The sequence below is a fragment of the Crotalus tigris genome, unplaced genomic scaffold, assembly GCF_016545835.1.
Source record: "Crotalus tigris isolate CLP2741 ecotype Arizona unplaced genomic scaffold, ASM1654583v1 scf7180000018127.1262416, whole genome shotgun sequence".
Taxonomy (NCBI): Eukaryota; Metazoa; Chordata; class Lepidosauria; order Squamata; family Viperidae; genus Crotalus; species Crotalus tigris.
In genome coordinates this window covers 421,426-493,514 of record NW_024096838.1, presented here as the reverse complement: position 1 = coordinate 493,514, position 72,089 = coordinate 421,426, and the positions used below count along the sequence as shown (strand labels likewise).

Below are 72,089 nucleotides of genomic sequence, written 5' to 3'. Positions count from 1 at the left end.
CCGGTGATGTATAAGTGGTTGGGGATCACCACAACATGGGGAACTGTATTATGGGGTCGCGGCATTAGAAAGGTTGAGAACCACTGGCCTAGTCAATCTCTCTCAGCCCAATTCACTCTCAGGGTTGTTTTTGTGAGAAAAATAGGAGAAGGAAGGTGTGTTGCATATATTTGCCACCTTGAGTTATTTGTAAAAGTATTAAAGGTGGGTTACCAACAAACAAACAAACAAATATTTCTGATGTACTTTCTAAACTCTTCTTTTCCTTTTCTTTCCAGCTTCACCCTTTCCTTCAGAGCCCTCAGTTTCACAATAATTCCATAGATGGGGTATATTTGGATGAGAAAGGAGATTTGACGGCTGACTTGAACATTGTGAACTGGGTTGTTTTCCCAAACAAATCTGTCAAGAGAACAAAAACTGGAAGTCTAGAAAAACAGACAACTCAGGATTTTAAAGTTACCATTGACCAGAGGAGTATTGGACAGGTACAAATGCTGACAATCTGCAATTAATGTTTATTTTATTCTACTAAATGTGGCAAAAACAGGACTACAGTTTTGGGGTTCTGTTATTGCTTTTGAGTATTCATGTCAGCTGATCAAGTTCTGAACAGTGCAAATATCATCTTTATTCAGTTGGTCACAAAAAAATAAGATCTTCGATTTTCATGAAATAGCTATAAATGTAGATGTAGATGTAGATGCAGATGCAGATACAGATACAAATACATTGATGATCTGGGTGTACTTCCTTTCATTCTTCAGAGCCTACCAACTTCCAGGTGTGTGGAAAGCTGTCATCCTGGATTCATGAAGGTGGTTTTGGAAGGGAAACCCATCTGTTGCTACAATTGTGTTCCTTGTCCAGAAGGAACCATCTCCACCATGGAAGGTTAGTGATACCAGAGAAAAAAGGAACATTTTGGGGAAGACCATGGCCTATGACTTCTTCATGAAAGCATGTTTTGACAGGCATTTTTAAACTTGACTTTAAAAAATAACTTCTTTTAATATGTATAATTTATAGGGAGTTACAAGAAATAGTCTGGTGGTTTAAATATAGAGCAGGCTATTTAAAACAGGAGATTAATCAAGAATTGGGATTAGAAGAGAAATGGCATTTCTTTTTCTTCATCTTATTTATTGGTGAACCTCTGGTATTTTTTCTTGGTGTCTCTGCAGAAATGGAGAACCTCTGATGTTCTCCTCTCCTCTCTCCTTGTCCTCTCCTCTCCTCTCCTCTTCCTTCCCTTCTCTCCTCTCCTACTTTCCTTGATCAACTAATGCATGAGTAGAATCCTGGATTTCTTTTATTAACAGGTCCAGCCACAATTCCAATAATTCCAGCAATGATTTATTCCTTCCCTCCTTCCTTCCTCACTTGCTCCCAACCCTCCCTTCCCCTCCTTTCTTTCCTTCCTTCCTTCCTTCCTGTTCTTTGATGAAAAATGGTAGACATTCTTTGATATTCCAGATAAATAAACCCAACCAAGCAAAACACTAGAGACATGATAAACTCCAATATTCACTTTATTAGGCAAAAACCTGGCAGGTTTTGAAGGAAAGCTAACTCTAAAGCAATGGCAGGAAACAGATAGTTAAAAGAGTAAAATTTTCCCTCCCCTCTCTGATATTTGGGAAATATTAAAAAGGCAGAATACTCAGCAGAGGCCAACTTTTGGAAATCCAAATTCAATAATCCTTTCAGAAGACCAAGAGCTGAATTTATTGTGAAATACCTTTCCTCTTAAAATATTCCCTTATTCCTTCCTGTGCTTAAACTAGTCTGTTACAGGAATTCCCAACAAGTATCTGTCCATGGGTCATTGGTGGCAGGACAATTGTGGCAATTGTCCTTTGCATTATACTATTTAAACTTGCTAAGCATTTCTGCAAACTTCTTTCTTCTTATGATAGATATTAATCTTGCTCTTTTTCAGATGCTGAACGATGCACAAAATGTCCAGCAGATCAGCATCCAAGTCTCAGCCAAGATGACTGTATACCTAAGATGGAAACTTTCCTATCCTACCAAGAAATGTTGGGGATCATGCTAGCTTCCCTTGCCTTGTTCTTGTCTTTGGCAACCATTTTTCTCTTTGGAATATTCATTAAATTTCGAGAAACTCCCTTGGTCAAAGCCAGCAATCGTGATCTCTCCTACATCCTCCTCATCTCCCTTCTGTTTTCATTCTTGACCTCATTCTTATTCATTGGTCAACCAAAAGTAACCACTTGCCTTGTCCAACAAACAGCATTCAGCAACATTTTTACAGTTGCCATTTCTACTGTCTTGGCCAAAACTGTCATGGTGGTATTAGCCTTCTTGGCCACAAAACCAGGGAATAATGTACAGAGATGGTTAGGGAAGAGCATGGCCAATTATATCATCCTTTCTTGCTCTGGAGTCCAAGTTGTCCTTTGCAGCATCTGGTTGGGCACCTCTCCCCCATTCCCTGAGTCGGACATGTATTCAGAATCTGCTGAGGTCATCCTTCAATGTAATGAAGGCTCTGTTGCCATGTTCTATCTTGCCCTCGGCTATATGAGCTTCCTGGCTATCATCTGCTTCACAATGGCCTTCCTAGCCAGGAATCTACCTGGGGCCTTCAACGAAGCCAAGTTGATCACCTTCAGCATGATGGTCTTCTGTAGCGTCTGGATATCCTTTGTACCCACCTACCTGAGCACCAAGGGGAAGTATATGGTAGCCGTGCAGGTCTTCTCCATGTTGGCTTCCAGCGCTAGCCTGTTGCTATTAATTTTTCTCCCCAAATGTTACATTATTTTCCTAAGACCAGATCTGAATACAAAAGAACATATGATGTCAAAATAAAATAGTAACTTAAATTTGGGTTATGTGGTAAATGGTTTTTGATATTTTAATGGTTTTTGATACTTTAATGTTTTTTAAATAAAATAATAAACACACCAATGAGTCATTTCTTTAAGTGGTAGAAATGGACTCCCAGTTACAATAAATGTGTTTTCTCCTTTCTTTTTGATGTTTTTTATTTTTTATAATACATTTTATTAGTTTATCAAAATATAAAATACAAAGAGAAATTTTTAAAAGTAATAGAAAACTGGAGAGGAGGGGGAAAAGAGAAAATATCTTATATAGAGGGAAAAGGAAAGAAAAAGACATCGACTTCCAACTCTCTTTAGCACAATAGAAAATAATATTACCTCAACTTTTTACTTTTACACAACAGTATATGCTAGCCATTTCTATAGCAACAAACAGCAAAAACAAAATGAAAGTTTCATTTTTTTTCATTGCAAGCATAAAATCCGAAAGCAATTTCCAAATAGAGCCCTTCCTTTTTGATGTTCAGTGTATGGGAAAGCGTGTGGGTGTGCATGGATGCTGGGGTTGAGTATGTGAGGATTTCCTAAAGGTACATTTGAATCAGACTGGGACACCTTTCTGTTGAAGCACATTTTTTCTTATTGTTCTGCAGGACAAAAGGATTGACCTAAAGAAGGGAAGATTCCCTCCTTTTGATTTTATGTAAATAGATGCAAACAAGGCTTTTTATGTACTAGAAGACCTACAAGGTCACTTCCAACTCTATTATTCTATTCTGCTCTGTTCTGTTCTGGTTCTAGTCTAGTCTAGTCTAGTCTAGCCAGGGATTGGGAACAGAAGCAAGTTAAATGTTTGAGTCTAGGCAATAACAAGTGTATGATTGGGTAAAGGGCATCAAGATCTAGTACAGTCAGTGAGGCAATTAGTTCATAAATACAATAATGACCCCCACACACACCCAAAATCTTAATCTATCAATTTAGTGAGGGGGGCATGTTTCTGGGGGAGGAGAGATGTGAGGGAGAAAAAGAGAAATAGAGAGAGGGGGGGGAGAGAGAGAGAGAGAGAGAGAGAAAATTTCTCATTAGAATTGCCCAAGATAAGAAGATCTGCCCAACTGCCCAGCTATCCAAAATATTATGGGCAACAGGAACATAGGAAGATGATCGAAGTGGAAGATCCTTTTAGTGCCAACGGCCAAGGCATGATTTCATATGTGCAGGAGAAGACAGTGGTCATTCATTAAGACTTCAGTGAAGGGAAGTGTTAAATTACTCCCATATTTTAATATGAAAATCACATGGTGAGAAAATATGAAATAAAACCTGGTTGAGGGAGATCTTCCCAAAGGAAACCTGGTTTTATGTTGGCTAAAAAGTCCACACTGACTTGATAGCAAATAGCAAATAATCTCTTATCAATGAGATAATTGAGGCAAAATGAATGGGGTGCTTAAGAATATGGGGACAGTATTTCATGAATGTTACCTTCTCCAATATTTGGGATACTTCTCCTCAGGAAAGTGAAATTTGTAACAGGGGAGTTCTCTAATAATTTAACACCATATAACTCCACTAAAACTTTGTTTTCCCTACAAAGAAGTTCACTGACAAGCTGCTCTTCCTTCTTATATGCTCTTCCTATTATTTAGCCAGAATCTGTTTTAATAATAATTATTATCATATATTATATGATAATGTTTTCATTCCTATACACATTTTTAATAAATCTTTATTAAGATATTTTTGTACAGGAAAAGATAAATCCAAAGAAAAAACAAAAGAAAAAGAAAAACTGCAAGAAATAAAAGTAAGAATAAACAGAAGTGAAGAAATGAATGACTTCCAATCTTCCTGTCAGCAAGTATTTACAAGCTTGTTACCCCTCATCTTTCTTAGATGTCATATTTCAGAATCACAATCACAATCAGAATTGAGCTGGAATGGGCCTTGGAGATCTTCTAGTCCAGGCCCCTGCTCAAGCAGGAGATCCATTTCCTGTAGATTCTGGGTTTAGAAAAAGCTGTGAGGGGAACCCTCGGGTGGAATCTGCTACGTTTGCGGGTGAAACATGGATTAAGTGTTATTGGTTTCAGACAAACCCAGTTCCAAGACAGAGGGCTTAAGGGTTGTGTAGCTTTTTAATTTTAAAACAAGTTTATAATCTCCTCATGATCTTTGTTAATTAAAAAGAAACAACTGAACAAAAATGTTTATATTATCAAGGCAAAGTTGAATGTATATAACACAATTTCTTTGCAATTCATTATCTTGTCAGTAACTTAACTCTATCAATTAAACACATATATGTTGAAGGCAGCATATGCACTTGTATTAATTATTTTCCACTGATAGTCCTTCCAAAATAAACTCAATATATGTCAGACTATATATGCAAAAGTTGTCTCCTCCTCTATTAAAGTACAACACATCATTTTCCAATTAGACAAAAAATAATAATACCCACCTGCAGTATATAAACAATTTTTCACCCCTATGGCAGCCTGCCTATTTAACTTATATGCAGAGCACATCATGAGAAAGGCAGGGCTAGATGAATCAAAAGTTGGAATTAAGATTGCGGGGAGAAATATCAACAACCTAAGATATGCAGATGATACCACTCTAATGGCAGAAAGTGAAGAGGAACTAAAGAGCCTCTTGATGCGGGTGAAGAAGGAGAGTGCAAAAGTTGGCTTGAAACTCAACATTAAGAAAACCAAAATCATGGCATCCGGCCCTCTCAATTCCTGGCAAATAGAGGGGGAAGAAATGGAGGTCGTGACAGATTTTATTTTTCTGGGCTCCAAGATCACCTCAGATGGGGACTGCAGCCAAGAAATTAAAAGACGCTTGCTCCTGGGGAGGAAAGCTATGGCAAATCTAGACAGCATTCTAAAAAGCAGAGACATCACCTGCCAACAAAAGTGCGTATAGTCCAGGCCATGGTTTTCCCAGTTGCAATGTATGGCGGTGAAAGTTGGACCATAAGAAAGGCTGAGCGCCAAAGAATTGAGGCCTTTGAACTATGGTGCTGGAGAAGACTCCTGCGAGTCCCTTGGACTGCAAGGCGTTCAAACCGGTCAGTCCTAGAAGAGATCAACCCCGACTGCTCTTTAGAAGGCCAGATCCTGAAGTTGAAACTCAAATACTGTGGCCACCTAATGAGAAGGAAGGACTCACTGGAGAAGGGCCTAATGCTGGGAAAGATGGAGGGCAATAGAAGGAGGGGACGACAGAGAATGAGATGGCTGGATGGAGTCACTGAAGCAGTAGGTGTGAATTTAAATGGACTCCAGAAGATGGTAGAGGACAGGAAGACCTGGAGGAACATTGTCCATGGGGTCGCGATGGGTCGGACACGACTTCGCAACTAACAACAACAATGGCAGCCTACTATGCTGTCTTCATGGTTAATTTGATAAAATAGACCTTAGTGTTCTAAACATAGGTGGCACCTTGCTCAATAGTAGTAACTGTGAGAGGGACCTTGGAGTCCTAGTAGACAATCACCGAAATATGAGCCAGCAGTGTGCTGCAGCTGCCAAAAAGGCCAACACAGTGCTAGGCTGCATTAACAGAGGGATAGAATCAAGATCACGTGAAGTATTAATACCACTCTTCAATGTCTTGGTAAGGCCACACTCAGAGTTGTGGTCCCAAACCTGGAAAAGGGGCCAGTGAAGGAAACTGGAGAATTTTGCCCCAAATTTTTATATGTATATGTATGTTTTATATACACATACATATCTATTCAGATTTCTTTTTGCTGACAAATCACTTTTGCCTTGCAGCCCCTCAACTAGGGGCGTTAACCAGGCTCAAGTCGCTACTGTGATACATTACAAATTTCTGGTTTTAGTGAAGTGTTAAAAAGTTCAACCACTTTACTGGCCTATAAATCACATGATTCCTTTAAAGTAGTCATTTTTTTTGTTTTAGTAATCAACTTACAAGGTTTCATTGATTAGCAAACAAGACAGATTTTTTTTCTCTACACAAGAGATTCTTTGTAATTAACTTCATAGTCTTTAAATCAGTTTCACAAAGTTGCAACAGTTGCAACAGTCCCGGGCAGTTGCAAGCTGCCCGGGACCAGACTGGCTGGTGCCAGCACTCACGCGCATGCGTGAAGTGCAAAGCCCACCAAATGTTGCCGTTTGGCCCGGGGATTGTCTTTGAGAGGGGGAGAGAGGCTTGTGGTGCAGCAGTTAGAGTGCAGTACTGCAGGCCACTTTAGCTGACTGTGTTCAGCAGGTCAGCGGTTCAAATCTCACCGGCTCAAGGTTGACTCAGCCTTCCATCCTTCCGAGGTAGGTAAAATGAGGACCCAGATTGTTGGGGGCAATGTATAATATATATATATATATATATATATATATATATATATATATATACACATTGCTTACTGGTGTACACCGCTTAGAGAGTGCTTGCACTTAAAGCGGTATATAAGTCTCATAAATAAATAAATAAATAAATTGTGTGCCTCGGTGTTGTAACAGAGCTGCTAGTCACCAATAAAGAGGCTCCTGAGAACTACCAAATGACTGCTGAAGTTATTGCCTTTCGCGAAGGACTCAACACAAAGCATTTATAAAGTTTTCCAAAAACAACTCTAAAATCACCTCTTTGCTGTATATTACAAAAGATTACAAAAAATAAAGATTTTACAAAGTTGGAAAGATGTGACATTATTGTTATTATGTGATGTCTCCTATTGACATCACCAATCAAGGAGGTGCCCAAAGGGAGAACTCAAAGTTGTGGTCCCAAACCTGGAAAAGGGGCCAGTGAAGGAAACTGGAGAATTTTGTCCCAAATTTTTATATGTATATGTATGATATATATACATACATATCTATATGCATATCTATATATACATATACATATGTGTTTTCTGAGGTTTTCGCGGGTGTTTGTATGTAGGTCTTTGGTTATTCGGGTTTTCTCCCACATAAAATTGGAAGTGTCTTGCCCCACTACATTAGGGTGTGTATGGTGGGCGTGACGCGGTGTAACATTTAACGCGCGGGGACGGAGCCTTCCCAGGGCAAACTTTGTTTTCCTACAACGCGCAATAAACCTTGTTGGATCCTGGAGCGTTCCTGGTGTGCTGTGTTGCTGATCTACCTAGGACGTTCCTTACAGTCTAGTCTAGTCTAGCCAGGGATTGGGAAAAGAAGCAAGTTAAATGTTTGAGTCTAGGCAATAACAAGTGTATGATTGGGTAAAGGGCATCAAGATCTAGTACAGTCAGTGAGGCAATTAGTTCATAAATACAATAATGACCCCCACACACACCCAAAATCTTAATCTATCAATTTAGTGAGGGGGGCGCATGTTTCTTGGGGGGGAGAGATGTGAGGGAGAAAAAGAGAAATAGAGAGAGGGGGAGAGAGAGAGAGAGAGAGAGAGAGAGAGAGAGAGAGAGAGAGAGAGAGAGAGAGAGAGAGAGAGAGAGAAAGAGAGAGAGAGAGAGAGACTCATTAGAATTGCCCAAGATGAGAAGATCTGCCCAACTGCCCAGCTATCCAAAATATTATGGGCAACAGGAACATAGGAAGATGATCGAAGTGGAAGATCCTTTTAGTGCCAACGGCCAAGGCATGATTTCATATGTGCAGGAGAAGACAGTGGTCATTCATTAAGACTTCAGTGAAGGGAAGTGTTAAATTACTCCCATATTTTAACATGAAAATCACATGGTGAGAAAATATGAAATAAAACCTGGTTGAGGGAGATCTTCCCAAAGGAAACCTGGTTTTATGTTGGCTAAAAAGTCCACACTGACTTGATAGCAAATAGCAAATAATCTCTTATCAATGAGATAATTGAGGCAAAATGAATGGGGTGCTTAAGAATATGGGGACAGTATTTCATGAATGTTACCTTCTCCAATATTTGGGATACTTCTCCTCAGGAAAGTGAAATTTGTAACAGGGGAGTTCTCTAATAATTTAACACCATATAACTCCACTAAAACTTTGTTTTCCCTACAAAGAAGTTCACTGACAAGCTGCTCTTCCTTCTTATATGCTCTTCCTATTATTTAGCCAGAATCTGTTTTAATAATAATTATTATCATATATTATATGATAATGTTTTCATTCCTATACACATTTTTAATAAATCTTTATTAAGATATTTTTGTACAGGAAAAGATAAATCCAAAGAAAAAACAAAAGAAAAAGAAAAACTGCAAGAAATAAAAGTAAGAATAAACAGAAGTGAAGAAATGAATGACTTCCAATCTTCCTGTCAGCAAGTATTTACAAGCTTGTTACCCCTCATCTTTCTTAGATGTCATATTTCAGAATCACAATCACAATCAGAATTGAGCTGGAATGGGCCTTGGAGATCTTCTAGTCCAGCCTCCTGCTCAAGCAGGAGATCCATTTCCTGTAGATTCTGCGTTTAGAAAAAGCTGTGAGGGGAACCCTCGGGTGGAATCTGCTACGTTTGCGGGTGAAACATGGATTAAGTGTTATTGGTTTCAGACAAACCCAGTTCCAAGACAGAGGGCTTAAGGGTTGTGTAGCTTTTTAATTTTAAAACAAGTTTATAATCTCCTCATGATCTTTGTTAATTAAAAAGAAACAACTGAACAAAAATGTTTATATTATCAAGGCAAAGTTGAATGTATATAACACAATTTCTTTGCAATTCATTATCTTGTCAGTAACATAACTCTATCAATTAAACACATATATGTTGAAGGCAGCATATGCACTTATATTAATTATTTTCCACTGATAGTCCTTCCAAAACGAACTCAATATATGTCAGACTATATATGCAAAAGTTGTCTCCTCCTCTATTAAAGTACAACACATCATTTTCCAATTAGACAAAAAATAATAATACCCACCTGCAGTATATAAACAATTTTTCACCCCTATGGCAGCCTACTATGCTGTCTTCATGGTTAATTTGATAAAATAGACCTTAGTGTTCTAAACATAGGTGGCACCTTGCTCAATAGTAGTAACTGTGAGAGGGACCTTGGAGTCCTAGTAGACAATCACCTAAATATGAGCCAGCAGTGTGCTGCAGCTGCCAAAAAGGCCAACACAGTGCTAGGCTGCATTAACAGAGGGATAGAATCAAGATCACGTGAAGTATTAATACCACTCTTCAATGCCTTGGTAAGGCCACACTTGGAATACTGCATCCAGTTTTGGTCACCACGATGTAAAAAAGATGTTGAGACTCTAGAAAGAGTACAGAGAAGAGCAACAAAGATGATTAGGGGACTGGAGGCTAAAACATATAAGGAACGGTTGCGAGAATTGGGTATGTCTAGTTTAACGAAGAGAAGGACAAGGGGGGACATGATAGCAGTATTCCAATATCTCAGGGGCTGCCATAAAGAAGAGGGAATTAAGCTATTTTCCAAAGCACCTGAAGGCAGGACAAGAAGCAACGGGTGGAAACTAATCAAGGAGAGAAGCAACCTAGAACTAAGGAGAAACTTCCTGACAATGAGAACAATTAATCAGTGGAACAGCCTGCCTCCAGACGCAGTAAATGCTCCAACACTGGAAGTTTTTAAGAAGAGACTGGACAGCCATTTGTCCGAAATGGTGTAGGGTTTCCTGCCTGAGCAGGGGGTTGGACTAGATAACCTCCAAGATCCCTTCCAACTTTACTACTATTACTATTACCTACATTGTTGTATTGTTTAACAGTTGCTGTTACTGAAAGCCAGACTGGCTGTCTCCAAGTTGATAATGAGTTTTGGGGCGGGAAACTGTAACTTTAAACCTATTGGTTGCCACCTAGAGGCTCACTGTATAAATAGCTGTGCAGCAGCCTTTAGGGCTGCTTCTGTTCTGAGTTAATAAACTTATTGCTATTTCAACACTCTGTCTCATTCAATGCCTAAAGAACTGAAGATATAACGTGGGCCAATGCTTTTCCTTGAAGACCAACTGGTAGATAGTTTCTCCAATCCTTGTCCAGTAGAATGACAAGATAGCAGTTGAGCTCTTTTGAACAGTCAAGGTATCCTATTTGTCCTGTGCTCTTAGCCTATGTGAGTCCTGAAAATCCACAGCCAGGTATTTGAAACATGAGACTTCGGCAATGGGAATCTTACTGATATGCCAGAAATAATTGGGGGAAGAGGGTTCTATAAAAATGCTTTTATTTTACTTTTATCATAGTTTACCTGCATTTGGGATTCTTTGCAGTATTGGGACTCAAGAACTTAGCATCATCAGCCTAAGGAGACATCTCCCACCAAATTAGGTGAGGATAATCTGGAATATCTAACTGGTCAACTAAATTACTAAAATAAGTTAAAGAAGAGAGGAACGCAGTTGATCCCAAGCCTGGAAAAATGGGGAGGGTTATGGAAGGCAGTGGTGAACTATCCTGTAAAAATTTCACTGAAACACTTTATGGCAATAACTCAATATGACTCAGATATGGATACCAACAGTGGACCCTCCAGCTTGGATGGTAGCCTGCAAGCTACTGGAGAAGAGCAAGAACTAGCTTTGAGTAGCCAGGGTTTTTATAACATTGTTGGAGGAAAGCCTTCAGGAAGCCCAACAATTGATGGTGCCCATGATGAAAGAGGTCACCTATGGTGTACAAAGTTATATACATATATGTACAAATACATACACAAATATACATGTACATGCATATATATACATACATACATATATGTGTGTGTGTGCCTATATCTGTGTCTGTATATATGTATGTATGTATACATACATATGCATATGTAGGTCTTTGGTTATTCGGGTTTTCTCCCGCGTAAAATTGGAAGTTTCTTGGCGACGTTTCAACAAAGTCCCATTCGTCATCTTCAGGCTGGTGTTTTCGGCTTCGTGCTTCTAGGAGCAATGTGTGATCGTAGCTGTTTCTTCCTTTTAACTGCCAATGGGAGTATGATCTGATTGGGTGGAGCTTGGCTGTATTCTGATTGGGTGAAGGTGTGTTCTAATTGGTTAGGGGCTTGGCTGTGTTCTGATTGGATGGGGGGTTGGCTGTGGTCTGATTGGAGGGGGAGTGTTCTGTTTGGGTGGGGGCTTTGTTGTGCTTGGGTTAGTCTGAGTTGCAGGGGAATTTGAGATGGTGAGCTGCATTGCTGTTGTTTGGCTTCACGTTCGTGGTCATGCCTCATCTTCATGGTGGGTGTCAGTTTGCTTCAGGTATGGATTGGAGGGGTTTAAAGTGGGTAATGATGCAGCTGTGGTCTGGCTTCTGGTTTGTGGTCATGCCTCATCATCAGTGTGGGTTTGGGTTTGCTTTTTGCATAGATGTGTGGTGGTGACATCCTGTGTGGTTTTCGTGAGTGTGGGTCTGGTGTCATTCTTTGTGTTAGGGACTCGTTTGTCAATAAGGGCGGGTTTCCAAATGGCTGGTAGGCCGGAGGTATCATCTCGTTTATTCATGCTGTGTGGCGTTTTTCTATCTCAATGGCTTCTCTGATTATTCTGTTATTAAAGTGTTCAGTTTTGGCAATAGTTCTGGTCTTTTTAAAGTCAATTTCATGTCCTGTGGCTTTAAGTGTTGGATCAGGGAAGAAATTGGTTCCTCTTTTTTGACTGAGTTCTTGTATTCTTCAATGCGTGCACTTATTCTTCTGTTGGTTTGTCCGATGTATGTGGTGGGGCAAGACACTTCCAATTTTATGTGGGAGAAAACCCGAATAACCAAAGACCTACATACAAACACCCGCGAAAACCTCAGAAAACACATATGTATATGTATATATAGATATGCATATAGATATGTATGTATATATATCATACATATACATATAAAAATTTGGGACAAAATTCTCCAGTTTCCTTCACTGGCCCCTTTTCCAGGTTTGGGACCACAACTTTGAGTTCTCCCTTTGGGCACCTCCTATTGACTCATTCAGTGTTCAGATAGTTCTCTTTTTTGCAATTATCCAAATTATAGTAATTTTTGTTGTCTAGATTAGGACCCTAGAGATGTTTCTGCAAACTTTCAGAAAATTTTACACAAACAAGTCAGAAATTGGTTTGATATCTATATAAGACTCACATGAAAAGTTGAGAGGAGTCTGTATCAGAAATACTAGATGCATAAATGACTCTGGAGACAGAAAAGGAATCGGGGGCTGATTTCAGGACAAGCAAATACTGTGTTTATGTCTCTTGGCTGGGCTCTGACAGCATTTGAAGCCACTTTCCTGGAAGTGTTCTGTTTTCCTCATCTCATATTTTGTTTTAAAAAAAACAGGTGGCACAGAGAAGGCTCAAATCATGTTGCTACTGCTTCAGCTTATTCTGCTTCTGTGGCCGAGGGGAGCCTCTGAGATACACAAAGCCAAATGTCTCCTGACTCTGGAGCAGGGTGAAGTGGACCCAGACAATCACTACAAATCAGGAGATTATTTCATTAGCGGCATAATCTCTGCAAGGGACACTAGGTTTGAATCATTAAGCTTTGACAGAAGTCCTTCAATAATGTTCCTTAAGTAAGTCCTGCATTGTATTGGAGCCACTCCATTTTCATTGAATGTCTACAGTTCTAGTTCTCTGAAAACACAAGATTCTCTCTCCTTGATGTAGCTCCTTTTGCTAAACTACTTTCTGATTCTGCCTTCTGTGGCACACTGCAGGTGACAAAGCTCATTGTGAGTGGTAAAGTCGAAGAATCCAATCACGATGTTTGCCCCCATTCCATTTCCTTTCTGTCCTCTGAGCAGAGCTAGAGTGTAAACACAGAGGTCCTTTCTCTTCTAGCTGAATTCTAAGCTGAGCTGGACTCCAAGGGATATCTGGTCTAACCACAGAGGGATGCTGTATTTTCTCTTTGCCTCAGATATGAGATAAATCCACTCTAGTTTATCCACATCAAAATTTACTGCTGGTTTCAAAGCATCCCAGTTAGGACTATAACCATTCAGAGAGTTTGCAGATATCTCTGATTCTCATTCAACAGTTCATGCCAGGGATTTAACAATGAAAATTTTTAAACAAATGAAAATGTTATCTCTATTATATTGGTTGGAATTTATACACCCGTGTGACTCTGGAGAGTGCACAATTAAAAGAAATAGAAATAAAAAACAAGAAAGGAAAAAAAATACAGCCCCAGAAACAACAAAAAGAATTCTCAATAAGTTTGGTCCAACTACACAAGAATTTATCATATGAAGAATGTGCAAGGGCTAATAATAAATAGTGTTTTTAGCCATTCAATATCCTAACTTTAAAATTATTTGATAGGATCGTAGAGCTGTACCAAAACATGGAAGTTATCTGTGTATATCACCCACCCTCACTCAGACAGAAGAAATAATTTATCAAATATAAAATGCTTGAAGATCAATATAGGAAAGTAAAGTGATGCTAGTGTAACCAAATAGAATTGTTCCTAAAACTAGCATGGGATCCAAAATTTTCTATTGTTTTTATTCCCCCCCCCCCGGTAATAGTTTGGTTGTTTGCAAATCGTTTGGAAGAATAATTGTGATGGGTGAATGAAAAGAACAGTTTTATCATGGAACAAAGTTGTATGTTATTTTCATCTCTCTTTTTCTGTACCTGCAGACCATCATCCAATCATTATTGGAAATTTCTGCCCTTCCTTTTTGCCACTGAGGAGATTGACAAGAATGGCCATCTCTTGCCTAACATCACTCTGGGTTACAATGTTTATCAAATTTTCTTCAAGGTAGAAATGACTTCAGATCCATTGCTGGACCTGCTTTCAGATGGGGAGGCCAATGTTCCCAACTACAGGTGTGGACGGCAGAGAAACTCAGTGGCTGTTCTGGAAGGGGCTGAAACTGGCATCTCCATCCAGATTTCAACCATGCTCGGCACCTACAAAATCCCTCAGGTATGTCTTACTTGAATCAAACATCCTCTGCTTTAATTGACAAGCAGAGTTTTATTAAGGAAATTGGAGGAATTACGTTTTGCTTGTTACGTTTAAAAGAATATCATCTTCAATTCAATCTTTAATCAAGGAGAGAATCAACCTAGGACTAAGGAGAAATTTCCCGATAGTTAGAACAATTAATCAGTGAAACGACTTGCCTCCAGAAGTTGTGGGATACTGGAAGTTTTTATGAAGAGATTGGACAACCATTTTTCTGAAATAATATAGAGTTTCCTGCCTGAGCAGGAGGTTAGACTACAAGATCTCCAATGTCCCTTCCGACTCTGGTTTCTGTTAATTCTTTTCAGATCAGTTACAGTTTGGCTTCCCAGATTTTGAGGGATAAAACTCAATTTCCTTTCTTCTACCCGATGCTCCCTGCTGAGGGAGTCCAGTACCCAGGGATGGTCAAGCTGCTCCTCTATTTCAAGTGGACCATGGTTGGTCTTGTTGCTCCAGAAACTGACCAGGGAGAAAGGTTCATGAGGACGTTGTCTTCTTTGATGTTAAGGAATGGCATTTGTGCAGTTATCTATCAAACCTTTCCACTAAATCTGTATCAGCTAGTTTTAACCCTTAACAAATATTATAAGTGGAGAGAAGTCAATGTCGCTGTTTATGGTTCAGAGATAATTTCCTTCCAGGTAGGAATGTTGATTCTACAATCAATACTTCAACATTTTCAGGGACCTATTGTAGAGAAAGTCTGGATTGCCACAGCACACTGGGATCTCAGTCTTGAGCTGATGTTTACCAGCGCTTCCTTTAAATACATTGGTGGCATTTTTTCCTTCCTGATACAGAAAAGGAAATGGGCAAACTACGATGCTTTTAGTCTCTTCGTTGACTCAGTATTTAACTTTGCAAAGAAAACCTTTATGTGTTCCTCCACTAAGGATGCCTTTTCGGTGAAAGTCTGGAGACGGTGCAGACAGAGAGAAGAACTGGTGGCTGTGAGGGAAGAGGAGATTGATCGGATCCTGGCTATGGACAGTTACTTGACTTACAGCACCATCTGGGCTGTGGGAAGGGCCTTACATTCAGCTCATATCTCCACATTCAAGAGATCAGTGAGGAACAGAGGCATGAAGCTAGAAGCCCCAAGGCTGACGGCTTGGCAGGTATGTCTTTCCCGTCAGGCATGTACAGTACCTTCTGCAAATCGGAATCAGTTTTCTAAGTGGATGCCTTGGTTACATAGTCTGAAAAATTAAATTATCCTGAAACTCAGATCCAACTTAATTGCAATCTATCTTTCCCACCTATTTATTTTCCGTTTCCCTTGATCCTTGTTTTTGCAATAATTTTGTCACCTTCCAGCTCATGTGTCCAAATAAAAATCGTATGTTTATTGATACACTCCTAACCAAGTTTGGAACTGAAAATAGAATCTGGTTTTTCTGAAAGAGAGAGAGAAATGTTCTGATCTCTCCCAATATGGACCAAGTTTAGCTATGAAAGTCGGCTTGGTGATCTTGGCCTAGTCCAGTGGTTCTCAACCTGTGGGTCGGGACCCCATTTGGGGTCGAACGACCATTTCACGGGGGTCGCCAAGCAAGGCTGTCTGCCATTTTTTCCCCCTTTTCTTTGGCCACGCCCCTGGCACCCGGTGATGTATAAGTGGTTGGGGATCACCACAACATGGGGAACTGTATTATGGGGTCGCGACATTAGAAAGGTTGAGAACCACTGGCCTAGTCAATCTCTCTCAGCCCAATTCACTCTCAGGGTTGTTTTTGTGAGAAAAATAGGAGAAGGAAGGTGTGTTGCATATATTTGCCACCTTGAGTTATTTGTAAAAGTATTAAAGGTGGGTTACCAACAAACAAACAAACAAATATTTCTGATGTACTTTCTAAACTCTTCTTTTCCTTTTCTTTCCAGCTTCACCCTTTCCTTCAGAGCCCTCAGTTTCACAATAATTCCATAGATGGGGTATATTTGGATGAGAAAGGAGATTTGACGGCTGACTTGAACATTGTGAACTGGGTTGTTTTCCCAAACAAATCTGTCAAGAGAACAAAAACTGGAAGTCTAGAAAAACAGACAACTCAGGATTTTAAAGTTACTATTGACCAGAGGAGTATTGGACAGGTACAAATGCTGACAATCTGCAATTAATGTTTATTTTATTCTACTAAATGTGGCAAAAACAGGACTACAGTTTTGGGCTTCTGTTATTGCTTTTGAGTATTCATGTCAGCTGATCAAGTTCTGAACAGTGCAAATATCATCTTTATTCAGTTGGTCACAAAAAATAAGATCTTCGATTTTCATGAAATAGCTATAAATGTAGATGTAGATGCAGATGCAGATGCAGATACAGATACAAATACATTGATGATCTGGGTGTACTTCCTTTCATTCTTCAGAGCCTACCAACTTCCAGGTGTGTGGAAAGCTGTCATCCTGGATTCATGAAGGTGGTTTTGGAAGGGAAACCCATCTGTTGCTACAATTGTGTTCCTTGTCCAGAAGGAACCATCTCCACCATGGAAGGTTAGTGATACCAGAGAAAAAAGGAACATTTTGGGGAAGAACATGGCCTATGACTTCTTCATGAAAGCAAGTTTTGACAGGCATTTTTAAACTTGACTTTAAAAAATAATTTCTTTTAATATGTATAATTTATAGGGAGTTACAAGAAATAGTCTCGTGATTTAAATATAGAGCAGGCTATTTAAAACAGGAGATTAATCAAGAATTGGGATTAGAAGAGAAATGGCATTTCTTTTTCTTCATCTTATTTATTGGTGAACCTCTGGTATTTTTTCTTGGTGTCTCTACAGAAATGGAGAATTTCTGATGTTCTCCTCTCTTCTCTCCTTTTCCTCTCCTCTCCTCTCCTCTTCCTTCCCTTCTCTCCTCTTTTCTCCTCTCCTACTTTCCTTGATCAACTAATGCATGAGTAGAATCCCGGATTTCTTTTATTAACAGGTCCAGCCACAATTCCAACAATGATTTATTCCTTCCCTCCTTCCTTCCTCACTCGCTCCCAACCCTCCCTTCCCCTCCTTTTTTTCCTTCCTTCCTTCCTTCCTTCCTTCCTTCCCTTCCTTCCTTCCTTCCTGTTCTTTGATGAAAAATGGTAGACATTCTCTGTCATATTCCGGCTGAATAAGCCCAACCAAGCAAAACACTAGAGACATGATAAACTCCAATATTCACTTTATTAGGCAAAAACTGGCAAGTTTTGAAGGAAAGCTAACTCTAAAGCAATGGCAGGAAACAGATAGTTAAAAGAGTAAAACTTTCCCTCCCCTCTCTGACAGTTCAGGTCACATTGTCCTGTGGGAAGAATCCAGAGAAAGAAACATTTTGGGAAATATTAAAAAGGCAGAATACTCAGCAGAGGCCAACTTTTGGAAATCCAAATTCAATAATCCTTTCAGAAGACCAAGAGCTGAATTTATTGTGAAATACCTTTCTTCTTAAAATATTCCCTTATTCCTTCCTGTGCTTGAACTAGTCTGTTACAGGAATTCCCAACAAGTATCTGTCCATGGGTCATTGGTGGCAGGACAATTGTGGCAATTGTCCTTTGCATTATACTATTTAAATTTGCTAAGCATTTCTGCAAACTTCCTTTCTCCCCACATATTCATCCATATCATCACTAGTTTCATTCCAGCTATGCATCTGATGAAAGCATCTGCTTTATGATAGATATTAATCTTGCTCTTTTTCAGATGCTGAACGATGCACAAAATGTCCAGCAGATCAGCATCCAAGTCTCAGCCAAGATGACTGTATACCTAAGATGGAAACTTTCCTATCCTACCAAGAAATGTTGGGGATCATGCTAGCTTCCCTTGCCTTGTTCTTGTCTTTGGCAACCATTTTTCTCTTTGGAATATTCATTAAATTTCGAGAAACTCCCTTGGTCAAAGCCAGCAATCGTGATCTCTCCTACATCCTCCTCATCTCCCTCCTGTTTTCATTCTTGACCTCATTCTTATTCATTGGTCAACCAAAAGTAACCACTTGCCTTGTCCAACAAACAGCATTCAGCAACATTTTTACAGTTGCCATTTCTACTGTCTTGGCCAAAACTGTCATGGTGGTATTAGCCTTCTTGGCCACAAAACCAGGGAATAATGTACAGAGATGGTTAGGGAAGAGCATGGCCAATTCTATCATCCTTTCTTGCTCTGGAGTCCAAGTTGTCCTTTGCAGCATCTGGTTGGGTACCTCTCCCCCATTCCCTGAGTCGGACATGTATTCAGAATCTGCTGAGGTCATCCTTCAATGTAATGAAGGCTCTCGTGCCATGTTCTATCTTGCCCTTGGCTATATGAGCTTCCTGGCTATCATCTGCTTCACAATGGCCTTCCTAGCCAGGAATCTACCTGGGGCCTTCAACGAAGCCAAGTTGATCACCTTCAGCATGATGGTCTTCTGTAGCGTCTGGATATCCTTTGTACCCACCTACCTGAGCACCAAGGGGAAATATATGGTAGCTGTGCAGGTCTTCTCCATGTTGGCTTCCAGCGCTAGCCTGTTGCTATTAATTTTTCTCCCCAAATGTTACATTATTTTCCTAAGACCAGATCTGAATACAAAAGAACATATGATGTCAAAATAAAATAGTAACTTAAATTTCGGTTATGTGGCAAATGGTTTTTGATACTTTAATGGTTTTTGATACTTTAATGTTTTTTAAATAAAATAATAAACACACCCATAAGTCATTTCTTTAAGTAGTAGAAATGGATTCCCAGTTATAATAAATGTGTTTTCCCCTTTCTTTTTGATGTTTTTTATTTTTTATAATACATTTTATTATAAAATGTATTATAAAAAATATAAAATACAAAGAGAAATTTTAAAAAGTAATAGAAAACTGGAGAGGAGGGGGAAAAGAGAAAATATCTTGTATAGAAGGAAAAGGAAAGAAAAAGACATCGACTTCCAACTCTCTTTAGCACAGTAGAAAATAACATAACCTCAATTTTTTATTTTTACACAACAGTATATGCTAGCCAGTTCTATAGCAAGAAACAGAGAAAACAAAATCAAAGTTTCATTTTCTTTTTTCATTGCAAGCACAAAATCCAGAAGCAATTTCCAAATAGAGTGCTTTCTTTTTGATGTTGAGTGCATGGGAAAGTGTGTGGGTGTACACGGATGCTGGGGTTAAGCGTGGGAGGATTTCCTTAAGATACATTTGAACCAGACAGGGACACCTTTCTGTTGAAGCACATTTTTTCTTATTGTTCTGCCGGGCAAAAGGATTGACCTGAAGAAGGGAAGATTCCCTCCTTTTGATTTTATGTAAATAGATGCAGACAAGGCTTTTTATGTACTAGATACAGTGTTTCCCAAACTTGTCCATTTTAAGGCATGTGGACTTCAACTCCCAGAATTCCACAGCCAGCAATGCTGGCTGTGGAATTCTGGGAGTTGAAGTCCACATGCCTTAAAATGGACAAGTTTGGGAAACACTGTACTAGAAGACCTACAAGGTCACTTCCAACTCTGTTATTCTATTCTGGTCTGTTCTGTTCTGTTCTGGTTCTTCTCTTTCACAAGATCCCCGAATGAAGCGGGTTTGTGCGTGGAAAAAAGTAGTCTTTGGGTGTTCATATTTTTGATTATTTCAATTCCTTCAGCAGGTTAGTATAGGTCTGAAGTCTCCACACACCAACATGGAGAAATACCAAGTTACGTTTTATGAGGTTAAAGCAAGTCCTTCTCCCCCCCCCCCCGCACCGCCCCCGGCCGCCCCGTTCTTAAGCACCGCCTGCACTCTGCAGAGAGCCCGCCAGGTGGCTCCCCCTGCACCACTATAAGAGCTGGCAGCCTCGCAGCTTCAACGAGCAACTGAGCATGCGTCTGCCCGTCTTGCCCGGCGGAAGCTCCTCTTCCTCCTGTGTCTGGGTTTTCGGAGGAACGGAAGGGAAGGGGTGACGTCACCGAAGGTCCGGCCTCCCTGCATTCCCTCGCCCGGACGCTTGCACGGAAGCTTCCCCGCCTTGCAAAGGAGAGCCATCCAGACGTGGCTCGGCAGTGAGCTTCTTCCCGTGCATAAGGGATCTCGCGCTGGAGGCGTGCGGGTGGAGAGGTGCGAAGTCTTCATCCAGGGTCGGAGTCCTGGAAAGGGTGGGGGGAAGCCCTAAGGACCCATGTTCCCCTGTCGCCCCATTGCATGCAGGGCAAGGCGAGTGGGTGGGGGGGTGGAAGAGGGTGAGAATCAAAGCTCCAGACTAGCCATGTTGCGCACACACACCCCGCAGGAATAAATTCAGGATCCCCACGAAGGCAGATGGGAATAAACTCGGCGTGGGGAGGAGGGGACTGGAAGGGGAACAGACAGAGGGACGGAAGGAGAGAGAGACGGAGGGAGGGAAAGAAGGAGAAAAAGAGGGACTGAAAGAGAAGAGGGGAGAGGGAGGGAAGGAGAGTGAGACAAGGAGAGGGATGGAAGGAGAGAGCAGGGAGGGAGGAGAGGAAGGAGAGAGTGGGACAGAAGGAGAGAGGGATGGAAGGAGAGAGCAGGAGAGAAAGGGAGGGAAGAAGAGTGAGACAAGGAGAGGGATGGAAGGAGAGAGCAGGAGGGAGAGGGAGGAAGGAGAGTGGGACAGAAGGAGAGAGGGATGGAAGGAGAGTGGGACAGAAGGAGAGAGGGATGGAAGGAGAGAGCAGGAGAGAAAGGGAGGGAAGGAGAGTGAGACAAGGAGAGGGATGGAAGGAGAGAGCAGGAGGGAGAGGGAGGAAGGAGAGTGGGACAGAAGGAGAGAGGGATGGAAGGAGAGTGGGACAGAAGGAGAGAGGGATGGAAGGAGAGAGCAGGAGAGAAAGGGAGGGAAGGAGAGTGAGACAAGGAGAGGGATGGAAGGAGAGAGCAGGAGGGAGAGGGAGGAAGGAGAGTGGGACAGAAGGAGAGAGGGATGGAAGGAGAGAGCAGGAGAGAAAGGGAGGGAAGGAGAGTGAGACAAGGAGAGGGATGGAAGGAGAGAGCAGGAGGGAGAGGGAGGAAGGAGAGTGGGACAGAAGGAGAGAGGGATGGAAGGAGAGAGCAGGAGAGAAAGGGAGGGAAGGAGAGTGAGACAAGGAGAGGGATGGAAGGAGAGAACAGGAGGGAGGGAGGAAGGAGAGTGGGACAGAAGGAGAGGGATGGAAGGAGAGTGGGACAGAAGGAGAGAGGGATGGAAGGAGAGAGCAGGAGGACAGAAGGAGAGAGGGATGGAAGGAGAGAGCAGGAGAGAAAGGGAGGGAAGGAGAGTGAGACAGCAGGAGGGAGAGGGAGGAAGGAGAGTGGGACAGAAGGAGAGAGGGATGGAAGGAGAGAGCAGGAGAGAAAGGGAGGGAAGGAGAGTGAGACAAGGAGAGGGAGGAAGGAGAGAGAGAGGGAGGAGGAAGGAGAGTGGGACAGAAGGAGAGAGGGATGGAAGGAGAGAGCAGGAGAGAAAGGGAGGGAAGGAGAGTGAGACAAGGAGAGGGATGGAAGGAGAGAACAGGAGGGAGGGAGGAAGGAGAGTGGGACAGAAGGAGAGGGATGGAAGGAGAGTGGGACAGAAGGAGAGAGGGATGGAAGGAGAGAGCAGGAGAGAAAGGGAGGGAAGGAGAGTGAGACAAGGAGAGGGATGGAAGGACAGAGTAGGAGGGAGAGGGAGGAAGGAGAATGGGACAGAAGGAGAGAGGGATGGAAGGAGTGGGACAGAAGGAGAGAGGAGGGAGAGGGAGGGAAGGAGAGTGAGACAAGGAGAGGGATGGAAGGAGAGAGCAGGAGGGAGAGGGAGGGAAGGAGAGAGCAAGAGGGAGGAGAGTGGGAGGGAAGGAGAGTGGGACAGAAGGAGGGAAGGAGAGGGAGGGAAGGAGAGGGAGGGAAGGAGAGAGCAGGAGAGGGAGGGAGGGAGGAGAGGAAGGAGAGAGTGGGACAGAAGGAGAGAGGGAGGGAAGGAGAGGAAAAAAAGAGAGGGGGGTGGGCATTGCAAATTTTCCATCTGGAAAGCGAGGAAGCTTTGTAGGGAAGCAGCTGGGGATGGACCTGGATTGCATTGTATGAATTCATCCGTGGTGGTTTGTCATCATGTGTTTTGGCTTTAATTGCATGTTTTTGCCTGCGTGTTCTGTGTGTGACAGAGAGAGAAAATGTCTCTGTGTTCACATAAGAAGGAAAGCTTGAAATTGTGCTGGATCCAAAGAGAAAGACTTCCTAAATCAGCCTTCCCCAACCTCGGCGACTCACAAATGTGTGGAGACTGCAACTCCCAGAATTCCCCAGTCAACTTAGCTGCTTGGGGAATTCTGGGAGCTGAGGTCCACACATTGTCAAGTTGTCAAGGATAGAGGCACCTATCCTCTTCTAGTGTTCCAGGTGTTTGATGAAGGCTGATCCTGAAGATCTTGCATTCTGCTCTCTTCCCCGATCATCAGACGCAACTGTGTAATGTGATCGGCACTTTTTTTTTTCAAATATGTATAAGAACCATCTCCTCTTGGTTCTTAATTTTCCTTTGGTAGTGCTAGCTATCCATAATCCTAAAATTTCTTTTTCATCTTAGATGAATGATCTGGAAATCTCTTTTGCTTTATTATTATCAATCAGAGTGCAACTCACGCAGGAGACCCTATACCAGGGGTAGGCAACCTTGGCTCTTTTATGACTCGTGGACTTCAACTCCCAGAATTCCTGAGCCAGCCAAGCTGGCTCAGGAATTCTGGGAGTTGAAGTCCACGAGTCATAAAAGAGCCAAGGTTGCCTACCCCTGCCCTAGACCATTTCAGACAGGTGGCTGTCCAGTCTTAAAAGCCTCCAGTGATAAAGCACCTACAACTTCTGAAGACAAACTCTTCCACTGGTTAATTGTTCTCACTCTTAGGAATGTAGAGATTCTCAGTCATCCAGGTCATAGTTATCCCAAAGATGCTTTTTCACAAGGCAACTGGGTTTTCTTGTTTTTCTTTGAAGTGATGAGAAGCAATACAAGAAAGTCCAGTTGCCTCTTGAAAAAGCACCTTTGGGATCGCTATTAGGAAGGTTCTCCTTAATTCCAGGTTGCTTCTCTCCTTGATTAGTTTCCATCCGTTGTTTCTTGTCCTACCTTCAGGTGCTTTGGAAAATAAGTTGACCCCCTCTTCTTTGTGGCAGTCCCTCAAATACTGGAATACTGATATCATATCCCCCCCCCCCCAGTCCTTCTTTTCTCTAGACTGGCCATACTCAATTCCTTATTAGTATCGTTATAATTATTATTACTCTGTTCTTTTGCATATACCCTGAGAGCTTCCGCACTGGAAACAAATTGCTTGTGTGTCTAATCCCATTTGGCAAAATAAAGTATTCTATTCTATTCCATTTCTCCTCATACAGGTACAAAAATAACTTGTGAACAAAGAGGGGATGAAGATGTTGTTGAGGCTTCTCCGGGGCTTCTGTACAATGTAGTTCCTAAGAAGAAAAGAGAGAACTGCAAGATTTCTTGGCTACGTTTGAAGTTGTGCTAGAGGACAGAGAAAATGGAGGAATGTCTAGTATGCGATAGAGATGGAAAAGGCCCTCCAGATGCTCATTCTAGGACCTGTAGGGATATCTGGGCAGAAACTGGGCAGGAGGTCCTAGAGGAGAAGACAATCAGTTCAGAGGTCCAGCGCAGGCTCTTTAGGAGTGTCCGGTACCAAGAGTCTAAGGGGCCCCGAGAAATTTGCAACCACCTTCACCACTTTTGCCGTCAGTGGCTACAGCCAGAAAGACACACTAAGGCTCAGATGTTGGATCTGGTGATCCTGGAGCAGCTCCTGGCCGTCCTGCCTCCAGACATGGAGAGATGGATCCGAGAGTGTGGAACAGAGACCAGCTCTCAGGCGGTGGCCCTGGCTGAAGGTTTCCTCCTGAGTCAGGTGGAAGAGCAGAAGAAGACAGAGATGCAGGTGAGCGAGACCTTCATTTTGAGACTTAAAAGGGGCGTGAATGTTACAAACAGTGTTTGAGTCTTTAAATATCTCCTCAACATAATATGAAGAGATGCTTAACACTGGTTCTTCTGCTGCTTGCTCCTTTCTTTCTACCTGCTACGTCCCTTCCAGAGGTCATTGTTGGACCATTTTCCTATTCTTCCTTTCTATTCCTACTGTGGACCAAGAATGTTGCAAAGTTGTGAGGAGATAACAACGTTCATTCCTCTGGGATGATATATTAATTTTGCAATAGTGGCGAATATCTGTAGCTCGGCTGTAGGATGAGGGTGAAGATTCGTTCTGCAAGCTTGTGGGTTGGTTTCCGAATGTTTCGTTACCAGGCTAGGTAACGTCTTCAGCGGAATTTAGGGGATATCGGTGTTGGTGTTCTTCTGTTTATAAGGGCTTCAGGTGTGGATGTGTCAAGTGAGGGTCTTGTGATGGGCCAGGTGTGAGTCATCAGTGAGACAATTGTGATGGGTCTTGTAATGGGGAGGTTACATTAGGTTAGGGCAGGGGTCGGCAACCTTAAACACTCAAAGAGCCACTTGGACCCGTTTCCCACAGAAAAGAAAAAATTGGGAGCCGCAAAACTTGCGTGCGTGTGCGTGCACAGGAGTGGGGGCTTGATTGAAGAGTTTAATTAAAAAGAAATAGAGGCTGTTGTGCATGAGTTCTCTCTCCCTCTCTCTGATCTTCTGCTCACCTGGCAAGCTGGCTTCACGCTGTTCTCCGACAAGCTGACACACATTCTTATTGCTGGCTCTCTCCTGCCCTTGGTCTATCAGTCCTTTTCCCCCACTAAGTAAGTAAAAGTGTGTGTGTGTGAGAGAGAGAGAGAGAGCTGCTTCCTGCAGAGACGCAGCAAAAGTAGGAGCCCCGCCCAATAAGCTTGTCAGAGAACAGTGTGAAGCAGAAGATCGGAAAGAGAGTGAGAAGGTGCCTCTCTCTGTCTCTCTCCGCAAATGACGGAGGAGGACTGGGAGCCGCAGTAGAAGGTTCAAACAGCCACATGTGGCTCCGGAGCCACGGGTTGCCGACCCATGGGTTAGAGCTTTGGTTCTCAACCTTTTTAATGCTGCGAACCCCAACCGGTCGTAAGTTGAGGACTACCCAATCGGTCGTAAGTCGAGGACTACCCACCCCGTCGTAAGTCGAGGACTTTCCCTGCCCGGGAGCACCGCGCATGCATGGTGCCGCCCCCTGCGCCGGCCAAGGCGTAGCTGGCAAGCAGCAGAGACGGCGAGGCCGACCACCAGCTGGCCCAGCCCAAGGGAGGTAAGGCACCCGCCAGGCCCCACACGCGCCAGCAACCCTCCCTGCGCCCGCTGGCCTCCCACCTCCCACCCCTGGCCCTCTTTTACTTACATTTTTAGTAGTTGCTCAGCAGGGAGGGGTGGAAACTTCCGGACAGCTTGCCTTCGCTGCAGACAACTTGCAGCACCGTTTGCAGAATGGGACTTTTGGCGGGCTCAGCAGGGCAGAGACAGCCTGGACAATTCCTATTGGCTTTTGAAAGCCAATAGAATTAGACTCTATTCAAGAGAGTCTATTCTATTGGCTTTCAAAAGCCAACAGAACAAAAGGGAGTAGCACAGCTAAGGAAAAGGGGGGAAAATGGTGGACTGCATTGTTTGGCGACCCCCGTGAAATGGTCGTTTAACCCCAAATGGGGTTGCGACCCACAGGTTGAGAACCGCTGGGTTAGAGTCATTGGGAGGAGAACTGGTGGGAGAGGGAGGAGGGATTGTGTGGCTTGGTTGAGGGTTGGTGCTGTCTCTGGTGGGCTATGTGGTTGATTTGGATCCTGAGGGGTTCGTAGGCTGATTGTAGTTTGACGTGTCTATTGCTTGTGGAGTGCCAGGCTTCGATGAACTCACGAATGTGGCGGGTGGTAGTGTGGCCGATGATTTTAGTGTTGCTTCAGTCGAACTGGTGTTGTTTCTTGTCGATGTGGGTCGAGATTAAGGATTTGGGATCACGGTGCTTGACTACCAGCCAGTGTTTGTGGATCCTTATTTGATTGTGGATTTTTATTTGATATAGTAATTCTCCATTCTTTCCACCTGCTACTTTCCTTCCAGGAGTCATTCTTGGACATGGTCCCTGATCATTCCAAGAGAATGCAAGATCCATCAAATTGCTCTCCGAAGCACCTTTCTAGAATGTTCGCCGAGGAAGTTCAACATCAGGACACTTCACTGGGTAAGAATGGATTCCTTCCAAGCCATGTGAAATTCCACGGAAATTCCTCTCATTGTCTGAATCTCCTCATCCATTATTTCACTTTAAAAAACTCTTCTTCCACCATTTTTATCTTGTTTACAGAAGATGGAATAGTTCCACTGATATTTCTAGGATCACCTCCGTGTACTGGTGGAGCTGGAAAAGTAACTGAATCAGCTGTTCAGGTAGGAGGAGAAGCTTCAGAGAAGCTACAAAGAGCCATTTTGAGGCCTCCTGATTGGTTGTGGGGTTGACGTATGATATTGTTGCTTCTACACAACATGGAAAGAGGAAATGTGAATTCAGCCCTTGACCAGTTACCTTCAACTTAGCTTATTCCCCTTCTGGTCAAGGTTCAATTGCCCTATTTTCTGTTGGGAAGCATGTTGTGTACCTACTGACAGCATTCCACCAAACCCCTAGATCCTTAAATCTAGAGATGTAGACTCTAGAAAGAGTACAGAGAAGATCAACAAAGATGATTAGAGGTCTGGAGGCTAAAACATATAAGGAACGGTTGCTGGAATTCGGTATGTCTAGTTTAAGGAAGAGAAGGACGAGGGGGGACATGATAGCACTGTTCCAATATCTCAAGGGCTGCCCCAAAGAAGAGGGAGTCAAGCTATTTTCCAAAGCCCCTGAGGGCAGAACAAGAAGCAATGGATGGAAACTAATCTAGGAGAGAAGCAACTTAGAACTAAGGAGAAACTTCCTGACAGTTAGAAGAATTAACCAGTGGAACAACCTGCCTCCAGATGCGGTGAATGCTCCAACACTGGAAGTTTTTAAGAAGAGACTGGACAGCCATTTGTCCAAATGGTATAGGGCAGGGGTAGGCAACCTCGGCTCTTTTATGACGCATGGATTTCAACTCCCAGAATTCCTGAGTCAGTTATGCTGACTCAGGAATTCTGGGAGTTGAAGTCCATAAGTCATAAAAGAGCCGAGGTTGCCTACCCCTGGTATAGGGTTTCCTGCCTGAGCAGGGGGTTGGACTAGATGACCTCCAAGGTCCCTTCCAACTTTATTATTATTATTATCCCTACAGTATATGCTGCCTGCAGAATTCTCAGAGTTAAAAGTCCATATGACTATAGCTCTGCTCTAGATGCTACCTAGGCAGTTTCATGTAGCTGTTGAGTGGGGAGAGAGTTAATCCCAGGTAACATAACACACAGCCTGCCTGTGATGCATGTATTGAAAAGGTTTGATTTTTTTTTTCTCCCTTACCCCACAAGTGCCCCTGTTACCCTGTTCGACTGTAATGCACATCTTTGCTTTTGATTTTGAAATTCTTCATTTAATGTCTTTGGTCTTGCTCCTTAATGTTTTTATTTTGTTTTAATTTGGTTCCGGAAATTTTTGCCATAGATTCCTTGTTCTGTTCCCCCCCACCCCCAGTATTTCAATCATTTCTATACAGTTTATTTTATTTGCTGCTAGCTTTGAGGGCATTACTTAAATTTATCACTTAATATTATATTGTAAAAGAGCGGTGTGTTGGCCTAGTGGTGAAGATGCTCGCCTCCCACTCAGAAGGTTAAGAGTTCAATACTGTCAAGCCCTACGGGGCTTGCCATTCGCCGGTGGGGGGAACATAGGAGACGACTCACCACCGCCGTTCCAGGCTGCTGCTCTACACAGTACCTCCCATCAGCCGGTGGCCGCACAACACGGGCCCCGAACGCTGTGGAAACCGGGGCCGGAAGCTCTGCCAGTCAGCTGGGCGGAGGTCGAGCCTAGATGCCTCGCTGATCAGCTGGACGTCGGGGGCCAGCAGGGCGGCAAGGGGAGTGAGCCGGGTGAAGAATTGCCACAGGGACTGCTCTCCATGGAGAGCTGTGAGGCACAAATAGACTCACCATTGCCAAAGGAGCTGGAACACGATGCAGCAACAAGTGGCTCTATCTTGATCAGCCAGAAGGCGGAACAGAGGGGCGGGATTCAGCAGGAGGAGGGCCTGGGTCAGACGTATGGACTTTTAAAGGCAGCCAGGCAGATGGTGGTTTCTGGGTGGAGGGTGGGATTTGGGGTGTGGCACTGTTATAAGAAGCACTGAGAGCAAACCACTCCTAGATCCAATCTAGCCGGACCTAGATTAACAAATACTAGGTAGCAGCAGTTGTTTCTCTCTTAGGGGACAAAGAAAAATATCTGCTGTGAACTCCATGTAGGCGTCAGGAAGGGGATCCGGCTAGTAAATGTTCAGCTCCATCCAGTCACCCCCACTCTACTCCAAATTAAAAGTCTAGAGCAGTGATGGTGAACCTGTTAGAGACCGAGTGCCCAAAAACTGTCCTGCTCTGCCCCACCCCCAACTACCCACAGGGCCACCCACCGCCTCCATGGCCTGCCGCAGGAGATCGCCCAGGCTGTCCTGCAATGTCGTGGCCATGCCATCCACCCACGCCCCGCAGCATCATTTGCACATGACGGAGCGTGATGGCAGAGTCTTGTCCTTGCTGCCCAGCTGCCATGTTCTTGGCTGCGCTGCTCCGTGCGGGCCGTGTCCAGGGGCGACTCCTCCGGGGCGGCTACTGGTGAGAAGGGGGCCACAGGGGAGGTGGGGCTGGAGCGATGGCATGTGTGCCCTCTGAGTGCCGTCTCTGGCACGCGTGCCATAGCTTTTCCACCACTGGTCTAGAGCAAACATGTCAAACTCGTGACGTTGCACAACGTATTGGAACTTTTTCCCCATTGCCAGCAATGGGGTAGGTGTGGTTTCATCGTGACACATCCGGCCTGCGGGCCAGCAGTTTGACACCCCTGGTCTAGACAGTCCTAAGAAAAAAAACTATATAGTAAAATGTTTATTGTATAATATATATTATATTGTTTGTGACCATAATGAAGATTGATTTGATTTTTGATCTGATACATAAACGAGTGCCCTGAAGATATTTTTTTTTCTCAAGTCTAATCGGGATAAAGACTTCAGAATAAGTATATGAGCATAAAATTCCTTTCTTTTATATCTAATTGATTTGAGCATTTCTTGCATCTTCACCTAAAATGTCACACAGAAATCTTGCAACACATCCTTCAGCAACTCGAAATTGTTGTAAGCCGCCTAGAGTCCTGCATTTGAGATGGCTGTCTGCATATATCAAAATAGTGAACAACCAGGAAAAGGGGAAACCACTGAGAATTTGGAAGGGATCCGGAGTAACTTAATTAATTTTTTTCCCTGAACATCACTGAAAGGTCACTGAAATTAGTTTTGTGTTGGGATAAATTAAAAGCAGAAAAGAGAAAAAAGAAAGCAAAAAAATTGCAAAAAGAACTAAGTTTCCGATTTCCTTTAGAACAAATTTAAGCACAACTACAAAGTTATCTCTTATTCTAATGAGATAACTGATCAGAGTTCATTCTTTTCTAATATCCAGGTTTTTTTTTCTAATCATCAAAACCACAAACCATAAGAGCACTTTTTTCCACTTCATACAAAAAATAAGGAGTTTCCAGCCAGCCGTAAACACGGGTTCTTTTTATTCTAATCAGGCAAGTGAATTTAGCCATCTTCACAAGTCCCATCATTTTCACCACCAATGTTTCTTAGCCTTGCCACAAATGTTTCATCAGATCCATGCCATTTTTACATATAATATTTTGCATCCTTCAGAAACAGCCATGTGTACATGTCTGCTTTAAAAACCGGTCCACAAAGGGAGAGAACTGGCAGGTAATTCCTTGAGCTGTTGGTTAACGTGTCCCTGTTTTTCCTTGTTCAGGGGAGTTTTGTGTCCTTTGAGGAAGTGGCGGTGCATTTTTCTGAGGAGGAATGGTCTCAGCTGGACAACCACCAAAAAGCCCTCCATAAACAAGTCATGCAGGAGAATTCCCAGAATATGGCCTTTCTGGGTAAGGACTTCTGCTGGGCCCTTAGAGGAGACATTTTTTTGATGGCATGAAATTGGCTATTTCTGGTTAAAAGGCACCTTTACTTCTAGAGGATCTAGACCAGTGGTTCTCAACCTTTTTAATGCCGCGACCCCCAACCGGTCGTAAGTCAAGGACTACTCAACCGGTCGTAAGTCGAAGACTACTCAAGTGCTGCAGCACCGTTTGCAGAATGGGACTTTTGGCGGGCTCAGCAGGGCAGACACAGCCTGGACAATTCTGATTGGCTTTTGAAAGCCAATAGAATTAGACTCTATTCAAGAGAATCTATTCTATTGGCTTTCAAAAGCCAATAGAATAAAAGGGAGTAGCACAGCTAAGGAAAAGGGGGGAAAAAATGGCGGACCGTGTTGTTTAGCGACCCCCGTGAAATGGTCGTTCGACCCCAAATGGGGTCCCGACCCACAGGTTGAGAACCACTGATCTAGACAGTGCGCAGAGAAAAGCAACAAAGATGATTGGGGACTGGAGGCTAAAACGTTGTTGTTGTTAATAATAATAATAATAATAATAATACTGTTGGAAGGGACCTTGGAGGTCATCTAGTCCAACCCCCTGCTCAGGCAGGAAACCCTATACCCATGGTGGCGAACCTATGGCACGTGTGCCACAGATGGCACGCAGAGCCCTCTCTGTGGGCACGCACTCCGTGACCCCAATCCTAGGCCTTCACCTGGGTTTTATAAAACCTTTTCGCTTTAAGCCTCCGCCGCCATGTGCAAAGAAAAAAAAGGTTCAATCGATCAATTTCAATTTCTCGCGGGAAAAAAAAGATCTTGCAAAGTTGGAATTGATTGATTGAACTTTTTAGTCCCACCCTATCTGCCATTACTGGCACAGCCACGCCCATCCAATGGGCCACGCCCACCCAACACCCGATGATACATAAGTGGGTTTCGGGTTGCGGTTTGAGCACTCGGTCTCTAAAAAGTTCGCCATCACTACCCTATACCATTTCAGACAATTGACTGTCCAGTCTCTTCTTAAAAACTTCAAGTGTTGGAGCATTCACAGCTTCTGGAGGCAGGTTGTTCCACTGGTTAATTGTTCTAACGGTCAGGAAGTTTCTCCTTAGTTCTAGGTTGCTTCTCTCTTTGGTTAGTTATCATCCGTTGCTTCTTATCCTGCCTTCAGGCGCTTTGGAGAATAGCTTGAACTCCTCCTTCTTTGTGGAACCTGATAGTTGTGTTCTTTTCTTCTTTCCAAAACCTTTGTAGATCTACCATCCCCTGGGCATTGGTTCATATTTTTTTGAACCTGTTTTTGTCAACCTTCTGGCTAGCAAATCCAACATCAAGAAAACCCTACAGCTTGAGTTGCCATAAAAGATGAATTGAATACGCATCCCAGTACTGAAGAAGCAAAATCAACTCTGGTTTTCCCATGCGAAAATCTGATTAGTTAACAATAGCTTTCCATAACCCTCACTCACCAAGTGTTCACATTGGCCAATCACGCTTCTTTGGTTTGTTTTGGGAACGGTCTACTTCTCCGTCCAGACACCTGCTTTTGTGACCTTGGCTCTCATGGTCCATAGACAGCTTCTCAAAACTCCCATTTCTTTCCCAGGCTTCCCCACCCCCTTCTTTCTATGGCAAGTTGAGTAGAGACAAAGGTTAGCAAGCATCTTAGAAATTCAACCTTGACAGTTTTAATTGATCCCGATTGTTCTAATATTTTTATATATGATTAATTTTTTTTTCTCTGCAACTGTGCCCGTGTGGTAAGAGGAGATTCCGAAGCAGGTGAAAGATAGGCCAGGAACAAAAGCAAAGGATGGGACAGCCTTACTATCTGCTCTCTGGATACCCCATGGTTCCTCAATCTTCTATATGAACTCTGCTGAGAATTCATAGCAATATAACAAGGAAGGAGAATTGATTAATGAAGGCGGGGAAATGTAACAACATTGATATGGTTTTGGTTTAAAATCAGTAGAACTGTGGAGTCTTTGGTGCTTTCTGAGTTTTGGTTGCAGATGTTTCATTACCCAACTAAGTAACAAGATCAGAGCTAATTATCTAGTTGAGTAATAAACATATGCAACAAACTACTAACCTTAGAGAGTACCAATGACACCACAGTTCAACCCTGTGGTGCATAGATTCCATCCACTAAAATCAATGGATCCTTTGAAGAATTGGAGAAACACTGGAAGTTTTTAAGAAGAGACTGGACAGCCATTTGTCTGAAATGGTGTAGGGTTTCCTGCCTGAGCAGGGGGTTGGACTAGATGACCTCCAAGGTCCCTTCCAACTTTACTACTACTATTATTATAAGTCTTCTATTTCTTATAAAAAAGGAACCATGCATTTCCACATTATAAATTTTCACTTACGAACTTGATGATAATTTATATCAAAATTCAGAGTTCAATAAACTTTAGACTATCTTTTATATTGATCAACATGACAGACTTTCAAAATGCTGCTTATGTCAACCTTCCATTCAGATGTTTAGAATCGCTTGTTATTCCTTAACCTTTACTTCTTTGTACCTCAGCACAACTTACTTTTTTGTTTTCTTGTAAGGAGCGTATGGCCAGCAGAATGAGACTTGCGAGATAACACTGCAGACAACTTGGCCCAGGAGGGAAGCAGAAAAAATGGCAATTCAGATGGAAACAAAAAGTGGCCTAGGAAATGTATCAAAAAATGGAAATAAGGAAAGCTTAGTCTCCCAGCCTGTTTGGAGTAGAAATGATTTTGCTGCTCTGGAAAGTCAAACCGGAAAAAACCCCAAAGAGTGTTTGGAGAACATAGTGAAAAAAATCAGGGCGAAATCAGATATAAAAAACTATTACCAAACTCATTCTACAGAACAATATGGATACAAGGAGGATTACAAGGGGACCTTTATTCTTCCCTTACCTGAAAAGGGCACTATGGGAGATAAACCCTATAAGTGCACGCAATGTGGAAAGAATTTCAAATGGAATTGTCTGCTTATTTCCCACAAAAGGAACCACACAGGCGAGAAACCATACAAATGCATGGAGTGTGGGAAAAGCTTCAACAAGAACTGTTTCCTTATATACCATAAAAGGATCCATACGGGAGAGAAACCCTATAAATGCATGGAGTGTGAAAAGACCTTCAGTCGGAGGAGCTCGCTTACTCTCCATAAAAAGATCCATACGGGAGAGAAACCCTATAAATGTACGGAATGCGGACAGATGTTTAGAAAGAGGAACCACCTTATTTCCCATAAAAGAATCCATACTGGGGAGAAACCCTACAAGTGCATGGAGTGTGGAGAAAGCTTCCAGGAAATTAGGTCTCTTACTTCTCATAAGAGGATCCACGCCGGAGAGAAACTCTATAAACGCACGGAGGACGACAAAAGCTTTCATCAAAGCAGTCAATTGATCTCCCATAAAAGGATTTACTCAGGGGAGAAACCGTACATATGTACAGAGTGTGGAAAGAGCTTCAGTAAGAGAGCTCACCTTGTTTCCCATAAAACAATTCACACAGGGGAGAAACCATACAAATGCATGGAGTGTGGGAAAGGGTTCAGCCAGAAGAGTTACCTTACGTCCCATAAAAGGATCCATACAGGGGAGAAACCCTACAAATGCACCGAGTGTGAGAAGACCTTCAGTTGGAACTGTAGCCTTATTTCTCATAAAAGAACCCACACAGGTGAGAAACCGTACAAATGCACAGAGTGTGGGAAAAGCTTCAGCAAACACAATTCCCTTGCATGCCATAAAAGGATCCATACTGGAGAGAAACCCTATAAATGCACGGAGTGTGAAAAGACCTTCAGTCGGAGCAGCAATCTTATTTCCCACAAAAGGATCCACACTGGAGAGAAACCCTACAAATGCATGGAGTGCGGGAAGAGCTTTAGCGAGAACAGGTCCCTTAAAATTCATATGAGGATCCATGCAGGAGAGAAGCCTTATAAACGCACGGAGTATGGAAAGACTTTTACTCAAAGCTCTACACTCATTTCTGTCCCACAGACGACAGAAGGCTACCCAGGTCTTGAATATGGAACGAGTTTCTGGTGGAATAGTCATCTTACATTCGATAAAAAAATCCACACCGGGGAGAAACCGTATCAGGGTAGTGAATATGGGAAAATATTTGAACAAAGCAGCTCACTTATTTCCCAGCAAAGTATCCACACTGGAGAAATGTTTGGAATGTGGGAAGAACTTCAGATGGAGCACTCAGCTTACTTCCCATAAAAGGATCCATTCTGGCATGTGGAAAGAGCTGCAGTCAGGGAAGTCATTTCATTTCTCACAAAACAATCCACACGGGAAAAAGCTGAAAGAACTTCTGTGAAAACGGGACTCTTAGTATTCACAAAAGGATTCACATGGGGGGAAACATTACAAATGCCTGGAATGTGGAAAGACTTTCCGTAAAAATAGGTCCCTAACTTCCCATAAAAAGGACCCACACGGAGAAACACTACAAATGCGTGGAGTGGGAAGAGCTTCGGGAGTAGTCGTAACCTTAATTGACATAACAAGATCCACTCGGGAGAGAACCCATATAAGTGCATGAAGTATGGAAAGAGATTCCACCAGGAGAAGGATCCACTTGGGTACTAATCCATAGAAATACTAGATTTATTCGCTTCGGTTCATACATACTCGGTCTTAAAACCTTGAAGAGCTTGTGCTTCTAAGTTTCTTGTGAGTTTCTGTCTTTTTGAAGCACAGGAGAGTAAAGATTAAAGAGTTGAGTATTGAGATATTACAAATAATCGAGCATGAGAAAAAGAGACATTTGGAAATCCATGGGAGCCAACACAAATAAAATAACATAAAAGCAGAAAAAACAGCCCTCACTCCTGAATGGGGGAGGAGTTTCTTCTGATCAAATAGACCATAAACTGGATATCAGTCACTGATTGTCAACATTTCTATAAAAGAATGAAGCATACATTAGTTTTACAGATGATAGGATAGGACAAAATAGGATAGGATAGGCTTTATTGTCACTTTTTTTGTGAACACATGCACACATTAAAAAATGAAATGCTGATGCCTGTTTTTTTATATATATATTTGTTTTCTGAGGTTTCCGTGGGTGTTTGTATGTAGGTCTTTGGTTATTCGGGTTTTCTCCCGCGTAAAATTGGAAGTGTCTTGGCGACGTTTCGACGAAGTCTCATTCGTCATCTTCAGGCTGCTGCTTTCAGCTTTCAGCAATTGCTTCTAGGAGCACGAAGCTGAAAGCACCAGCCTGAAGATGACGAATGAGACTTCGTCGAAACGTCGCCAAGACACTTCCAATTTTACGCGGGAGAAAACCCGAATAACCAAAGACAGACACAGACATATAGACAGACAGACAGACATACATACATACATACATACATATATATATATAAACACACACACACACATCTGTATATTAATCATAGTCTATTTTGAATACATAGCAGAAAAAAGAGTCTTGGGAGTTAACAAGGTTGATACTATATGGTGGGAGATCCCTGTAAGACAGTTGTCCAGCCTTGGCAACTTTTAAGATTTGTGGACCTCCAACTCCCAGAATTCCTCAGCCAACATGGCTGAGAGTTGAAGTCTACAGGTCTTAAAATTGCCAAGATTGGACACCCCTGCTGTAACCCAAATACAGAATACAAAAGAATCTGGATAGATGATTGTTTCTCAGCTTTGGCAACTTTTAAGATCAGTGGACTTCAACTCCAATGGAAGAGACTCCTTTGGGGGATGTGTATAAACAAGGTTGGATGACCATCTCTCTAGGATCCCTGCACAGGAGGTTGGAGTAGATGATTAAGGAGAAACTTACAGGTAGTTCTTGGCATACAAGAGTTCATTTAGGGACCGTTGAAAGTTACAACCCACTGAAAAAAGTGACTTGTGACCAGTGGTGGGATTCAGCCAGTTTGCACCACTTCGGCAGAACTAGTAGTTAATTTTTTGTTGCCCAGGTCCAGAATGGACTTCCGGAAGCGGCATCCATACAGAGAACCGCTTGTTCACATATTTGAATCCCACCACTGCTTGTGACTTTTTCATTGACCATCGCAGCATCCCCACGGTCACATGATCAAAATTCAGACATTTGGCAGCTGACTCATTTATGACGGTTGCAGTGTCCTGGGGTCACGTGATCCCCTTTTGTGACCTGACAAGCAAAGTCAATGGGGAAGCCAGATTCACTTTACAACTGTGTTACTAACTTAACAACTGCAGTGATTCACTTAACAATGGTGGCAAGAAAGGTCGTAAAGTGGGACAAAACTCAACTCTCGGTCCACAACAGAAATGTTGGACTCAATTTTGATCGTAGGTCAAGGACTGTCTGTATTGGGAGCTAAATTGGAAGGTAAACCCTGGTTTGTTAGCCAGTGCAGCAGTACTACAAAAACCCATGTTGCAAGTATTGCAAAGTTTATCCTACATGGCCCTCAGCACAGAGACACTGAGATGGTTGTAAATGCGAGAACCAGTTGCAGAGTTACTTTTTCAGCACTTTTGTGACCAAATAGGGCAGTTGATAAGTGAGGACTAGGTGGATAAAAAGAAAGGGGGGGAGGAATTAAAGGAAGCAATCAAAACGACTTAGACCTTATATTTCTTTTTATCCCAAGAAAGAAGGAAGAGGTGCTAAGGCAGTGGTTCTCAACCTTTTTAATGCAGCGACCCCCCACAACCGGTCATTAGTCGAGGACTATTCAACCGGTCGTAAGTCGAGGACTACTCAACCAGACATAAGTCGAGGACTACTCAACTGGTGCAGCACCATTTGCAGAATGGGACTTTTGGCGGGCTCAGCAGGGTAGAGACAGCCTGGACAATTCCTATTGGCTTTTGAAAGCCAATAGAATTAGACTCTATTCAAGAGAGTCTATTCTATTGGCTTTCAAAACCCAATAGAATAAAAGGGAGTAGCACAGTTAAGGAAAAGGGGGGGAAAATGGCGTACATAAACTGACATTTCTGAGGTAAAACTTTGGAGCTGTGTCGCATGGAGTCCTTTACCCACTTCAAGACTTTTTCTTGAAAGAAGGAGGAGGAGGAGGAGGAGGAGGAGGAGGAGGAGGAGGAGGAGGAGGAGGAGGAGAAGGAGAAGGAGAAGGAGAAGAAGAAGAAGAAGAAGAAGAAGAAGAAGAAGAAGAAGAAGAAGAAGAAGAAGAAGAAGAAGAAGAAGAAGAAGAAGAAGAAGAAGAAGAAGATTCGCTTCTCATCCTGGAATAGAAGCAGAAATAGAAATAGAAAAAAATAGAAATAGATAGAAATTAGAAGTGGAAATAGAAATAGGATCTTGGAGGTCTTCTAGTCCTGCTCCCAAGTCAAGCAGGAGAACCTATACCATTTCAGACAAGTGACTGTCCAGTCTCTTCTTAAAAACCTCCAGTGAGGGAGCGCCCATGATTTCTATGGGCAACCTGTTCCATTGGTTAATTGTCCTTACTGTTAGGAACTTTCTCCTTAGTTCCAGGTTGCTTCTCTCTTTGATCAGTTTCCAACCATTGTTTCTTGTCCTCCCTCTGGTGCTTTGGTGAATAATTTGACGCTGTCTTCTTGGTGGCAGCCCCTCAAATACTGGAATACTGCTATAATGTCACCCCTATTTCTTCTTTTCTTTAGACTAGCCAAACCCACGTCCTGCAGCTGTTCTTCAGCTCTGACTGGATGGAGGGGCATGGAAGGATTTATACTTCCTTAAATACTATAAATCCTCCCATTCCCCACCATCCAATCAGAGCTGAAGAAGCTTCTTGGATGAGAAGTGAAACGTCTTCAAAGAAAAAACAAGAAAGTCAAGTTGCCTCTTGAAAAAGCATCTTTGGGACACTGATGGCTCATGTTTAAGTGATTGTCCACTAGGACTCCAGGATCCTTCTCACAGCTACGGCGTTTGAGCCAGATACCACCTATTCTATACCTGTGCCTTTGGTTGTCTTGCTTAGTTATTTCAATTTACCAATCTCTGCACAGACCAACGTGAAGAAACCAAATTACGTTTTATGAGGCAAAAGCGAATCCCTCTAGTGGGCAATCACTTGACCATGAGCCATCAATGTGCAGCAGCAGCCAAACAAGCTAATACAATCCTGGGTTGCATAAACAGAGGCATAGAATCAAGATCGCGCAAAGTATTAGTACCGCTTTATAAAACCCTAGTGAGACCACGCCTGGAATACTGCAGCCAATTTTGGTCACCATACTACAAAAAAGATGCTGAGACCTTGGAAAAGGTTCAGAGAAGAGCATGTAAGATGATCAAAGGCCTGAACACTAAAACATATGAAGAAGGGCAGCAGGACTTAGGTTTGGCTAGTCTAAAGAAAAGAAGAAATAGAGGTGACATGATAGCAGTAATTCCAGTATTTGAGAAGCTGCCACAAAGAAGAGGCAAATTATTCTCCAAAGCACCAAAGGGCAGGACAAGAAACAATGGTTGGAAACTGATCAAAGAGAGGAATTGAGAAAGTTCCTAACAGTGAGGACAATTAACCAGTGGAACAGCTTGCCTTCAGAAATTGTGGGTGCTCCATCACTGAAGTTTTTAAGAAGAGACTGGACAGCCACTTGCCTGAGATAGTAATAGTAGTAAAGTTGGAAGGGACCTTGGAGGTCATCTAGTCCAACCCCCTGCTCAGGCAGGAAACCCTACACCATTTCGGACAAATGGCTGTCCAGTCTCTTCTTAAAAACTTCCAGTGTTAGAGCATTTACTGCTTCTGGAGGCAGATTGTTCGACTGATTAATTGTTCTGACTGTCAGAAAGTTTCTCCTTAGTTCTAGGCTGCTTCTCTCCTTGATTAGTTTCCACCCATTGCTTCTTGTCCTGTCTTCAGGTGCTTTGGAAAATAGCTTAATTCCCTCTTCTTTATGGCAGCCCCTGAGATGGAATAAGTTTTCCTGCTTGAGTAGGGGGCTGGACTAGAAGACCTCCAAGGTCCCTTCCAATTCTATTCTATTCCATTCCATTCTATTTTATTATCGAGCTGCATGTAGCATAACAAAATTGACAAAAGCGAAAGGGGGGGAGGTTCTGAATACTTTCCATAAGATAGAATAGAACTGGAATGCACTGTGTCTCTTAAGTCTCCACAGACCAACATGAAGAAACCAAGTTTGGTTCGATGAGGCAAAAGAGCGTCCCTCTGTCCACTCCTCCCCAGCCCCTCCCCGCGCTCTTAAGCACCGCCTGCATTCTGCAGAAAACCCGCCAGGAGGCACCCTCTGCACGTACTGGAAGGACTGGCAGCTTCCAAGCTTCAGCGAAGAACTGAGCATGCGCCCGTCCGTTTTGATCCCTTTCTCGAGGATCGCTGCTCTGCCGAAGCTTTCGCGTCTCGCGAAGGAGAGCGATCCAGACGTTACTCAGCAGCCTAGGGAGAGGGGGCTGTTCTCTGTAAAGGGGTCTCGCGCTGGAGGCGAGCATCTGCAGACCTAACAAAGTCTTCACGGTAGAAGCCCTGGGAAGGGAAGAGATCGGTGTCCCATGTTGCTCTGCCTCTCCTATGCAGGCAAGGCAAGGTGGGTGGGTGGGTGAGAATCAAAGCTCCAGACAAGCCATGTTGCACCACCACCACCCCGGAATAAATTCAGGCTCCCCAAGGAGAAGGCAATCTGGGGGGGGGCATTTCTCCTCTATTTCCCGGGGGAAAACTCTGCATGGAGGAAGGGAGAGAGAGAGAGATTGCAAAACTCCAGCTGGAAAGCGAGACAGCTTTGCAGGAAAGCAGCTGAGGGTGGGGTTGCATTGCATGATTTCATCCGGGGTGGTTTGTAGCATCCTGTGTTTTGGCTTCAGTTGCGTGTTTTTGCCTGGGTGTGTGTGTGTGTGTGTGTGTGTGTGTGTGTGTGTCCTAGAGAGAATGTCAGTCCGTTCATATAAAAACGAAAAACTGCAGTTATGCTGGATCCAATTATGCTGGATCCAAAGAGGAAGACTTCTTAAATCAGCTTTTCCCAATATCGGAGACTTGAAGATGTGTGGACCGCAACTCCCAGACTTCCCCCGTCCACATAGCTGGCTGGGGAATCTTGGGAGTTGAAGTCCACACATTGTCAAGTTGTCAAGCTTGAGAACGTCCTCCTCAATCCTCTTGTGGTGCTCCAAATGTTTGAGGAAGGTTGATCCTGAAGATCTTGCATTCTGCTCTCCTCCCAGATCATCAGACACAGCTGTCTGTGTAAGGTGATCTGCACTCTTTTCTCCAGTATGTAATTAGAACCAACCATCTCCTCTTGGTTCTTAATTTTTCTTTGGCAGTGCTGGCTATCAGTAATCCCAACATTTCTTTTCCATTTTAGATGAATGATCTGGAAACCTCTTTTGCTTTATTGTGTCATTGTGTAAGAAATTTTATGAACTGGAATAGCCATAGCAACAAACCAGCCAATGAGAACTGGTTTTGATTAAGACACAGTATTGTGATCCAGCCTAGGTCTGGGCATGTCTTAGTCTTCTCTGTGTTGTTTTTTTTTGATCTCTTAAGAGTTGTTGATGTTTCCCAGAGCTGAATGAAACTGTATGTATCATTTTTATAGCATGCCCCCTGAGAGTGACACATCAGACACGGGGGAGGAAGATAGCCAGATCTGGGATTTCTTCGCAGGATCGGTCTGCAGTTACCCATGTTACTCTAGTGCATAGTGACATGGAATGCTCGCCTCCCAGCCTAGGAGCCGCACGCAACAGAGAAGTAATCAGCTGCAAGAACTTAGAACTCAGAAATACTTCTGACATGAGTGATGAAAGGATCAATCGACCGGGCCCCATAACGAGGTCTATGAGCCGTGTGCAGGCGCGTTTGTGCTTATAAACGAGCTCCCCCACCCTCTGGCTTTTAACACCCTGACGATGATGGCAGCAATATAGCCATCGAAAGCTAGGTTATTTATTTATTAAACATTTAATTGTTTTACCTCCTGGTGCTCCTTTTTATCTTTTGAATATGTATACACCCAGGAGACTACGTTCCTCAATTTTTATGTTAATTTTTAATATATATATATATATATATATATATATATATATATATATATATATAGGGGGTCGTCTTATACGCCCCCTATATATATAAATACTGTATTTTCCGGCATATAAGATGACTTTCTAACCATGCAAATCATCTCTGAAGTCAGGGGTTGTCTTATACGTCGAGTGGTCTTATATGCCAGAAAATACGGTATGTGTCCTGCTCATTTTGAATGTGTGCTTATTTTGGGGGCTTATTTTTGCGCTGGAAAGCTATAAAACTCTAACATATTATTATCTATCAATTAGAATAGAACTGGAAGGAATCTTGGATGTCTTCTAGTCCACCCTCTGTTCAAGCAGGAGACCCTATACCATTTTAGACAAGTGGCTGTGCAATCTCTTCTTAAAAACCTCCAGTGATGATGAAGCACCCACAACAACGTCTGAAGGCAACGTCTGTTCTACTGGTTGATTGTCCTCACTGATAGGAAGTTTCTCCTTAATTCCAGGTTGCTTCTCTCCTGGATCAGTTTCCAACCATTGTTTCTTGTCTTGCCTTCTGGTGCTTTGGGAAATAAGTTGACTCCCTCTTCTTTGTGGCAGCCCCTTAAATATTGGAATAACTTGTGGAGCAAAGAGGGGATGAAAAAGCGGTTGAGGCTTCTCCCGGGCTTCTGCACAATGTAGTTCTAGAGAAGAAAAGACCCTTGGACAACTGCAAGATTTCTTGGCTACATTTGAAGTTGTGCTAGAGGACAGAGAAAATGGAGGAATGTCTAGTATGCGATAGAGATGGAAAAGGCCCTCCAGATGCTCATTCTGGGACCTGTAGGGATATCTGGGCAGAAACTGGGCAGGAGGTCCTAGAGGAGAAGACAATCAGTTCAGAGGTCCAGCGCAGGCTCTTTAGGAGTGTCCGGTACCAAGAGTCTAAGGGGCCCCGAGAAATTTGCAGCCACCTTCACCACTTTTGCCGTCAGTGGCTACAGCCAGAAAGACACACTAAGGCTCAGATGTTGGATCTGGTGATCCTGGAGCAGCTCCTGGCCGTCCTGCCCCCAGACATGGAGAGATGGATCCGAGAGTGTGGAACAGAGACCAGCTCTCAGGCGATGGCCCTGGCCGAAGGTTTCCTCCTGAGCCAGGTGGAAGAGCAGAAGAAGACAGAGATCCAGGTGAGCGAGACCTTCATTTTGAGACTTAAAGGGGGTGTTAATGTTACAAACAGTGTTTGAGTCCTTAAATATCTCTTCAATATGAAGAGATGCTTAACACTGGTTCTTCTGCCACTTGCCACACAGAATGGTTGGGGGTCAGGTGGCATACAAGTTTAATAAATTATTATTGTTGGTCACATAGTCAGGTATTTAGACTGGATTTGGGTTGGTTTTTTTTTTTTTATCATCCTACCAAATGCTTCCCAAGGACCTGGGATAGGCAGATGTTGTTGTTTAAGAATATTAAATGAAACTTCGTAGGATATAAGCTGTTCCAAATTTGCAATTGACTGATGAGGATTTTATCATTCCAGTGGTGTTCAAGTGGTGCTGCAGATATTTTGGAATTGGACCCAAGGAGCCTATTACTATCTTTGCTTTCTTTTGCCACAGTCATTCTACTTCTATTTGCGCATCTTTGTAATTGGTGATTTTCTCCAGTTCTTTCTCTTCTATTCCGCTCTCTTCAGGTACAGCCACATCCACCATCCAAATTGTTTTTGTCTTTCTTACCAACATTTCTTAAGTGTGGGGTGTTACTATTACTACCGTGGACCAGGAGTTTTGCCGAGTTGTGAGGAGAGAACAAAATTCACTCTTTCTTCTGACGTGATATGTGAATTCTTCTTTCTTTCTACCTGCTACTTTCCTTCCAGGAGTCATTCTTGGACTTATTCCCTGATCATTCCAGGGATATACAAGATCCATCAAATTGCTCTCCGAAGCACCTTTCTACGAAGTTCACTGAGGAAGTTCAACATCAGGACACTTCACCAGGTAAGAATGGATTCCTTCCAAGTGGTGTGAAATTCCAGAGAAAGATTACAAGTACCTCTCATTGTCTGGGTCTTCTCATCCATAATTTTGCTTTTAAAAGCTCTTCTTCTACCATTTTTGTCTCCTTTACAGAAGATAGAACAGTTTCATTGATATTTCTAGGATCATCTCATTCTACTGATGGAGCTGAACAAGTAACTGAATCAGCTGCTCAGGTAGGAGGAGAAGCTTCAGAGAGTTGCAGAGAACCATTTTGAGGCCTCCTGATTGGTTGTGGGGTTGACAGATAATATTGTTGCTTCTACGCAACATGGAAAGAGGAAATGTGAATCCAGCCCTTGACCAGTTACCCTCATCTCCCTTCTGGTCAAAGTTCAATTGCTCAACTATCTGTTGGGAAACAGGTCATCAACGTATTGACAGCATTATACCGAAACTTCTATATTCCTAAATCATCCCTTTATGCTGCCTGCAGAATTCTGAGAGTTGAAGTCCACATGACTTAAAAGTTGGTCTAGAACAGTGGTTCTCAACCTGTGGGTCGGAATCCCATTTGGGGTCGAATGACCATTTCATGGGGATCGCCAAACAACGCAGTCCGCCATTTTTTTTCCCCCTTTTCCTTAGCTGTGCTACTCCCTTTTATGCTATTGGCTTTTGCAAGCCAATAGAATAGACTCTCTTGAATAGAGTCTAATTCTATTGGTTTTCAAAAGCCAATAGGAATTGTCAGGCTGTCTCTGCCCTGCTGAGCCCGCCAAAAGTCCCATTCTGCAAACGGTGCTGCATCAGTTGAGTAGTCCTCAACTTACGACCGGTTGAGTAGTCCTCGACTTACAACCGGTTGGGGGGTCGCGGCATTAAAAAGGTTGAGAACCACTGGTCTAGAAGCTACCGAGGCAATTTTGTGTAGCTGTTGAGAGAAAGAGCGTTAATCCCTGATAAGGTATCATAGCCCACATGTGATGCATGTACCAAAAAGGTTAGGGCTTTGGTTTTTTTTCCCCCTTCCTTTACACATGACCCCATTACCCTATTTGGCTGTAATACACATCATTGCTTTTGATTTTGAAATTCTTCATTTAATGTCTTTGATCTTGCTCATTAATGTTCTAACTTTGGTTTATATGGTTCCGACGTTTTTGCCATAGATTCCTTGTTCGGTATTTCAATCATTTGTTTATGTGTTCAATCACAGTTTATTTCCTGCTAGCACTGGGGGCATTACTTAAATTTATCACTTAATATTATTTTGTAAAAGAGCGGTGTGGTGGTCTAGTGGTGAAGACACTCACCTCCCACTCGGAAGGTTAAGAGTTCAATCCTAGATAGCAGCAGTTGTTTCTCTCTTAGGGCGCAAAGAAAAATATCTGCTGTGCACTCCATGCAGGCATCAGAAAGGGGATCCGGCCAGTAAACTCTCAGCTCCATCCAGTTGCCCCCACTCTACTTCCAATTAAAGATCTACAGCAGTGATGGCGAACCTTTTAGAGACCCAAGTGCCCAAAAACTGGCCCTGCCCCCTGCTCTACCTCCTACCCCGCTCCCGCTCTGCCCCCATCCTGCCTGCCCACAGGGCCACTCACTGCCTCCAGAGCCCACCGCAGATCACTCAACACCTTCAGGGCCCACCCAGCGCCATGGCAGCCATGCCCTCTGCCTGTGCCTCGCAGCATCAACTGTGCACAATGGGCCGTGAGGGCAGAGTCTTGTCTACACTGCCTGGCTGCCATGTCCTGGGCTGCACTGTTCCACGTGGGCCACACTCGGGGTTGACTCTTCTCCAGGAGGACTGCTGGTGAGAAGAGGGTCATGGGGGTAGGCAAGGCTGGGGCAACGGTATGTGTGCCCACAGAGAGGGCTCCGAGTGCCGTCTCTGGCACCCGTGCCATAGGTTCGCCACCACTGGCCTACAGGATCGTAAGAAAAAACATATAGTAAAAATGCTTGTTTCTGACCATAATGAAGATTGATTTTGATTTTTTTATCTGATACATAAAGGAGTGCCCTGAAGATATTTTTTTGTTGTTGTTGTTAAACCTAATCCCGGTGGAGACTTCAAAATAAGTACACGAGCACCAAATTTCTTTCTTTTACATCTAATTGGTTTGAGCATTTATCTCTGCCTAAAATGTCACACAGAAATGTTTCAGCACATCCTTCAGCAACTCTGAATGGTTGCAAATCGCTCAGAGTCCTGCATTTGAGACAGCCGTCTGCGTAAATCAAAATAGCAAATGATCAGGAAAAGTGGCCACTGAGAAGTGGTCAGCCTGGATTTGGAGGCAATCCAGAATAATTATTATTTTTTCCCTGAAGGTCACTGAAAATCCTTCGGAAATAGTAAAATGTATTTTTTAAATATAAATGTGTATTTACCAAGAGCAACTTAAACATAGGGGTTCTTTTTACTCTAACCAAGGAAGTTAATTTAGCCGTCATCAGAAGTCCCATCCTCTTCACCACAAAACAGTGAAGTTTCTTAGCCTTGCCACAAATGTTTTATCGATCAACGCCTGCCTTCCGTGCCACTTTCCTCATAAAATATTTTGCATCCTTTAGAAACACCCATGTGCAGAGATCTCTGCTTTAAAGATTGGTCAGCAAAGGAAGAGAGTTGGCAAGTAGTTCCTTGAGCTGTTTGTTAACATGTTCCTGTTTTTCCTTGTTCAGGAGAGTTTTGTGTCCTTCGAGGAAGTGGCGGTGCATTTTTCTGAGGAGGAATGGTCTCAGCTGGATTCCTACCAAAAAGCCCTTCATAGAGAAGTCATGCAGGAGAATTCCCAGAATGTGGCCTCTCTGGGTAAGGACCTCTGCTGGGCCCTCAGATACTTAGAGGAGACGTTTGTCATATGATGAATTTTGCTATTTCTCTGTAAAAGATAGCTCTGCTCCTAGGAAGAGACAAAGCCAGTAGCTTAGGTTTGTTGTTGTTGTTGTTAGTTGCGAAGTCGTGTCCGATCCATCGCGACCCCATGGACAACGTTCCTCCAGGCCTTCCTGTCCTCTACCATCTTCTGGAGTCCATTTAAGCTCACGCCTACTGCTTCCGTGACTCCATCCAGCCATCTCATTCTCCGTCGTCCCCTTCTTCTCTTGCCCTCCATCTTTCCCAGCATTAGGCTCTTCTCCAGTGAGTCCTTCCTTCTCATTAGGTGGCCAAAGTATTTGAGTTTCAACTTCAGGATCTGGCCTTCTAAAGAGCAGTCGGGGTTGATCTCTTCTAGGACTGACCAGTTTGATCGCCTTGCAGTCCAGGGGACTCGCAGGAGTCTTCTCCAGCACCAGAGTTCAAAGGCCTCAATTCTTTGGCACTCAGCCTTTCTTATGATTAGGTTAGGATCAAGGAATTGCACAGCAGGTGTACAAATGAAGTCAGAGACCCTGACAGGAACTTGCAGTTTTATATAAAATAAATATATTTTACATCTATACAGCAGACAAGATAGTCAAGCAATCAGGAGCACCATGAGGTAAATTGCAGAGCACATAGAGCACAGAAGAAAAAGGCGGGGGGAAAAGGGAAACTTCCCCTCCACGCTCACAGCAACCAATCACGGAACAGATTACCTCACGCCGGAGCCAGCACTCTCCAATGAATCAAATATAACTGCATTCTGGCTCACTGCCCAACCCCACTGCTCCAGCTACTAAATAATATAAGAGTAAGAATGAAGAGAAGAGGAGGAGAGGAGAGGATAAGAGAGGAGAGAAGAGAAGATCAGGATAGGATAAGATAGGATAGGATAGGAATGGAATGGAATGGAATAGAATAGAATAGAATAGAATAGAATAGAATAGAATAGAATAGAAATAGAAATAGAAAATATGGAATGGAATAGAATAGAGTAGAGTAGAGTAGAATATGGAAAGAATAGAATAGAATAGAAATAGAAATAGAAAATATGGAATGGAATGGAATAGAGTAGAGTAGAGTAGAGTAGAGTAGAGTAGAGTAGAGTAGAGTAGAGTAGAGTAGAATATGGAAAGAATAGAAAATAGAATAGAATAGAATAGAATAGAATAGAATAGAATAGAATAGAATAGAATAGAATAGAATAGGAATTCTTTTAATTCCTAACCAATGTTGTTGTGTAGGTCTTGAGCAACTAACCTTGCTTTATATTGTATTTCATCATTCATCAAAAGTTTTTTTTTTGTACACCCATCTGCACCCAACAGCTTTTTGTCCCTCTGATAACCTCATTGAGGTGAAAGCTTTATATTTTTGCGTAGACAACATTTATTTATCCATAGCCTTTTTCTATTTCTCTTGTTCTGCCAGAGGAAAATGTAATACTTCTATGCAATTTGGGGACTCATAAAAGATGTTACATGCTTTTACCTCATCAACAGTGAATCTTTCTGGAGGAACACTTTTGTTTGCTCCTTCAGACCTCCATGGAATAAACAGTTCCTATTTCACAGAATCTCAGTTCTAAACATTCTAACATTTGAGCTATTCTTGGATTGCTGTTTAACATGTCTATGTGAATGTTGCAAAAGCTGCTGAAAAATTGGGTACAACAACAACAACAACAATAATAATATTTGGAAGGGACCTTGGAGGTCATCTAGTCCAACCCCCTGCTCAGGCAGGAAACCAGTCATGTGATATCTTGACTTACAACTGCAGCAAGCTACAGACATAAGTCAAGGATTACCAATAGTATTTTCCCAGAGAATTGGATGGTCTTGATGCCTTCTTTCTTTCCAAAAGACTTTGAAGACGAACGTTGCTGAGAATTGATAGCAATATGTAAGGAAGGAAAATTGATTAATGAAGGGGGAAAAAATGTAACAACATTGATATGCTTTTGGTTTAAGATCAATGATCCATGGAGTTTTTGGTGCTTTCTGAGCTTGATGGTTTGGTTGCAGATGTTTCATTACCTAACTAGGTAACGGCATCACAGCTAGTTAACTAGTTGGGTAATAAACATATGCAACAAACTACTAACCTCAGAGAGCACCAAGGACGCCATAGTTAAACTGTGCTGCATAGATTCTCTTCTGTTAGAATCAATGGATCCTATATAGATATAATCTTTATCAAAAGTCAGCATTCAATAAACTTTAGATTGTCTTTTATGTTGATCAGTACAACAGACTTCCGAAAAGCTGCTTAGTCTTGGTCAACCTTCCCAGCTGGATGTTTAGAGTCACTTCTTATTCTTTAAACTTTATTTTTTTGTACCTTGCCATAACTTGCTTTCTTCTTCTTTTAAGGATTGAATGAGCAGCGGAACAAGACTTGTGAGATAACACTCCAGACAATCCAATCCGTGAAGGGAGCAGAACAAATCGCAAATCAGAAGGGAACAAAATATTGCCGAAGAAATGTATCAAAACATGGAAATAAGGAAAGCTTAGTTTTCCAGCCTGTTAGGAGTGGAAATAATTTTGCTGCGCAACAACAAAACAAAGAATATTTGGGGAACAGAGTGAAAAAATTCAAAGAGAAATCAGATATAAAGAAACATTACAAAACTCATTCTACGCAACAATATGGATACAAAGAGGGTGAAAACGGTTGCAGTGGGACCCTTATTCTTCCCTTAGCTGGAAGGGACAGTATGGGAGATAAACCCTATAAGTGCATGGAATGTGGAAAGAATTTCAGGTGGAATTGTCGGCTTATTTCCCACAAAAGGATCCACACAGGTGAGAAACCCTATAAGTGCATGGAATGTGGAAAGAATTTCAGGTGTAATAGTCAGCTTATTTCCCACAAAAGGATCCACACAGGTGAGAAACCATACAAATGCACAGAATGTGGAAAGAGATTCACTGAGAACAGTATCCTTGCATGCCACAAAAGGATCCACACAGCTGAGAAACCCTATAAGTGCATGGAGTGCGGAAAGAATTTCAGGTGGAATTGTCGGCTTATTTCCCACAAAAGGGTCCACACAGGTGAGAAACCATACAAATGCACAGTGTGTGGAAAAAGATTCAGCGAGAACACTTTCCTTACATGCCATAAAAGGATCCATACAGGAGGGAAACCCTATAAATGCTTGGAGTGTGGAAAATGTTTCCAGGAAATTAGATGCCTTACTTCCCATAAGAGTATCCACATGGGAGAGAATCCCTATAAATGCCTGGAGTGTGGAAAAAGCTTCAGTCAGAGAAGTAATCTCTTTTCTCACAAAACAATCCACACAGGGGAAAAGCCATATAAATGTCTGGAATGCGGAAAGACATTCCGTGAAAATGGATCCCTTACTTCCCATAAAAGGATCCACACGGGTGAAAAACCATACAAATGCCTGGAATGTGGAAGGACATTCCGTGAAAATGGATCCCTTACTTCCCATAAAAGGATCCACACAGGGGAGAAACCCTACAGATGTACGGAGTGTGGGAGGAGCTTCGCGAATAGTAGTAACCTTAATTCACATTACAGGATCCACATGCGAGAGAAACCATATAGATGCATGATGTGTGGAAAGGAATTCCACCAGGAGAGTCACCTTACTTCTCATAAAAGGATCCACTGGGCTCCTAATCCATAGAAATACTAGATTTATTTGCTTCAGTTCATACATACTCAATCTTTCAAACCTTGGAGGGTTTGTGCCTTAAATTTCTCATGAGTTTCTTTCTGATACACAAGAGAATAAGGATTAAACAATAATAATAATAACAAAAACAATAACAAAAATAATAGAGTTGGAAGGGACCTTGGAGGTCTAGTTTCCTGCTCAGGCAGGAAACCCTATACCATTTCAGACAAATGGTTGTCCAATCTCTTCTTTAAAAACTTCCAGTGTTGGAGAATTCGCAACTTCTGGAGGCAGGTTGTTCCACTGATTATTCTGTCAGGAAATTTCTCCTTAGTTCTAGGTTGCTTCTCTCTTCTTGTCCTGCCTTCAGGCGCTTTGGAAAATAGCTTGACTCCCTCTTCTTTGTGGCAGTCCCTGAGATATTGGAACACTGCTATCCCGTCCCCCCTCGTCCTTCTCTTCATTAAACGAGACATACCCAATTCCAGCAACCGTTCCTTATATGCTTTAGTCTCCAGTCCCCTAATCATCTTTGTTGCTCTTCTTGGTACTCTTTCTAGAGTCTCAACATCTAGTATTAAAAGGTACTAAGGTACTAATTAGTACAAAATCACATGGAGCAGAAATGTCTTTAAATCTTACTCATTTAGCTGCCTAATAACAGAAAAATGTAATTAGGCAGTAAAATGAATAAATATTTACAGATATTTCTGCTCCATGTGATTTTGTATTGTGTGAACTCAGCCCCCAGGCAGAGCCTAAGCTTGAATTAACAGAGCTTGCAAGGCTAAACCCTTGTAAATCATGATATTGCTTTGTATATTGTGTATATTGTGCGCCAATCAGCTAGAACGGAGTTGAAGCCACTTGAAAACGGCCTGATTTCGGCTCGTCTGGAGCCTACGAGGCTTGTTAAAGCCTGAGAGGCCTAATCCACAGCTATGAGGTTTTTTTTTATTAATCCTAAAAGCCAATCTAAACTAACAAGCAATTTGGAATCAATTTAGAAGAGCTACAATACTAAAGAAAACTCAGTTACATTACAATCTTATCCAAAAAGAAATTAACTTAGACTAACTGAGGTGCCAATCTAAATTGCGTCCTACTGAGCTGAGACTAAGTCAATAACTGGGAAGACACTCCCAGAGGGAGGCATGGCTAAAGGTCTGGCTTAGTCTCATCTGAGCAGGAAGGCTGAGATTACCCACTGGTGGATTCTACACTCATCATGCTGGAGAAGGGGCGTTGTCTTACCTGAACACCCTTAAGGTCGGTCTAGGCAGGTGTCATATTAGTGGAGCCATTGCGTCAGACTTCGTCATTGGTGCTTTGCCTCATCAATAACTGGGAAGACACTCCCAGAGGGAGGCATGGCTAAAGTTCTGACTTAGTCTCATCTGAGCAGGAAGGCTGATATCCCCCCCCCCCAATTTTCTTTTACAAGTCCTGTTAATGATGAATCTGTTCTGTCCTAATGAAGCTGATGTCCTAATAAAGTTGGATAGTTTTAAAGGTGATATCAGACTCCATGTTAATTTGCCACCATTTGGGAGCAAAGATTGGCAGAAGTCTCCAATCTGGTTTTGGATAGAGAAAAATTTACTCCCTTCTCTTTAAAATGCTTTTTTTTTTTTTTAATACCAAGAGCATGCACAATAGGGAAAAGCTCATAAAGATGCTTTTTCACCAGGCAACTGAACTTCCTTGTTTTTCTTTGAAGACGTTTCGCTTCTCATCCAAGAAGCTTCTTCAGCTCTGACTGGATAGTGGGGAATGGAAGGATTTATACTCCTTGCAGACAGCTGGCCATTTGCATCCTTTTAGAGTCACTGAGGCCACTTGGAGGTTTATCTGTGTTGTAGACTGAAGATAAATGACGTCATATCCTTCCCCCTCTGTTGTGAGTTCAGTTTTGACATATATGGCCTCTTTGACTGAGAATCTCCATAAACTTACAAGGGTATGACGGAAAACAAATCTTGTAGCCAAGCAGCAGATCTTTTCATAACAATTCTGCTTGAGCAGGGGTTGGACTAGATGTCCAAGGTTCCTTTATTTGTCTATGGAGATTCTCAGTCATCCAGGTCATGGTTGAAAGATGGATTTGAAAGAGGGGGTCAAAGAGGCCATCCATGTCATTGAACAGATCTCTCTCAATAGAGGGGAGGGATACGACATCATCTATCTCCAGTCTATAGTCCTTTTAGCGGTTCCAAAAAGGCTCCACACCCCGTTTGTACTACTCAGGTGACCCTGAGGACACAAATAAACCTCCAAGTGGCCTCAATGACTCTAAAAGGATGCAAATGACCAGCTGTCTGCAAGGAGTATAAATCCTTCCATTCCCCACCATCCAATCAGAGCTGAAAAAGCTTCTTGGATGAGAAGCAAAATGTCTTTGAAGGAAAAAGGAGAAAGTCCAGTTGCCTTGTGAAAAAGCATCTTTGGAATTCCAGCTTTATTGTTGTATACTTGCCCATGCCTCCAGGCATTTTAAAAGATGGTCATCTGCAGCATTCAGAATGCACTAAAGGCAAATGAGGTAGGATTCCACAGGGAAGACTATTTTAAAGGATGCAGGATTTGGGGCAAAAGTAGAGTTTTACTGAGGTAGATTTGTCCCCAAAAGATGGTTAAATGTGGCATAGTGGACTGTCTTGCATTCCCTATTGCAGGGAGCCCTTGTGATGTCTATGATTGCAACAGAGGTGCCATTAAAATGATACTCTGCAATATCCTAAGAGAGGCCAAACCTCCACCCAGGATTCTTTCTGTTTGCCCGGTGATCCTTTGGGTTGAATTAAGACTCCCTGGTCTGGGTTGAAATGCCACAAGCGAGAAACAAAATGTATAAAATTATTAACTTTTATATAACCATCCATTGCTTCTTGTCCTACCCTTGGGTGCTCTGGAGAATGTCTCCCCCCCCCCGCCTAGTCCTTCTTTTCTCTAGACTAGCCAAACTCAAATCCTGCAGCCCTTCTTCATGTTTTAGTCTCCAGGCCTTTAGTCATCTTAGTTGCTCTTCTTTGTACTTTTCCCAAAGTCTCAACATCTTTTTTGTAATGTGAGCAAAACTGGATGCAGATGCGTTCTTACTAAGGCTTTATAAAGCGGTACTAATACACATGATTTTGATTCTATGCCTGTTTATACAATCAAAGATTGTATTTGTATTAGCTTTTTTGCCTGCTAGCCACACACTGCTGGTTCATGTTAAATGATCATCCGCTAGGATTCCAATAGTCAACCACCTTCCTTGTGGGATGCCAAGGACATTGGGTGGTACCTCAGGGACATTCCTTCTTCTTGTTGTTGTCAGACCCAGCGTGCTACCCACCTTCCGATAGCCCATCGCCAGGTCGGAAAACAGTGGACGGTCCATGTGCTCCCAGTCGGGTCCGGTGGCTCCGTGTGCTGCACCGCCATCACAGCTACGGAGTTGGTGCTGGGATTCCCGGACCGGCAGCCGAGCGGTCATGTGACCATCTGACATCGGCAGGAACACCCGGCTGGTTGCTACGCCATGATAGGGAGCGAGAGGGGCCGATTTGACTAGATGTTGTTTGTTGCTGATAGGGCTGAGGTCGCTGGGTCTGACAAGCATGGACACTGGAACAGGGAACTGGGTAGTAGGGCGGAATGGTATTAATTCTGTTGGGGTTACTATTACGGTTGGAATGAGAACAGCGAAAGCGCAGCATTTGGAATCAATGTATTAATGGGGTGTGAGTATTAGCTGGGATTGGGCGTGGTGCGGATGGAGTTTAATCACGGGAGGTTATTGGGCACGGCGCGGGTGGAATCTAATTACGAGTAGTAATTGGGGTGTGTACTATGGGCGTGGTGGTGTGGTGTATTTAGGGCACTGGAAGGAGGTCCCTTCCAATGCTAACTTCGTTTCAACATAGTGTATTAAACTTGTTGAATGCTGCAACGTTCCTGTCTCTTGGCTTTTGTGAAGCGCAGCTAGGACGTTCTTACACTTGTGCCAAATCCATTATCGGACATTGGCAATCATGTTGGTGATCCTGTTTTTATCAGCAGCCGCACGAAAAAGTGCTGCTGAGTTTTGTCCAAACCAGTCCCTTAGATTTTGAAGCCATGATATTCTTCTTCTGCCTGGACCTCATTTGCCTTCAGTCTTTCCCTGAAGGTTTAAATGGAGTGTGCCCTATTTTTCTGGGTGTCGCATTACATGTCCGAAATATTCTAATTTTCGTTTTTTAATTGTTTTGATGATTTCCCTTGGCTTTCCCAGGCGGCTTATCACCTCCTCATTTCTGATCTTTCCATGACTGTAAAGCAGTGGTTCTCAACCTGTGGGTCGGGACCCCATTTGGGGTCGAACGACCCTTTCACGGGGGTCACCAAACAACGCAGTCCGCCATTTTTTCCCCCTTTTCCTTAGCTGTGCTACTCCCTTTTATTCTATTGGCTTTTGAAAGCCAATAGAAGAGACTCTCTTGAATAGAGTCTAATTCTATTGGCTTTCAAAAGCCAATTGGAATTGTCCAGGCTATCTCTGCCCTGCTGAGCCCGCCAAAAGTCCCATTCTGCAAACGGTGCTGCACTAGTTGAGCAGTCGTCGACTTACGACCAGTTGAGTAGTCCTCAACTTACGACTAGTTGGGGGCCACGGCATTAAAAAGGTTGAGAACCACTGCCCTAAAGGCATTCTGAGGCAACCATCAAAGCTATCATGGGATTCCTGGTCAACAAAAAAATTCAGAAACTAATCCACAAGAAGGAACCTCCACCCTCAAAAATCCCATTGTCAGTGTCCCCCTTAAATGCAATATCGGAACCAATAAACCAGGCAGTCCTTTCCCAGGAATTGGGGGTTAAGAGGGTCTTCCCTCCACCCAGATCTCCTCCACTTCCTTCTTGGGAGCAAAGTGATGGATCTGGGCTTTGCTTCCCCCCCCCCCCAATGCATGAAAGAGGGTGGCAGTGCAACATGGGTCCCGGGCTACCCGCTTCCCAGGACTCAGAAGGTGGACCTTAAGAGGACATTTCGCCCCATCTGCATCCCTTCCCCAACCCAAGAAGGCCTCCGTATTCAGATGAGCAGAGCCCCATTGCCTGGCTTGAGCGTGGAAAAAGGGTGGCAGGGGAACATGGGACACGGGATTGCTCCCCCACCCGCCTTCCTAAGCTCCTATTCCCGTCTGGGGACGCCATTTCCTGCTTAAGTCCACCAGCGGGTCTCTTGCGCATGCTCCGCTCCCTCCCGAAGCTCGGAGGCTGCCCGACCCTCCATCTTTACCCAGGGCGCAGCTGCTTGGACCGTCCGAGGGTCACACGCCCAGCCCAGAGGCGGAGCGACGTCCGCCAAAGCGTGGCCTCTCTAGGACGCTGCGCTCGCTCGTTTTAACCGCTTTTGTCCCGCAGGGAGGCGAACGCGGCTGCGAGGAAAGTTTGGCAAGGACGGGGAATCGCGGTGAGTGGGGGGAAGCTTTCCACGCGGGAAGGGGGATCACGTCGCGCTGGAGACGGAGAGGGTGCGATCTCTCCCCCTCCCAAGTGCTGAGTCCCGGGGAAGAGGAGGGGGAGGGAAGCCCGGGGTCCCATGTTCCCCTGCCGCCCCATTGCATGCATGGATGGGGGAAACCTGCGCGGAGAGGAAGCGATTGCAGAATTGCAGCAGGGAGACTGGACGTTTCGTAGCAAAGGAGGCTGCATTCAGGCAAAATGCCTGGCTTAGTCTGGCTGCTTGGAGGGAGGACCCCAGGAGCCCCCCTGGTGCCAATCAATCAATCAGAATAGATTGGAAGGGACCTTGGAGGTCTTCTAGTCCAGCCCCCTGCTGAAGCAGGAGACTCCTCCCCTCCTCCTCCTCAGAATAATAGATTGGAAGGGACCTTGGAGGTCTTCTAGTCCAGCCCCCTGCTCAAGCAGGAGACCCCTCTCCCCCCTCCTCCTCCTCCTCCGAATAATAGATTGGAAGGGACCTTGGAGGTCTTCTAGTCCAGCCCCCTGCTGAAGCAGGAGACTCCTCCCCTCCTTTTCCTCAGAATAATAGATTGGAAGGGACCTTGGAGGTCTTCTAGTCCAGCCCCCTGCTGAAGCAGGAGACTCCTCTCCCCCCCTCCTCCGAATAATAGATTGGAAGGGACCTTGGAGGTCTTCTAGTCCAGCCCCCTGCTGAAGCAGGAGACTCCTCTCCCCTCCTTCTCCTCAGAATAATAGATTGGAAGGGACCTTGGAGGTCTTCTAGTCCAGCCCCCTGCTGAAGCAGGAGACTCCTCTCCCCTCCTCCTCCTCCTCCTCAGAATAATAGATTGGAAGGGACCTTGGAGGGCTTCTAGTCCAGCCCCCTGCTCAGGCAGGAGACCGTATACCATTTCAAAGAAGTGGCTGAAGATCTGTTCCCTTCCAGAGGAAATGCTAAAAATTGCACCCAGGCTGAGAATGAGAAAACTGCATCCGTGTCCCAAATCCATGGATGTGACTGCTAACATGGTAACTTTGTGGCCAGTCCTCACATTTGCATCCTTCACAGGTCTGTAAAGCAAAGGAAAGCTGGGATAAGAACATCAGCACAGTCCGTTTCGCTTAGCAACCACTTCATCAATACGTCAGTCAGAATAGAGACGGAAAGGACCTTGGAGGTCTTAATAATAATAATAATAATAATAATAATAATAATAATAATAATAATAATAATAATAAAGTTGGAAGGGACCTTGGAGGTCATCTAGTCCAACCCCCTGTTCAGTCATTTCAGACAAATGATTATCCAATCTCTTTTGAGAGCCATTAGTGATGGAACATCCACAACCTCTGAGGCAAGCTATTCCATTGGCTGATTGCTGTAATTGTGTAACTGTTCTTCATATGTAATAATAATAATGATAAAGTTGGAAGGGACCTTGGAGGTCATCTAGTCCAATCCCCTACTCAGGCAAGAACCCTATACCATTTCGGACAAAGGGCTGTCCAGTCTCTTCTTAAAAACTTCCAGTGTTGGAGCGTTCACCGCTTCTGGAGGCAGGTTGTTCCACTGGTTAATTGTTCTCACTGTCAGGAAATTTCTCCTTAGTTCTAGGTTGCTTCTCTCCTTGATTAGTTTCCATCCATTGCTTCTTGTCCTGCCTTCAGGTGCTTTGGGGAATAGCTTGACTCCCTCTTCTTTGTGGCAACCCCTGAGATATTGGAAAACTGCTATCATGTTCCCCCTCGTCCTTCTCTTCTTTAAACTAGACATACCCAATTCCAGCAGCCGTTGCTTATATGTTTTAGCCTCCAGTCCCTTAATCATCTTTGTTGCTCTTCTCTGTACTCTTTCTAGAGTCTCAACATCTTTTTTACATCGCGGTGACCAAAACTGGATGCAGTATTCCAAGTGTGGCCTCACCAAGGCATTGTAAAGAGGGATTCTATCCCTCTGTTAATGCAGCCTAGCACTGTGTCGGCCTTTTTAGCAGCTGCAGCACACGGCTGGCTCCTATTTAAGGGATTATCCACTAGGACTCCGAGGTCCCTCTCACAGTTACTACTATTGAGCAAGGTACCCCCTATACTATACCTGTGCATTTGGTTTTTCTTGCCTAATCTTCTAGTCCAACTGCTCAAGCAGGAGACCATATATCATTTCAGGCGAGTGGCTGTGCAATCTCTTCTTAAAAACCTCCAGTGATGAAGTACGCACAACTTCTGAAGGCAACTTCTGTTCCACTGGTTCATTGTTCCCACTGTTAGGAAGTTTCTCCTTAATTCCAGGTTGCTTCTCTCCTTGATCAGTTTCCCTCCGTTGCTTCTTGTCCTGCCCTTTGGTGCTTTGAAAAAGTTGATCCCCTCTTCTTTTTGGCAGCCCCTCAAATAGTAGAATACTGCCATTATGTCATCCCTAATCCTTCTTTTCTCTAGATTGGCCATACCAATTTCTGCAACCGTTCTTCATATGTTTTAGCCTCCAGGCCTTTAATCATCTTAGTTGCTCTTCTGTGCACTTTTCTCCAAAGTCTCAACATCTGTTCTCTTGCAAAGGAAATGCTACAATTGCACCGACTGTGAGGAAGAGAAAGCTGCAGCCATATCCCAAATCCATGGATATGACTGCTGAACAGGGATGAAGAAGTAACTTTGTGAGCAGTCCTCGCATTTGCATCCTTCACAGGTCTGTAAAGCAAAGGAAAGCTGGGATAAGAGCATCTGTTTTCCTTAGCAACTGCTTCACTTAATGGCGGAGTTACGGTATCACTTGTGCTCATTAAAGAAGGACTACCTGTATTGAGATGATTCATATTTTGACCCCATCATATTTATTTGAAGAGCCGTGGTGGCGCACTGGTTAGAATGCAGTATTGCAGGCTAATTCAGCCTACTGCCAGCAGTTTGATTCTCACCGGCTCAAGGTAGACTCAGCCTTCCATCTTTCCGAGATCGGTAAAATATTGTTGGAGGTAATATGCTGACTCTGTGACTGTAAATTAGAGTTGTAAAGCACTGCGAAGCAGTATATAAGTCTAAGTGTTATTGTATTATTTGTTTATGAAATTTATTTGCTGCCCATCTTGTAACAAATGGCACTGGGCAGCTTACGACATAAAAACATTGAAAGACATTGAAATCATCCATTATAAAAAATACAGCAGATAAAAACATTAGCAGATAAAATCACATCCATCTTCCTAATGCAGTCCCTATTCCAGCTCAAAAGAATCCTTCTTCTGACTTTTTGCAGGGAGATGTTAAAAGATTAAAATATCACTTGTTACATTCTCTGTGCTTTTCCGTTGCAGATGTATAGGTCAGAAGCACGTGGTCTCCTTGCCTAGATACAAAAATATCTCATGAACGAGAGAGTGACAAGATCTGCAGCCCCATTTAAAGCCGTGTTGGAGAACAGAGGAAGATGGAGACACAACTGTTAGCAAGGGAGGCAACTGGAAAAGGTCCTTCTGCCATTCAGCTTGGGGACTGTGGGGACATCTGGGCAAGCACTGGACAGAAGATCCTGGAGGAGGAAACCATCCTCCCTTCAGAAGTTCAGCCCTGCAACTTCAGAAGGCTCCAATACCAGGAGGCTGAGTATCCCCGAGGACTTTGCAACCGATTCCACCAAGTCTGCCATGCATGGATGCAGCCAGAAAGGAACACCAAGGCGCAGATGCTGGACCTGGTGGTCCTAAAGCATTTCCTGGCCCTCCTGCCCCCTGAGATGGGGAGCTGGGTGCGGGAGTGTGGAGCAGAGACCAGCTCCCAAGCGGTGGCCCTGGCGGAAGGCTTCCTCATGGCCCAGGTGGAGAAGAAGCAGCAGGAAAACCTGCAGGTAGACGTCTTCATCTTGGAATCTCAAGATGGGTCCAAATAGGAGAAACGATATACAGGCAGTCTTCAACTTACCACCACAATTGAGCTTGAAATGTCTGTTGCTAAGCGAGTCATTTGTTAAGTGGGTTTTGCCCCATTTTATCACTTTCTTGCTGTAATTGTTAAGTGAGTAACAAGATTGTTAAAGTGAATCTGGATTCCCCCATTGATTTTTGCTTGTCGGAAGGTCGCAGAAGGGGATCACGTGACCCCGGGACACTGCAATCATCGTCGTAAATGCGAGCCAGTTGCCAAATTTTGATCAGGTGTGAAAAAACAGTCATACGTCTCTTATTGTAGTGCCGTTGTAACTATGAACAGTTGTTAAATGAACTATTGTAAATCAAGGATTACCCATATAATCATTAAACGTGCTTGGGAAAAACATATTTCTATCAACTAACATAAACACATTCATACATACCTATATATATATTTACATGCATACATACCACTTAAAAGGCAAGCTCCATGGACCACTAGGTCTTCTTCCGCCATCAGTTTTCCATCCCGAAGATGCTTTTTCACAAGGCAACTGGACCGCCTTGTTTTTCTTTGAAGATGTTTCTCTTCTCATCCAAGAAGTTTCATCAGGTCTGATTGGATGGTGCTGAATAGAAGGATTTATACTCCTTGCAGACAGCTGGTCATTTGCATTCGTTTAGAGAGTCGTTGAGGCCACTTGGTGGTTTACAACAAACCTCTAAGTAGCCTCAACAACTCTCTAAAACAGTGGTTCTCAACCCGTGGGTCGGGACCCCATTTGGGGTCGAAACGACCATTTCACGGGGGTCGCCAAACGTCGCAGTCCGCCATTTTTTCCCCCTTTTCCTTAGCTGTGCTACTCCCTTTTATTCTATTGGCTTTTGAAAGCCAATAGAATAGACTCTCTTGAATAGAGTCTAATACTATTGGCTTTCAAAAGCCAATAGAAATTGTCCAGGCTGTCTCTGCCCTGCTGAGCCCGTCAAAAGTCCCATTCTGCAAACGGTGCTGCACCAGTTGAGTAGTCCTCGACTTACGACTGGTTGAGTAGTCCTCGACTTACAACCGGTTGGAGGTCGCGGCATTAAAAAGGTTGAGAACCACTGCTCTAAAAGAATGCAAATGACCAGCTATCTGCAAGGAGAATGAATCCTTCCATTCCCCACCATCCGGTCAGAGCTAAAGAAGCTTCTTGGATGAGAAGCGAAACGTCTTCAAAGAGAAAAAAAGAAAGTCCAGTTGCCTCGTGAAAAAGCATCTTTGGGACAACTATGACCTGGATGACTGAGAATCTCCAAAGACCTCAGTTTTCTATGTTTCTGTGGTAAGGATTTCTGGCCTTTTAAACATTAAGAACACCCGTGTTTCTCTTCTACTGTAAACTGCCACAAAAACTTCAGCTGATGGATGATTTTAAAAATGTAACAATAAATAAACTCTTACGGCCGATCGTTCATTTCTTCCATTTGGGGCAACGGTTCCCTTCTTAGTTTCCATCTCCACTGATGGAGATAAAGCAGACATGTTGAACTCGTGACATCGCGTGACGTATCGGAGCTTTTTCCCCATTGCCGGCAATGGGGTGGGTGCGGTGACAGGTCCGGCCCGTGGGCCACCAGCTTGATACCCTGATATAAAGTATAGAACATTGGTTCTCAACCTTTTTAATGCCGTGACCCCCAACCAATCGTAAGTCGAGGACTACTCAACTGGTCGTAAGACGAGGACTATTCAACTGGTGCAGCACCATTTGCAGAATGGGACTTTTGGCGGGCTCAGCAGGGTAGAGACAGCCTGGACAATTCCTATTGGCTTTTGAAAGCCAATAGAATTAGACTCTATTCAAGAGAGTCTATTCTATTGGCTTTCAAAAGCCAATAGAATAAAAGGGAGTAGCACAGCTAAGGAAAAGGGGGAAAAAATGGCGGACTGCGTTGTTTGGCGACCCCCGTGAAATGGTCGTTCGACCCCAAATGGGGTCCCGACCCACCGGTTGAGAACCACTGGTATAGAAGCATTGTGGATTGAGAAATATCCATTACTTCTTCTCTGTTGGTCCATTTAACCCTCTTTTCCTTTTTCTCCTATCTTCAATTTCTTTTTCTCCTTTCTTCCTTTTCAGCAGCAGGAGTCCCCCTGGGCTGTCATCCCTGAAAATCTAGAAAGAGAAGTTTCCTCTAAGGATCTGCTTCTCGGACACTTTTCAAAAGAAGATCCATATCGGGGCACTTCAGAAGGTAAGAGAGGGTCCTTCCAAGCAATGTGAACGTCCTGGCTCCCCTTGGGAATAATCTCTTTCCTTATTTTATTTGTTAGGTTTTTAAAAATCCTTCCTTTATTGCTTTTGTCTCCTTCACAGGGAACAGAACCACCTCATTTGTATTCATGCGGCCATCTTCTTCTGCTGGAACCGAAAGCAGGGCTGAGCCCACAGCTCAGGTAGCAGAACAAATCTCAGGAGATGAAAGGGACCGTATCCCATAGGTGCCGCTCCAAAAGGAAACCTGACTTTCTTGCGTTTTTTTCTCTTGAAAACATTTCGCTTCTCAGCCAAGAAGCTTCTTCAGCTCTGGCTTGATGGTGGGGAACGGAAGGCTTTATACTCCTTGCAGACAGCTGGTCATTTGCCTTCTTTTAGAGCAGTGGTTCTCAACCTGTGGGTCGGGACCCCATTTGGGGTCGAACGACCATTTCACGGGGGTCGCCAAACAACGCAGTCCGCCATTTTTTTTCCCCTTTTCCTTAGCTGTGCTACTCTCTTTTATTCTATTGGCTTTTGAAAGCCAATAGATTAGACTCTCTTGAATAGAGTCTAATTCTATTGGCTTTCCAAAGCCAATAGGAATTGTCCAGGCTGTCTCTGCCCTGCTGAGCCCGCCAAAAGTCCCATTCTGCAAACAGTGCTGCACCAGTTGAGTAGTCCTTGACTTATGACCAGTTAAGTAGTCCTCGACTTACGACTGGTTGGAGGTCGCGGCATTAAAAAGGTTGAGAACCACTGATTTAGAGAGTCGTTGAGGCCATTTGGAGGTTTATCTGTGTCCTCAGGGTCAAATGGGTGTGCAGGCTTCTTGGAACTGCTCAAAGGACTATAGACTGGAAATGGTGTCATATCCCTCCCAGTCTGTTGAGAGAGGGCTGTTGAATTTTGACATAGATGGCCTCTTTGACCCTTCCATCAAACCCCTGTTTCAACCATGACCTGGATGACTGAGAACCTCCATAGATAAAGTTGGAAGGAATCTTGGACATCTAGTCTGGGGGTAGGCAACCTTGGCTCTTTTATGACTCGTGGACTTCAACTCCCAGAATTCCTGAGCCTGAAGTCCACGAGTCATAAAAGAGCCAAGGTTGCCTACCCCTGATCTAGTCCAACCCCCGCTCAAGCTGAATTGTTATGAAAAGATCTGCTGCTTGGCTACTACAGGATTTGTTTTCAGGTGAACCCCTTGCAAGTTTCTTTGCTCCTTCTGCATGCTCTTAGTACTGTATATGCCGGCGTATAAGGCGACTTCCGCGAGCGCTAAAATCGGTGCCAAAGACGGGGGTCGTCTTATACGCCGGATCGCCTTGTACGCCGGCATATATGGTATTAAAAAAAAAAGCACTTTGAAGAGAAGAGAGTAAATTTTTCTCTATCCATAACCCGATTGGAGACTTCTACCAAACTCTGCCTCCAAATGGTGGCAGACAGGACATCTATGGAGATTCTCAGTCATCCAGGTCATGGTGGTCCCACCGGTGCTTTTTCAAAAGACCACTGGACTTTTTTTCCCCCCCCCCCCCTTGAAGACGTTTCGCTTCTCATCCAAGAAATTTCTGTCAGAACTGAAGAAGCTTCTTGGATGAGAAGCGAAACGTCTTCAAGGAAAAATGAAGTCCAGATGCCTTTTGAAAAAGCAGCTTTGAGGTAGACAAGGGACCCTATCAAGATTTCTGGACTTCTGTGTAGACTATTTCAATCACATGAAATGGGAAATTGAGGGTTTAATTGTTCTGTGGCTCCACATTTAGCACGGCAGGTCCTAAGCACACAAAACGGGTAAAGTTCGACATATTTTCATGTTTGGTGGAATTGTAAAAAGGTAAAGGCTTTTTGGATTATGATTTGGTGGAACATTCAAAAGATTTTTAAAAGGAAGATAAAGTTCACCCCTCAATTATTCCTATTGGGTATCTTTGTGGATTTAAATGACAAAGAAACTACTTTAATGTTGAATTTATTAACTGCAGCAAGGTTATTAGTAGGCTCGTATTGGAAGAAGGACTCGTTGCCTACTTTAGAAGAATGGATATTTAAAGTCTCTAACTTTGCAGAAATGGCAAAAATTTCTGCTTATTTGAAGGATCATACACAAGAAAAATATATTATTGTATGGAGAAGATGGATAGATTATATTCAGAAAAAATATGGGACTATAAAGTTTCATTTATTTTATAAGTAAATTTTATAGTAACTGTTGTAGAGATTTGTTTATATGACTTAATTTAAGGGAGTTAAAGGTTAAGTATGATGTTTTTTTTCTCTTTTATTTTCTTTTCTCTTTTTTTCTTTTTTCTTTTTTTATTATTGTTTCTTCCTTTCTTAATAATAACCCTGTATTCTGCTCTGGGAAGCGAGGGGGGAGGGTTGAGGGTGGGTGGGTGGGTGGGTGAGTGGGTGGGTAATGATAATATAGTTATGGCAAATGCTTGGGCATTTGCCCTATGCTGCGTTCATGTGTGTGAGAGGGATGAGAGGGGAGGAAGGAGTAGGGAGGAAGTAGGATGGTTAGAGGAGATGGGGAGGGGAAGAGAATAGGAGGGGAGGAGAGAAAGAGGAGGGAAGTAGGGAAGGTTTAGAGAGGGTGGACGCAGCCTGGGGGGAATGGGCAGGCGGTACCAATGGTTAATTGTATTTTGTATGAATAAATGAAAAATAAAAAACTTTTTTAATTAAAAAAAAACGGGTAAAGTTGAAATCATAAGCTCATCATAACTCAAGTCTCAAGGTTACTGTGGAAATCAGGAAAGAAAATACCTATGCTGAGAGATTCTTAAAGAGAAAATTGAATTCATGTTTTCCCAGAAATCCAGAACTTTTATCTTGTGCAAAAGGTGGTTTGCCATCGTTATTTTTAAAACACTGAAAAAAAGAACCAGGAATATGTGTTCAACAATCCTTGCTCACAATCACTCAAGCCCTAGTGACCTCCCATCAGGACCATTGCAATGTGTTGTACATAAGATTGCCCTTGAAAAGCATCCGGAGGCTCACGTTGATCCAAAATGCAGCGGCCCACATGGTTTTGTGCAGACCCAGGTGTACATATGTGTCATTCCTACTGTGGGAGCTGAATGGGCTGCCAATTTGCTTCCAGGTGCAATTCAAGGTGCTGGTTGTCACCTTTAAAGCTGTACGTAGCTTGGGATCAGGTTATCTAAAAGACCGTCTCTTCCTGTTACATCTACCTGACCCTCCAGAGCGGTGAGGTAGGGAACGTTCTGGTTCCCCCCTCTTATGGAGGTCCATCTGATAGGATCAAGAAGAAGGGCCTTCTCTGTGATAGGCTTCCTCCCTGTGATACATCATCCCTGTGGAGATACGATTGGCCCTCACCTTAGAATAGAATAGTATAACATAGTTGGAAGAGACCTTGTAGATCTTCTAGTCCAATCCCCTGCTCAGGCAGGAAACCCTACACCATTTCGGACAAATGGCTGTCCAGTCTTTTCTTAAAAACTTCCAGGGTTGGAGCATTCACAGCTTCTGGAGGCAGGATGTTCCACTGGTTAATTGTTCTGTCAGGAAGTTTCTCCTTAGTTCTGCGTTGCTTCTCTCCTTGATTAGTTTCCATCCATTGCTTCTTGCCCTGCCCTTGGGTGCTTTGGAGAATAGCTTGACCCCCTCTTCTTTGGGGCAGCCCCTGAGAGATTGGACCACTGCTATCATGCTACTCCTAGTTCTTCTTTTCATTAAACTAAGTTTAAACTTCATTAAACTAGACATGCCCAATTCCAGCAACCATTCTTTATATGTTTTAGCCCCCAGTCCCCTAATCATTTTTGTTGCTCTTCTCTGCACTTTTTCTAGAGTCTCAACATCTTTTTTTATAGCCTTCAGTGAGAGCCTTTGAACTTGGCCCATTTTCTTACATAGGATGTTACATCCTCATCTTTCACTCATTGCAGATGTCCCCTTATAGGATTTGTGAACTTCTAAATCCTCCCTTGTCTGTTAATAGAGAAATTTGTTTCCTTGTTCAGGGTCTCGTGTCCTTCGAGGATGTGGCGGTGTATTTTTCTGAGGAGGAATGGTCTCAGATGGATGCCCACCAGAAAGCCCTCCATGAGGAAGTCATGCTGGAGAATTCTCAGAATGTGGCCTCTCTGGGTAAGAGTCCCCTACTCAGCCTTCAAACATGGAGAAGACAGAGTTAGCCAAATATTTCTCCCCAACCAGATCTCATCTCCTGTATACAGGAAGGAGTTAATCCTATCTTCTCCAAGCAAGGGAAGAAATTAACAGCTAAATGTCTATGGAGATTCTCAGTCATCCAGGTCATGGTTGTCCCAAAGGTGCTTTTTCAGGAGGCAACTGGACTTCCTTATTTTTCTTTGAAGACATCTTGCAGCCAAGAAGGCTCCACACACATTTGCATTACTCAGGTGACCCTGAAGACATAGGTAAACCTCCAAATGGCCCCATCAGCTCTCTAAAAGAATGCAAACGACCAGCTGTCTGCGAGGAGTATAAGTCCTTCCATTTCCCACCATCTAGTCCAGTGGTTCTCAACCTTTTTAATGCCGCGACCCCCAACCGGTCGTAAGTCGAGGACTACTCAACCGGTCGTAAGTCGAGGACTACTCAACTGGTGCAGCACCGTTTGTAGAATGGGACTTTTGGCGGGCTCAAGAGAGTCTATTCTATTGACTTTCAAAAGCCAATAGAATAAAAGAGAGTAGCACAGCTAAGGAAAAGGGGGGAAAAGATGGCAGACTGCATTGTTTGGCGACCCCCATGAAATGGTCGTTCGATCCCAAATGGGGTTCTGACCCACAGGTTGAGAACCACTGACCTAGTCAGAGCTGAAGAAGCTTCTTGGATGAGAATCGAAAGGTCTTCAAATTAAAATAAGAAAGTCCAGTTGCCTCCTGACAAAGCACCTTTGGGACAAAATTAACAGCTACTTCCTTAGATCCGTCATGTTGTCATTTGTTATCTCATACTTCAGATATTCCCCTTCAAGAATATATTTTTTTTTACTTTCTCAGTGCTTCATTTTAGATTATGAACCCAGTGATCTGACTTCCGACCTTCGCAGTCACTTCTTGTATAGGATAGGAAGCTACTTGCTTGTCCTATGAACCAGAGATGTTTTCTAAAAATTGTTATTTGGCAACTGCGAGATGAACGGCATATAAATTTGTTAAATAAATTTAAGAAGCTGTGCGGACTTCAATTCCCAGAGTTCCCCAGCCAACAAGGCACACAGCTTAAAGTTGCCACAGTTGAGAAACAATGGATTACAATGTTTTCTTCTTTTTGACATTTTCTTCTGTAATCCAGTGTCTCTAGATCAGTGGTTCTCACCTTTCTAATGCCGCGACCCCATAATACAGTTCCCCATGTTGTGCTGACCCCCAACCACTTATACATCACCGGGTGCCAGGGGCATGGCCAAAGAAAAGGGGGAAAAAATGGCAGACAGCCTTGTTTGGCGACCCCCGTGAAATGGTCGTTCGACCCCAAATGGGGTCCCGACGCACAGGTTGAGAACCACTGCTCTAGATTCTGGGTGAAATATGTGGAGCACCTATGTGGAGATGTGGCTTTAAGTTAATAGATAATATTAATAGATAAACTACTTGACTGCAATGCAGTGGTTGCAATGGGGAGGAGACGATGGCAGAGGAGAAGTAGGAAAATATGGATAGGGAATGAAATATGATTGGCTCTGCTCAAATTATCCCTCTGGACGTCCTTAAGAAAAGAAATATATCTTTTGATTCCTCACTACTTTATATCTGACCTCTGTTAAGATATGAAGAAAATTAATTTGCTGAGGGAAAAATGATAAGGGCACAGATTTCCTCTTCAGTTAAAATAAATAAACTTCTATTTTCTGGGGGAAAAGACTTTTAAAAAATTCAAAGTTCTCTCGTCCATGTAAAATAGAAATTATTTACTTGGATAGGCTTTGCTATTTAACAGAAATTGACTTTTGAAGGTGTTCCTTCAAGAGAAACTACATCGGCATATTGACCATGTATCTTTATATTCCTGAAATTGTAATAATCCCATCAGATGTCCACAATGAATAAATTTTATTATTATTATTATCTCAGTAAGTCAACAAAATCTTAGGGGGGAATTCAGTGACGTTCTTTGATATATATATTTTTTTCTTTCCCTTAGCTTTGTCCAATTTTTCTTTTTTCTTCTCAAGGAGTTCATGGGCAGGAGAATGACAGTTGCAAGGAACCATTTCAAGAGATCGATCAGAAAAAGGAAGAAAGACTTAAAAAAGAGAAAAACCAGTCCAAAAAGCCGGGGAGAAAAAAATCCAATCTCCATTGTATTCAGATTCAAGATGTTCTTCAACAACCTTGGAAAGGAAGAAGTCAAGAAAAGACTTTAGGGAAAAGAAGGGAAACATTCAAAGACACATTAGTTGTTAATAAAAACTACAGGACTTACACTAAAGGAGAAGGTGGTGCATTGTTGGACAATAGAAAGTATCACAGAAGAACTATTTCTTTAGCTGAAAGAAGAAGAGCAGGAGAAAAGCCATACCAATGCATGGAGTGTGGAAAATGCTTCAAATGGAGCCAGTATCTTAGGTCCCATAGAAGGATGCATGCAGGGGAGAAACCATATCAATGCCTGGAGTGTGGGAAGAGCTTTAGTCAAAAAAGCCATCTTACTTCTCACAAAAGAATCCACAGTGGGGAAAAACCTTACAAATGCACGGAGTGTGGAAAGAACTTTTCTCAGAGTAGTCACCTTAATTATCACAGAAGGATCCACAGCGGAGAGAAGCCTTATAAATGCATGGAATGTGGTAACACTTTCCGGAGGCGCTGTGACCTTGCTTCCCATAAAAGGATCCATACAGGAGAGAAGCCATATAAATGTGCGGAATGTGGAAAGAGCTTTAGTCAGAATTGTTCCCTTAGGTCTCATCAAAAGATCCATACAGAAGAGAAATCATATAAATGCACTGTGTGTGGAAGAAGCTTCCGGTGGAAACATTGTCTGGTTTCCCATCAAAGGATACACACGGGAGAGAAGCCATATCAATGCACGGAGTGTGGGAAGAGCTTCAATACAAGCAGTAGCCTTTCTACCCACAGAAGAATTCACTCAAAGGAAAAACATAAATGCACACAGTGTGGAATAAGTTTCAGTCAGAGGGCTTGCCTAATTTCTCATAAAAGGAGCCATAAAGGAGAGAAACCATACAAATGCGTGGAATGCGGGAAAGGATTCCAGAAAAACAGCTCCCTTATATCCCATAAAAGAATCCACATAGGAGAGGAAACATATGAATGCATGGAATGTGGAATGAATTTCCGTGAAACTGGATTGCTTGTGCGTCATGAAAAGACGCACAGAGAGGAGAAACCATATAAGTGCATGGAGTGCGGAAAGAGCTTTAACAACAGCACTACCCTTACTTGTCATAACAGAACTCACACTGGAGAAAAACCGTTTAAATGTACGGAGTGCGGAAAGAGGTTCGGTCAAAGTAGCCACCTCATTTCCCATAAAAGGATTCATACAGGGGAAAAACCATATAAATGCACAGAATGTGGGAAAAGCTTTTCTCAGCTTTCTTCTCACAAAAAAGTCCACAGGACAGAGAAACCCTATAAATGTATGGAGTGTGGGAAAAGTTTTAAATGGAATAGTGTTCTTATTTCTCATAAAAGAACTCACACAGGGGAAAAACCATATCAATGCACCAAATGTGGGAAAAGCTTTATTACGAGCAGTAAACTTTCTTTCCATATGAGGATCCATTCAGAAGAGAAACCATATAAATGTACGGAATGTGGAAAGAGTTTTAGTCAGGGATGTGACCTAATTTCCCACGAAAGGACCCACTTAATCGCAAAACCATTTAAATGCATGGAATGCGGAAAGTGTTTCCGTTGGGAAAATGCTCTTTGTTATCACAAAAGGAGCCACACAGGGGAGGAACCCTACAAATGCAAGGTGTGTGGGGAAACATTCAAAACTAGCAGTAACCTTACTTCACATAGAAGAAGGACCCACTTGAAAAAGAAATAACTGCCTGGAGTACAGGAAGAACTCTGACTAGAGTTTTGACCTAATTTCTTGTCAGAATCCAAAACAAAGTCTATAAATGTAGAATGGGGTGATAATTTGAGCTGAGTGCAAAGAATTCATACGAAGGAATATTGTCCTAAAATACAGAAGAATTGTGATGGACAAAAGAAAATCATGCATGAAAAATTAGGAAGTCTTCAGTGCTAACATGGAATGGACATCTTCAACAAACATTTATATTGTTACTTCAGATTCCAACTGCAAAAGGATAATTTCTTCATGAGAGAAGAGGGTTGAGACATTTTCATGTTCAGCAGTTTATTAATGTAACTGATATTCATGGGTGCTTTTATAGGAATTAAAGTTTATTTTTAGATTAGTTTACAGACACTGGGTATATATGCTACTCCCGGTTGTCATAGAAGTAAACAACATTTGCATTTTGCTAAAATGTTTGCTATATGCACACTATTTTTAATGCAAAGAGGAAAAATTAAATCAATGATATCTCAGGGTATAGAAAGGGATCTGAAAAGAAGAATGCTATATCTGGGATAATAGACATAGGTCACTGCTAGATACCAGCAACAAATTAGGATTTATTTTATTTTATTTTTTTGTATCTTGCTGTGCCAGGGGGTTGGTCATTCTGGTTTTGCAACCCAAATCTACTTTAACCTCAAGGACTACTGAGCAGGAAGCAAGAATTGTTGCTATTAGATGTTGGCCTCTTTCAGACATTGCAAGGTCTCTGTCATGGTTCCGACAGATGAAACTCTTCAAAAGAACTTTAAGGCATTATTTACCTTAAAGAATCTTTATTTTGAGTAGCATAATATCAGCATTGCATAATCAAAGCCAAAAATTGAATTCCCCTCCCCTGAGCACATAGTATCAAAGCACAATTCCCTCCTCCAATTAACAGTCATAAATCACATTCCCCAATTAACTTGAAGCGTGGGCCTCCTCTCCGGTTCTCCAGCCCGTCAATTCCTTATCAGCTCTGGTTACAATAACCTTGTTTCTCACGCTAGGTTTAGTGTTGTTATATCTAGCTGGGCTCTCGTTCACATCCCCCCTCCCAGCATTATCTATCTCTAAAATCAAAAGGTAAAAGATGGCTACATTTCCATCTTTTGTCAATGCAAAAACATCCGATGGTAGCAGTGTTGACAGTCTCATTTTAACTCATCGATGGTGATTCTGTTACAACCATAGATATCCCAAAGTTCTTTGATCCAGAACAGAGTGCAAGATGGTCAAGTCGCACCTCATCTTTCAAAGAGTAAAGCAGTTGCTGTGAGAAGGAATCATCAAGAGAGCAATATGGATCAAAGGGTCTGGAGGCTAAATTGTATGATGAATGTTACGTCTAACCTGTCAAAAAGAAGGATTGCGGAGACATGATAACTGCCTTCCAGTATTTGAGGGGCTGTCACAGAGAAGAGAGGACTGACTTATTCCCCATAGTATCTGAGGCAAGACAAGAAGTAATGGGTGGAAGCTCGTTAAAGAGAATCCAACCTAGAAGTAAGGAGACATTTCCTGACAGTGAGAACACTTGAAACAGCTTGTTTCCTGGAATTGTGGATGCTCCATCACTGGAGGTTTTCAACAATAGACTGGAATGATATAAGGTCTTCTGCTTTGAGCAGGGGGTTGGACTAGAAGACCTCTGAGGTCCCTTCCAGCCCTTTGGTTCCTGCTAGGTGCATTGAAGATGAACAGATCTTCTGTTCATAAATAAATAAATAAATAAAACTTTTGATAGAAAAAATGCTTTCTCATTCCTACTGTCCACCCTGAGTCTCAACTTCACACAAAAGAAACAAGATTTGAGTTTGGTTTCTGTGGAGATTCTCAGTCCTCCCAATCATGGTTGTCCCAAAGGTGCTTTTTCATGATAGAACCATGCTTTCTTTTTTTTTCTTTGAAGACATTTTGCTTCTCATCCAAGAAGCTTCTTCAGCTCTGACTGGATAATGAGGAATGGAAGGATTTATACTCCTTGTAGACAGCTGGTCATTTATTTTATTTATTTATGAGATTTATATACCGCTTTAAGTGCAAGCACTCTCTAAGCGGTGTACACCAGTAAGCAATGTGTGTATATATATATATATATATATATATATATATATATATATATATATATATATATATTTACATTGCCCCCAACAATCTGGGTCCTCATTTTACCTACCCCGGAAGGATGGAAGGCTGAGTCAACCTTGAGCCGGTGAGATTTGAACCGCTGACCTGCTGAACACAGTCAGCTAAAGTGGCCTGCAGTACTGCACTCTAACTGCTGCGCCACCTCGGCTCACCTTCTTTTAGAGAGTCGCTGA

The 72,089-nt window shown here is 43.1% G+C and overlaps 1 protein-coding gene across 1 annotated transcript; it reads left to right on the top strand.

The window, feature by feature from the left end:
• Positions 1–20,580: 20,580 nt before the first annotated feature.
• On the top strand, positions 20,581–71,518 carry LOC120310155 (zinc finger protein 208-like). The gene is made up of 17 exons (XM_039348255.1): positions 20,581–20,760; positions 24,013–24,569; positions 26,681–26,801; positions 26,925–27,007; positions 30,554–30,683; positions 33,254–34,905; positions 35,036–35,164; positions 42,412–42,834; positions 43,533–43,653; positions 43,786–43,868; positions 46,327–46,456; positions 48,883–50,168; positions 58,999–59,439; positions 61,588–61,702; positions 61,825–61,904; positions 65,712–65,838; positions 67,895–71,518. The coding sequence occupies exons 2-17, from the start codon at positions 24,159–24,161 to the stop codon at positions 69,739–69,741; spliced, it is 7,179 nt and encodes a 2,392-aa protein (XP_039204189.1). The 5' UTR covers positions 20,581–20,760; positions 24,013–24,158; the 3' UTR covers positions 69,742–71,518.
• The last annotated feature ends 571 nt before the right edge of the window (positions 71,519–72,089 follow it).

Excerpts from the sequence above, each read along its gene's own strand:
- LOC120310155 (XM_039348255.1), top strand. The coding sequence starts at position 24,159 with ATGGAGGAATGTCTAGTATGCGATAGAGATGGAAAAGGCCCTCCAGAT. Across the intron at positions 30,684-33,253 it reads CCAGAATATGGCCTTTCTGG|GAGCGTATGGCCAGCAGAAT; the intron begins GTAAGGACTTCT and ends TTTTCTTGTAAG. Across the intron at positions 61,703-61,824 it reads ATATCGGGGCACTTCAGAAG|GGAACAGAACCACCTCATTT; the intron begins GTAAGAGAGGGT and ends TCTCCTTCACAG.